A 72089-nucleotide genomic window follows, 5' to 3' on the forward strand; every position below is an offset into this window, starting at 1 on the left:
TGTGCCTGTATCTTCAGTTATATTTTGTTGCTGACTATCTTAAATAAATGTATAGGTAACAAAGCAAAAGATGATAATTGGTGAAAATAATTTATCACAACCCACATATAGCAAGCACTATATTGCTGATTCCATTTGAGAAAGGATTTGTCTTGAAAATCACCTTCTTTTTTCCTTACTCAGTTTGCTGGTGCAGCTGGAAACTCAGATGAAAAATTAGCTAACAAATTGTCCCCGAGACACATTTGTTCAAAACCTGCTTCATCTTCAATGGACACCTGAGGAGAAACTAGTTAAAGGCTTGACAGATTCAACACATGGCAAAGCATCTTTTGTTGGCAGTACTTTAAATTGCTATGAGGAGAAGGTGTATCAGTGAATTAGAGGTCAGGACAAAAAAAAGCCACTCTTAACTCCCTGTTAGAAAAGAGTTAGCATGTGATAGAGAATCTGAAAGTTCAGTAAACTATTGCATTTTCTGAAAGTATTCAAAAACAAATCTTCAGAATTTATGTTTATATGGAAACAGCTATATTTTAAAAGCTGTGTCAGCAGCAGTGATAGTTTTGCGTCATATTGTAAATAAAGGGACATTACTCCCTTTGAGCAAAACTTACGTATGCAAGAGATGTCAAGGGACTACTAAAGTACAGTTCAAATACTTATGGGTTGGAGATTTGGGACAAAAGAGTGGCATGCCTGGAAATCAAAAGAAATTGAATTGATGACACAAGAGACAACAAGTCACAGTAAATTTTTTAAGAATTAAAAGAAGCAAGGTCTCCCTGAGTGACCCAAAGTGCTCTAGCAATATCTATGAATGAATTGAAATCTTGTTTCTTCTCTTCTCTATTATTTAGGAACACTGGTTCAAAGTGTAACCGAGCCCATTTGGGATCTTCAAGCCTGAAAGGATGAGCCTCTACTGCTTCATAGATTCATGGAGTTTAAGGCCAGAAGAGAACATTGGCTCACCTAGTCTGACTGTCTGTATATCACGGGCAAGAACTACCCTATCAATTTTGCTGGCAAGCTGGAAAATATCTGTGTGCCCTCTGCCCTGGGGTCAAACAAAAAAAAAACAACACTAGTCAACCATCAGCAAATAGAAAACACCCAGCCCATCAGAGCAGAAAACACACAATAAAATCAAATAAAGATGAGTGGTACTGTAGTCTGGAACACCCTGGAAGTTGGCACCCAGGACAACTCTGCTCGTCTGGCCCTAGAACCAACCCTGATGACTAGCCAATTAAATGTCACTAGTACCTCTGTACGATGTCCAAGTATTTAACTACTTGATTTAAAAGACTTAAGCTAGGATTTTCAAAAGGACCTAAAGGAGTTAGGTGCTCAAATCCCATTAAAATTCCTTCCTCTCCCTTTAACACCATGGTCCCCTGAAGATGTGGAATGCCCACCGTCAAAATCCCTAAATGCTATTCCACAGTGGAACAAAGATACCCTTGTGGAGCTGTACTCCATTGTGCACAAGTGATGCAATGTGACCTTTCTGAATCCTGGCCTTCCTCCTTCCATGCCACACACCCATCCTGGTTTCACTATGATCTGGAATTTTCTCCTAATAGACAAGAAGTACAAACTTACAGGGTCAGGTTGCCTGATAGTAAAAGTCAGCATAGTTCTACTGAAGTCAAAATTATCTTCCCATAAGGGGGATGGGGAGAGAACTGAAGGAACAATGCATGGGCAGGGACCAAGGCCTTCAAGACCAGGAATACGCAGAGGGAACACTGCAGCTCTCAGGATCAATACAGAAATCCTTCTACTTCCAGGCTGTCCACCACAAGCTCATGAAAGACCAAAAATCCTCCACCACCTGTCAAAGTTGAGAAGGAATTGCTGCTGCTAAAGGCATTGAAAGTTCTGTTATCCTGGAGGGAAACATGCCGTATGGAGCAGCCATTCCCTTGACTTCTCCCCTCTGCTAGTTGTGACAGCCACTTTGGGCACAAAGGCAGAACTCCTGCACAGAGCCTGCATGGAAAAGAGGCAGTTACATGGTGAGAGAGGGAATATACCATATAAAAGTCTTGCCATCTGTGCACTCTGAGGCCTCGCGTTGCATGCTTTGAGTTATTCTTGCATTCAAACTGTGAAAATATGTGGCCCTTTATGAAAGTACTTTAAACATCCAGAATGTTCAAAGACAGGCTATATTTCATAGTCTGGAATTTAGTTATTACCTCTTTGGAAGGTAAAAGGCTAATCTAAAACTCTTTGGCTGCCCTCATCTGATTCAGTTTGGTAATGCTCCCTTTTAGGTAATTAGGTATTTGTCAATTTGGAATATAGGCCCAAACCAGCTTTCTCTGCACACGCAGGGCTCCTGTCTACAACAGCATGTATAATGAAACACAACTGGAAAGGTAACCTTAATACACTCCTATACCCCTAAGTTTTCCTGGTTACTGGAATGTAATTATGAGAAAAAACTTTATGTCTATTATTCATACTAACACTTCAGGTAAAAAGTATGCTGATGTAACTCTGCTGAACTCAATGAAATTGCAGTTACCTGTGCCAGCAACAAATTTTGTCTTTTGTGCACTTATGCTTCTGTAAAATAAAAACCATTTAAAAGCTCATCCCTGTTCCCCATTTATTTATGTTCTTGGAGTTGTTCTATTCTGCTTCTTTTATTCTTACAGAGAGGAGAATCAATGAACAGTTACAACTGCCAAGAGCACCCATGCTTTCAGGGGGCAATCCTGTACAGAAAGGCGAGTTCTCACCCCCACCAGAGAAAGCATGACTACTGCTTTAAGTGAGGCTACTGGCAACCTGGGACTGGAGAATACAGGTTCCATCTGAAACCTTGACACTCAGGAGCTGTGAGGAAAGGTTGGCTCCATTCCAATTTCCACTCTTAATGCAGAGCTCATTTAGCTCATTTATAATAGCATTACATTAAAGTGTCCTGTAACAAGTTTGCAATGGGTAGTTTAATGCAAAAGTGGTAAAGCTGTTGGTATTAGCAGATTTAGTGAAGGGGGCTGAAGGTCAAAAATTGTTCACCTGCTTCTCCTCATTGATTATAAAGCACCTTAGATATTTTGACCATATGCATAGTTATAAAAATAATAGCAATCAGGGAATGATCCTGTAGTTTTAGGCAAATCATATTTAATATGTACATTTTAAAAATAAAATGGATATTGAGTGTATTTAGTAAAGGTGTTACTGCCTATTTTTTTACATGCAGCTTTGTAAATTGTATTACTCTTTCAAGAAGCTAGGGCACCACATCTTAATAACTTTTAACACAGTGAAATGATAAACACATTCACCAAAATCCTTTGCCCATTTATTAGCATTAATAATTCGTATTAATAACAATCATAATATTTTGCACTTATATAACACATTACACCAAAGATCTCCAAACATTTTAGAATAGTTTGCTAATTCATCCTGACAACACCCCTGTGAGGTTGGAAAAGGATATTTAGGGATCACTTCACCCATCGGTGAAATACATCATCCTCTGCAATGCAACACAGCTGCTGCTTACCAGCTCTCAGCAGAACAATACTTGGGGTCTGATCCTGCCAGGTGCTGAGCACCCTCACCTTATTGGTTACAGGCTGTTCAGCATCTTGCAGAGTAAGGCGGTTAGTGCTTTTGGAGAATAAATAAATTAGTATAAATGAGGCCAAGAGACATATATGGATTTCTGTAGCAGGCAGAGATTGAAAGAGTACAAAGGTGGAATTAAAATAGGCTATAAAAGGGCAGGTGTGTTAGGCCAGATGGCCTTTTCTTGTTAGTGAAATGACTTATGCTGTAGTATTTGTCACTGCTATATTCCATTCCATTCCAATGCAATTTTCACACTAGTAATTTATCGGTTACACCATCATCTCGCAAATGCTAACTTGACTTGTTAGCACATGGTGATATCTATTGATTTACAAAGGGTGAGGTATGATGTGTCACACGTTTCTAACAAGTGCATTAAAAACAAAATGTGCTGTCATTATGCATATATGCAACACAGCTATTGTAAAAGGGATGTTCTGCATGAAGTACAGTAATAAAACAGACAGTGTTCTCAAACCATCCTGCTTTGTACTGGCACAGCAATTCAGCCAAAGAAGCCCCACAGGGTCAGTGAGTCATGCCCCTTTCTCAGGGAGAACTTCAAGGTATCGGAAAAAGAACAACTCTTAACTAAACATCAGAAATGTAACAAAAAGAGTTTCCTGGCTTGGAGTATCTTCTAATCCAGACACATAGAGTCTAGTCCCAGGTTGGTAATCACTGCCCTGCTGAGTGACACACTTTCCTGCCAGGTGTAGGTCTGATAGTATTTGTGTAAGAATGGAGTAATAGATTTTTTGCAAAACTCCTCACCCTTCTCATATTTTGCTATAAAGAGAAAAGTTCTCTATTTGGGATGAGCTGACCCCTTTGGTCTAGATTCTGCACTAGCTTCTTGAGAGATGCAACCTAAGGATAAGTAGGAAAGGATGGTTTTAGACCATCTTTGCTCAGTCTAGATTCTGAGATACTCTAACTTATGGCAACCTCCCTAAGTCTGCGGATGAGCTGTGCAGCAGTCCAAATCCCTAGAGTCCTCAGGCACTCTTCCTCCTTCCACTAGTCCTGACCCCACTCTGCCGTCCATATCCCCTACAGCAGGGCTTGTGAGGGGAAGCAGTTTAGGGCTCATTGTATAATTCCTACATTGCTCGTGGACCAATGGAATTCTCCCCATCCCACTCAGAGTAGTGTTTCCCAACCGGTGTGCTGCAACACACTGGGGTGCCATCAGGCCTGAACAGGTGTGCCACGAAATTTTTTGAAAAACTACTTGAAGAGTTCGGAATAGGCTCGTGAATATTCATGAGTTCATTTGGAGACTATATGGTGGTGTGCCTCAGAACAATTAAAGGTTTCAAGGTGTGCCATAGCAGAGAAAAGTTTGGGAACCACTGACTTAGAGTTCTCAGTCCCTACACACCAATGCAGTGTATGGGGTCACAGAGGTGGCCCTTCAGCTTTCTAAGCCTTTTTTAGCTATGGTGCCAGTCTTTTCCCATTCTCAATCAGTGTTAATGGAAGAATTATCTACTGCTTGTCACTGAAAGCGCTGCACAAGGATGCGATGACTCATCATGGCAGGAATGAGAGAAAGACCAACGGTGAGAAACAGATGTGATCAAATGAAAGGCAGAAAGGGGGCTATGAATAAAAGGTGGGAAGCAGAAGAGTATTCAGGTGTTCTTCCATCCTCTTATTTTCCCTAAATAACTTGCCTGGCAGCTGTTCTCCATTTTCTGTTATTCTCAGTCTTCTAAAGCACTTCAACACAAATCAAGGTTTAAAAAAAAACCCCAAAAGACTATAAGAGGACAGCCAATGATTCTTTTCAGAAGAGAACAAGAAATACTTTCTCCTTCTTGACCTCCCAAATCATTGAGCAAAAAATAAACCATGTCACAGATGAGAAGAATTTCCTTGATTCTTCTTCAATCATTTTTTTAAAATGTTGAAAGTGAATGTCATGCTTTGATCTTCCCTCTGCCCCCCTCCAAACTGTTTGCTCTGTACTATTGATAAAATGGTGCATGTTATTAATAGTCCTTAACTGACTGTTTAAAAAAAACCCTGTAGTTTGTAACTGGAGCAGGTTACAAAACAGGTGGAACTGAAAGGCAGTAGATGCCATTACCGAGATTCATGAGCCATTCTCCTTTACGTGACAAACTCAAATCCACTTGAGGGTGATGGTGACTGAATGTCATTATCACCCAGTGTATGGTCTTGGTTTTATATTACATTAATTTGATAATGCAGGTGTCCATTCCATATCAAGAAATCCACCATGACTGGTGTGAGTTGCAAACTGCTGGCAGTCTTGGTAGAGTGAACAAAGAATTAATGCACTTGGGAAACAAATCACTCTTTCAGTCCTGGAGCTAGTGCCTCTAGCTCAGAGTTTAGGCACAGTGGCTGGGCAGTATGAGGAAGCTTTCACCATGGCCCTCCTTTCTGTGGGTGAATAGAGGCCTTCCATTTTCAGGGATGTTATAGCATCTTTTATACCACTAAATTCTCACATGGGTGATTTAAAAATAACTTGCAAATGTCATTAATTGATTATCACACGAATATGCCTATTGCATGAACTGTTAAAGAATTAAAAACATGAAATCAAATTGTTATAAATGTTGTTCTTTTTCTGAGCACTGTAAGTCATTTCTGCCTGTCAAAATGTTCAAGCATCTTGAATTGAGTTCCTAATAATTTATTTTTAAGTGTGACACACAACTGCAGCTGAATCATGTCTTTATGGCTAGCACACATGGCAGTGTAACATTGCCTCTTCCCTGAGTGAGTCCTCATCATGATCCACCCCAAAATGTCACCTTCCCTATTCTAAATTCTCAGTTTCTTCTCTGTTCCCTTCAATGCACATTGGCATTGGAGGCCAAATGGGCAGCATTTACTTCTGCGGCAAAGTGACGGACACAAAGCTATATCTGGAGGAGAACTAAACGTAGGCTACCTCTAAGCTAGAAATAAACAGATATTTTATAACCCCAGTAACAATGACTGACCCACCAAGCTCCTGCCATTTGACTTTAATCCCCTTCTGTTTGTCTCTGTTAGAAGGCTCCCACCACTCATTCCTCCACCCAAAACCCAGAGCCAGATACTGAACCCTCTGGGCAAGAAAGAGGGAGTCAGCCAACTTCACAGTATCATCCATCTTCCTTAGACCCTGGAGAGATCTCTGTGCAGTGAGAAGTCCACACTGGGGAAGGGAGTGTGAACTGAGCTGGCCAGAGGTTGGAGTTCAAGGAAGAGGTGGGGACCTACAGACACTAGTCAAAAAAGATAATAAAGTCTGCTGGTCTGTTAAAGTTTTTTTACAGCACCCTCTCCTCCTGGGGACAGCCACTTCCAGGGAAGGCCTGGTACCATGGAAGCAACCTGCCCAGGAACTGGAGACAAAGGAGGCCAGTCATGGGCCAGAACTAGTGAATAGGGACAGGACATCAGTAACTCCCACAGATTCCCAGGGGTCTGATGGATTTGTAGGTGGGCCCTGTGGTAACATCCCCTCCCTGATTGGACAAAGAGGGGGCTCTCCATAGATATTTTAACCCATAAATCATCCCCTCTTGTGCATTTCTCTATGGGACAGGATGATCTGGACCCCAGTTTGGTTTCTGCTTCCCCCATTTCAGCTTTCTAGTCTAAGGTATTTCTACAATGCAATGTAAGCCCAGGTTTCAAACTCAGACTCAAGTCTAACTCACCTTCCACCTACTCACAAATTGTGCTAACCCAGCTTAAGTCCAGCCAGAATTAGGGTTCAAGCCCTATTGCTTTGCAGTGTAGACACTGTCCCTCTGGACTCATGCTCTGGAAGTCTGCCAAAAGTATTCCACAATCCCATGGGTTGACTTTCTTTGTCCTCTAGACACTGAAGTTTGGAGGACTGTCAAATTTTCCCACACTGCGTCACGAACAAAGGGCCAGAGTGGCCACATTTTGGGAAGGTGCTAGGAAATGGGGTGGTTTCACTCAGGCCTGTATAGTGCCATATAGAGGCTGAAGTCCAAAGTTGAGACACAGGGGTCAACAATTCATAACCTAGGGTTACAAATGAGTGTAGACATTCAGACTGTAGGTTAACAAAGCCAGGGTCTGCTAACTTAAATTCTACTAAACCAGGGCTTGCATTGCAGTATACACATACGCTAAGAGGAAAACTTTACAGCTGAAGCATTGAACCCTGCTATTTTAGATACGTAGGAGCACCATAGGAAAATAGGTGCTACAAGAAACCACACTGTTCACACATCCTAGGGCTGGCTCAGGGTACCTACCTTATTTTTACTAGCAGGAATTTCAGTAGTCAAAAGATAAAGAAAATACAAATGTTTTGGCACCTGCAGTGACCTGTAACAAAAACCAAAACTTTAAGAAGGGAAATGCCTTCCATAAACTGGCAGGATCAAAACTACCATGATGCAACATGAGATTTAGGGCCAGATTTATCAAAGGATTAACAAAAAGATTTATTTTTGTTCTTTACATTTTAATGAATTAGCAGTATTCTGATTCATTAAAGGTGGAGAGCAGATAAGTGGGGGATTACTTTTATTGTGTTTTTAATAAAACAGAAAGAGGTGTTTCTGGAACACAAATTAAGTTCAGAAAAATATTAAAAAGGATAACAGCACCTAAGCTTGTGTATAGCTATTCAGTTAAATCTGTACAATAGACGTTCTCAAACTGGGAGTCAGGACCCCTCAAGGGATTGCAAGGTGATTATGGGGGGTCATTAACTGTCAGCACCCACACGTGCCATGGCCGTGGCTGTCAGCCCTGCGCATGGCTGACAACCAGAGCCGTTCCGTGTGCTCTGAAGGTAGCACCGGCCCAAGCAGCAACACGGACGTAAGGGTGGCATGGCATGGAGGGGTCACCACTTTTTTTTGAGGGGTCGTCATAGCCTGAAATATTTTCATAGGAGGTCCCAGAAAAAAAAGGTTGAGAACCTCTGCCTTAAAAGATCATCACAAAGCATCCTCAGTGGGCGTTCTTGGGATCTGAGTTCTTTGGACAATCTGACTCTTCATCATTAAGGGCACAATCCTACAGATTTTTACTATCAGATGAAGACCCATTGAAGCCACTGGGACTATTCATGATAGTAAGTACTATGCTTGGTAAGCTGGAATTGTTGGCAAAAATAATATCTACTTGTTACTTACTCCTCTAATAAATCCAGCCCAGCATGTCAGAAGAATGAAAAGTGGGTTATTTTTAAAGGTATCTGTTTTGAAATATAGATATAATTAAAGACTAGAGATAATGGTGAGATTCTCTGGTGCCCTTCCATGACAGTCTACATTGTTGCTGAAAGCATGCTTCACAGAGCGGCCACAGGCTAGCTCTGCTTAATTTAGTGCATGAAAAATAGCAGCACAAGTGGGAGTAGCACAGGCAGCATCTTCGGCCAGTCACCAGAGTACAAACATGCTCCCAGCTGCAAACTAGACACACCCTAAGAGGTGCAGCACTGAACCCATAGTCCCAGGAAAGACAGGGCAAAGGTGTTTTTAGACGTAATCTTGGGCTGCTCTGCAGGCTGGAGAGACCCCGCATGACTGAGACGCAACCTTTGGCTGTTTGAGTTACAGAAACCTCCTCGGGCTGCCCCTATGAGCCACAACACTGCTAGAATCACAGCCACGCTGTGTGCTGCATCCCCACCACTGACACGTCTCTTCTGCATCCAGCCCCACCCTTGGCAGCCTCCCATTGCTAGGGCTTGCAAGAAGGTCCCAGTCAGAAGACAGCCTAATGGCTATCCTCCACAATTCCTGCACTGGGGCAAACACCCCTCTATGTCTGGACACAGGGCTTTTAGTATCTCTTTACAACACTCCAGCCCTTTTGCAAAGCATACAGGAGCTTCAGCAGAGATAAGAATTTCACCCAATAGATTAAAAGAACTAGACTGAACAATCCAATCTTCTCAGTACTTGAGCATTTCAAAGCAGAAATTTTTATGGTACATAATCTTCTGCCTAATTTTATATATCTTTTGATTGCCAACGCTACCAAACGCTCCCTGTGTCTACGGTACACCTAATTTCTACTCTAAAGGGGAAATAAAGTTCTTGTTAAAGCTTTTTTTGGTCAAAGATACAATATAAAATGTAGGTGAATTTGTAGTGATTACTTGTAGTTCAGCCCACAATCCGACAAGGCTCAAGTTGAAAAAAGAGCAATACCTGAAACTACCGAAATCTAAATTGAACTCTTCATTGACTCTCCAATCTTAAAGAGTTTCAAACATATTGTAGATTTGCAAGAATGAACACGATGACAACTTGTTTTTCAGAAGAAACTGTGAAAGAAAGCTAACATTAAAGTTGCCCTGAGTACACTCTGCTGTAGGCACAAACAGATGCTCAGAGAAATTCTCTGGAAACCTTTGAATGCCCCTTGAAATGTTAAACATTTAGGGTTCCTCAGACATGTTTCTCTCAGCTCCTTACAAAAAATCCAAGAAGCAATGTTTTTTCTTTTCTGCAATACCTGGCCCGTGTGCACCCTCCAGTGGCAAATTTATATTTCTAAAGTATGCAAGAGGACTCTTTGTTGGCACAACTGTAATGCGAAGTGCACACAGCAGCACTGAGCTTTTATTTATCATATTTGTGTCTGTTTTGTTACGTGTTCTAGCTCTACTGTAATTCGTGCCATACAACAGCTGATCACATTTAGAAGAAAAAAATTTAATTAAGGCAGCAACGCTTTAATGTAAGTAGCTGGTCGTGAGGGTATTAATGTGCAGGTAGTGTGTGCTTTGGTAAGAATTCTATTGTAATGGAGGTCACAGACTCCATTTCCACATTAACACAATAGTTGCTCATCTATAATCAAAAAGGGTCTTCCTTAATCACTTTTCATCTCAAAGCCCAGAATATTCAGTGAGGACATGCTACAATATGCCCTAAGACCAATTTTTTTGTAGCTTGCACAGTAGAATTGTGGAATGTGATTCTCTTAATAGGTGAAAAAGGTAATCAGCTGACTTGGATTTTCTGACACACATCTGGAATACAAAGCTAGTTAATCATGGGAGCATATAAATCCATCTCAAAGAAAGAAACTAAGGAGCAAAAGACAAACAATACTCACTAAACAGGCAATATTATTTCTAAAAATACTCATTTATCAGGTGAGATTTTGTGTGGTGCCTCACAGAGCAGCAGCACAAACAGACAGCCCAGGTGATGGTGAAGCAAAGTTGGCTTCAAGCCACCTTTACACCATCAGGATTCTGGGTTGATCAGGGCCATTAGCAGAGGCAGCCCATAGATGTGCTGTAAGTGGCAAGAGTCCTATAACCCAAAGCTGCCCAGAACGCCAGACCTCAAAATGTGTTATGGCCTTACCCAGCTACTCCCCTAAAGCAAGGAGACCTATGAAGAACAATTTAAAGCTGTCCTATGTTGTGTCTGAGCCAGGAAAATTCTCCATCAGCTGGTGGAGGAGTTTTTAAAGCCTCTGTATACAGTCATTGATGTGTACAGCTATCATAACAAAGGGAAGAATGTCTCCTGATAACTTTTAGTTAACAATGAATTCACATTAGAATGGCCATGTTGCACTTTTAGTTTACACTAACAAGGCTTATGCCATAGATGCCTTATTTTCAGAGGTGCTAAGTACACAGAATGAAAGACATTAAGGATATCTGGTCTGAATACCAGGTTCCAAAGAAACAAACTTACTTTGGCACGACCAGAATAATTCTTTATGCAAAGAATAGCAATTCTTCAGAAGGTTCCTATCATGAATTATGTGCAATCTGGTTTCCCTTTTACATCAGTAGTCGTTTCATCCTTTACTACATATTTTGTTGTTGAACCAACACTTCAACTGTATCCAAAGGAAAGCCTCTGTTTTGAGTAAGACTGTCTTCCCCAAATAACTGACAGTGTTCCTGAACACTGTTAATGTAGTTAATGTAGCTTACCTTCGAAACCAAATGCAGGTACACCACCAGATGCATGGCATTTGCACAGAATGGGCCAGATTTTAAGCTAGTGTAAATTTCTATAGCTCCATTGAAGTCAATGGAGCTATGCTGATTTACCTCCACTGAGGATCAAGTCCACACATAAATCTTAACGTCAGCTGAACCCTTTGCATGATATTAAGCAACCATGAGGTAGCCTTTATCCATATGTAATACCAGCAATAGAAATGGTTAGTTTTCTGTATAATGTGGGAGCAATAGTTCAACAAAATCTATTTACACTAATACCCTAAAAACTACTGCTTTGGTATTAGTGTATAATTAGATACCGGTTTACATGTAACAAAATGCTGAGTTCTACTTCCGTGTTTATTATAATCCTGAAGGTGATGTGGGCCAGTTTTGCAATTAAGCAAAGCAAGTGTTCAAACCAGTGTGTGTATATGGTAGAGGATCTCGCATTTAATCCCTCATATTTATAGGAAATATTCTTATACTTCCATGTGAAACTCTTTGATTTCCAGTTTCTATCAGGCACCTGAAGACATTTTTCTCTGCTGTATATTTAGTGTTCTATAAAACAAATATTTAATCATTATTGTTTATACCAATGTTATTTACCAAGTACCTCACATTGCTTAGAACATTCCTACATTCTTGTTCTAGTCAATACAAATGCATATCTTAAAAATCCTTACCTGTTTTAAACACCGCTAGTGATTATGTGACTATTCACAGAGAACATTAACTTATTTTACTCTGATTTTTTTTCTCACCATCTCCTAAAAAAGGCTCTTCACAGTAACAATTAAAATGGAAAACCAACAGTAAGCATAGTAACAATTAAAAATGTTTTCCTAAAGGAAGTACTCTTACGTCCGTTTTCAGATAAACAAACCATCTATGCAGACATTTTTAAAATAGAATATATTTTAGTGTTTCCTGTAAAATACAGATTCCAGTACAAAGGCTCAGATAACATAGACATTAAATTGCAAGCGTGTGAGTGTGATGAGATAGTGAGACTCATTACAGATGGCCAGTGTCTCAGTAGTTCAGATATCAAATATACTTCTGTAACAAATATATCGATATTTAAACTGTGTCCCTTTTTTCCAACCTTAACATATTTCTTGTCTTCTGAGGGACAGGAAAAACAAATTTTATAAAAGTGAAATAACTACGTATGTGCCAGTCATCCCTTTGTCTGCACATGGTATCCTGCTTCACTTTCCTTTGTCCTTTTAAATTATAAGCTCTTCAGGGAACGGGCCATCTCTAAAAAATGTGTTTGTACTGTACGTAGCATAGTGAGGACCACTAAACAGAAATAAATAAATAAATAATATTGCTGAAGGACTCATCAAATTCATAAGTCTATTAACAGATCAGATACTTATCCAGGTTTTGCCTTTGCAAAGCTCTGGCAATACTGACATTGATTTTGGTTCATACCGATTCATACAGTCACCCATATCATCTGATCTTGTGATCCCTTTTACCCCTACAGCAGGTCAACACTTAAATCTTTCCATAACCTCTAAAAGAGAAGTCATCTCTTTACCATCATTTATCCCACAGTACTGTGTAAAAATTATATCACTTTACTACACAGTGCTCTATCTCTAAGCAAAGGCATCACTCTCAAAATGGGCCTGACTTGAGAGGTGCTGAAAACCAAAGCAACAAAATGTCCCTTTGGGCACCCTGGCAATTTCATGAAAAGAGGCTCTCTGCTCCATTCCATCCGGACTTGAAACAGTTAAAAGAGTTCTAACAAATTAAATCAAAACACAGCAAACTCCATTTTCCATCTTTTATTTTTCACAAAAGAAAAAAATATTACCTCAGTGCCTTAAAAAAAGACTAAATAATGAGGGTGCATAATTTTTGCTTTAACTTACATTTCTGCCTTTAAAACTCAGTTTCAACTCAATGAAAAAGCCAACAAATATAGATTTAATTATGCAGAAAAGATGCTTTAACTGCAGTGCACATTCAATACTCAAAATCCAAAGAAAGCAGACCTACTTGAAATGTGTACAAATCAATTCATTATATTGATTTGGAGTGAGCTGTGCTTTAATTTAAAACATAGATTACCACAGGCCAAACTTGATAAAGTCTGACTTTTTGAGGCATGGTAGCTTAGTTTTGAAGATGACCTGAGCCTTTCTGGTGAAATGGTGACTTGCCAGGCTTCTCATTTTATTTCTATAAATGACCATTACATTGAAACCATCAGGGGCCTATTCCACTATGTTTATTACCATTCATAATACATTTTGCTATTAAAAAAAACTGAATACAAGATGAATATTATTAACTTTAAAGACCTGCTGACACCTTATGGAAAAAACATTGAAAGATTTTCAATTTAGAAACAATTCCTCTTACATAGTGTGCATTCGCGACCCTTCTCTTACCATACGCTACTACCTGTTACTAAGGAAGGGCTGGATAAGGGCACAGAAACTATTAGCCCATATCTAGGCCACTGGCTTCTGGAGTTAGTTGATCACATTTGAATCTCAGCTTTCAGTTTTTAAAAAGGAATTTGTTAGTCCTGTTGGTTGTAACTTATAAAAGCAATGTTTGCCTGAGTCATCAGCAGAGAGCATGAGACAACAGGTCTGAGAGGAGTGTACTGCCCTATGCATGTCAGAGGGGTGTTAACGCCACTCACATTGGTGTAACTCTATTGATTTATTCCTAATTTTCACCAATGTGAGAGGCCCATGACTCTCTCTGCGTGCATAGAGAAGCAAGAATAAGATATTTATGTTTTAATTCATTTTAAAATGTATTAAATTAATTAAAATATGTTTTACTAATCCCCCAGGCATGAAATGAACCAAAGCTGTAGACACAGAGGGTACAAAATAAAAGCCCAGGGCAGGAAGTCTCAGAGCACAAGTTAACTGACACAGGCTTGCGGGACTCGTGCTAAAGGGCTAAAAGCAGCAATATAAACATTCACACATAGGCTAGACCCCAGGCTCGGAGACCCACTCCCCTCACCAGATTTTAAACCCAGGCTCTGATTATTTGTGAATTTTCATTTCTTTTCGGAGTTAAAAATCAGTTATACTCTAAAAGCAAGCAACAAACCAAACTTGGTATTTTATAGATTCAGCTGATCAACAAAAACCTGTTGGAAGGACTCACAATAAGAGTCTTGAAAGTATATGCACCTAACCTTATCAGTTGAAATTTTCAGTTTGAATAACTTTTGAAACAACTCTATAGCTAGAGTCTAGTTAGTCATTTACTAAGATGTCACATGTCTTTGGCTCTATACAAGATAAATTAACTCACTTTTGGTTTGAGAGCCTTCATATTCTCTGCCCTAGCTGATTACACACAGACGCACAAGCTTTGCTTGCACTGCCACCTGCTGTTGGTATTCACTTGGTTTCCAGCTGACTAGTTTTTGAAGAGCGATATTGTATAGTTAAACTGGCCTAATCTATAAGAAGCAAATATCATGAACATTGATTTTTAAAACATTTTAAACACCACTCATTGTTACAGATTCCATTGGCAGAAGTTATGTGGCAGTCTTTGTCTCTCATTTTATTTTTGCAGATGATTAAACAGAATAATCGTATTAGAAAAGCCCCTGTTTCCTGGTGCTTATTTGTAATTTTATATGTGGTTGTGGGGTGCTTATAAAAAATATAACAAATAAATTAACAGTTTTAAAGATTAAAGTAAGGTCATAAATTAAATTATAGAAATAAGATGTGACGGAAGCCAGCCGTGATAGAGGTAAACAAATATATTAGGAGAATATAGTGGGATTTTTATTATTCTCAAGCCATAACCTTGGATTGTTAAACTTTTTAATGCTAATATAACATTGAGCTATTCATGCAAAAAGTGTACTGTATTTAAAAGTAAATTGAAATGCCTCTTACCCACCTGAGCCTGAGTTTGAGATTAATAATAGTTTCCCTTGCTACCGTCTATCCTGAGGTCTTATACAGGCAATATCCCACTAACATCAAGAATTAGTTTTATTTTAAAAGTTCAGACTTGGCATATTCATTGTCGTCACTAAGGAAAGCATATTTTGTACACACAACAAAAGTAGATCTTCCCTTTTTAAAGTCAGGGTAAAAAATGCATCACAGACTCCATGTCCTACTCAACTATCCTCCACCAACAGCACTGGTTAATGGGGAGGAGAAGAGGCTTCAATTGAAAGAAGCAAATTAAGTGCAATTATTAAAATCTGTGCAGCATTAAGTATTTTTGTCAGATGAAGTCAGAAGACTAATTTACAGTTTCCCCAACAAGACTGGCTCAACCATACAGTACCATACAGAGGCAATTTTTTGTTCAAAGGATGCCACAGTGGATGCCGTTGTGTATATATACTATATCACGTCCATATGTTTCTAAAGAACATTTTTTTTAAATGTTGCATCTTTTGCAACCAGGTTTGCACAGACAAATCAGGTAATTGTGTAACTAACTATTTATCTGCATGCACAATTTCCCATTTTTACCTCCAGTGTCAGCCTCTGTGCACCAATAAAGGCCTAATAGGTACAAGCATATATTTTGGATTGCACTCACTGTACTCTCCTTTGAAAATTTAGCCTATGTTGTGTATTAATGCAATATAGTGAACAACAAAACACTGCCTTAGGTCTGCATGGTACATGCAAAAATGGTATAAGGGCTAGCGTTACCATATGTCCTGTATTGGCAGGGACAGTCCCCTTTTTAAGTGTGTCCCTGACATCCCAAAAAAAAGTGGAGCATGCTCCGGAGGAATGTTCAGGGGGGCGAGAGGTGACATTTGAGAGGAAGAACAGGATCCTGGCTGATGTGTCTCCACTATACCTCCAATCAGGGAGCAATGGGGTATTATGTGGTCACTTTGCGGCCCGATCAGAGGGCAGTACAGTCGGGCCCTAATTCAAACTCTTCTCCGGCTGGGCCATGGAGCTGCAATTCTTGGTTCCTGAGCCCTACTGGCTGGTAAGTGCCCAACCGGGTCCCACAGCATCCACTTGCACCATGGCACTGAGCATGGCACAGCCTCCCTGGCAATCCCCTGAGCCATCCCTGGAGCTCCCACCCCAGCCACAGGTCCTTCCCACCCCCATCCTTTGGGGCCTGTCTCCTGAGCCCTCTCCAGCACCCCGCCCTGCCCCAACCAGCTCCTTTCCCTCCCCAGTGTGCCTCCAGTCGCTCACTTCTGCCACATCCCAGCAGGGGTGACATTAAGGAAGGCGGTGGGGAGCACCTGCCCCCTCCTCGCTTCCCAGAATTTCGTACCATCGGCTGGGAGTGACCCCATCCCGATGCTCGCTCCTCTCTCTCCTCCTCTTACCAGCTGGAAGTGATCCCCCTCCCATCCCCCATTCCGCTCTCCCCTCTGCTCACCGGCTAGGAGTTGTCCCCCTCCCCATATCAAAATCTGAAATAACTGCCCTACATCCCGGCCTTCCCACACATCCCCAGGGCTGCTTTCTGGAGTCTCTTTGGTCCCTCCTGATACACAGAGCCTCCTTCTGCCTCTCGGCTATCCCAGCCCCCAAAGAGGCATCACACTGCTAACTAGATTATAGTCCAGTAGCTTCACCTCTTAGCTCTGAGCCCAAACGTACTGACACCCGCACATGCACACCCTGCTTTGCTGCCCAGATCCTAGCCCAAACCCATTCCTCTTCAATCCTGCCCCCGTCTTTGCTACTTGGCTCAAAATTTGGGGGCACGAAGGAAGATTCATGGGAGTGCGGTGGACAAGTAGCGATGCCGGGTGACTCAGGCCAGCCCCACGCCTCCCGTTTTCAGTTTAGGGAAATATGGTTGCCCTAATTAGTGCAATATTAAATTTGCTCAGCTAAGCAGTCAAAAGTCTAGAAATAGAAAAGCTAAGATTGTTATGCTGTGCTAACAGTGTGGTGTTATCCACCTCTAGTAGCTAGATCACATACAGAGGTTCTGAGTCAGCCCCTGTCTCCAAGCTAGCATAGTGGGTCCTTTACCTCTAGCAGAAGCGGGTCAAGCTTTTAGATCCAGAGAGCCCTGGCTCAACCATCTGGGTTATTGCCACAGGTGCACAAGCATAATTATGTTCCGTTCTGCATACGCATTACAATACAATCATAAGTTGATATATAGATTGTTCAGCAGCCTAACTATTCTTGATGAGGCAGCAGTAAGGTGGTGCAGTCCACCCTCCAATTTTCTAATTGTGAACTCCTCCACCACATGCTTAACCATCCGCCTTGCTGCCCTGCAGTCACACTCTGAAGATTGCAACAATGCAAAAATTTGGCTTAGTTCAACCACTCTGGCCATTCTAGTCAGCAGACTATTAAGCCTAGTTCATGTAGGGTATGCATCCCAGGTTGCAAACAGGGTGGATGTTAGGCTTCTAAAATTCATCAGCATGCCTGTCTCTCTGTCCCAGAGTTGCTGCCACTATGCAAAGGTGTAGCTGTCAGCCTTGATATGTCCTTGTTCATCCAAGACTGATATTGGGCCACAGTACTGGATATGAGTGCATGAACAGCTGCCACAAAAGGATGTCACAGTCAGTCACATGGCAAGTCAGCCTAGGTGAAGCAGGATCTCCATATGGATATAATCAAGGCCTGAAGCCCTTTCCATTTTCATAAGCTTGATGGCCTGGTTCAGCTCTTTGTCTGAAAAAGGAGCCGTCAAGTTAGAAGCCACACTAGGAGCTTGCCACCTCTCTGCAACCTCAGTTTTGACTGCACAAGCTAAAAGACTTGCTCAAGTTCTGTGCACAGCCATTAGTCACTAGCTGGGATGCAAAATCATTTGTGGTGACTGGAAATACCTTTTTGCCAAGGCTCGAACCTCCACAATATTTTCTGATTGTCTGCCAGGCTTTCCAGCCAGAATGAGTAAAGTCCATCTTTGTAACTGTCTCTTTCCATCAATCACACCTGGTTTGATCTAGCAGTTGAATGAGTTCCTTGCTCTTATTAAAGGCCTCCTGTTTGTTACCAGCAGATCTGAAATCTTGGTAGAGCTTAATTGTCTCTGACAACCACTCAGGGATATTTTGTTGGTGATTGATAGTCTCTAGGGATCTAGGACACGTCTACTGCCTTTTCATGGCGTCCCCCATGAGTAGCACAAAGCAAAATGAAAGTAGACAAAATGCAGAATGCAGGCTTGCATTCTAAGCGACAATCAACCCGAAAGAACTGTCCTCCAATGGAGCCCCTTTCAGGGCCAATGCTAAAAACCCTAGTGCTGGGGGCAGTTCTCAAGATGCTGCATTTCAATATCCTGGGGATATTGGTGGCAAAATGGGATGTTCTCCTCCAACTAATTACAAACCTCGGAGCACATGTAATCCTGCTTCAGGAGATACTCTCCACCACCAACATAGCACCAGACTATGCTGAAGGTGACTTATCACCTTCACAAGCAGGATAGGATGGCATCTTACTTAAAGAAAATCTGTCCACTGTCACTAAACCAAATGACATCATAGAATGACAGGCAATAAAGATGAATGAGTTTACATTGAATAATGTCTACAGGCCTCTATCAATTAACTGGCCAACCCCCCACTCTGCCCACCTTTCCATGTCCTTCCATCTACTCTGGTAACTTCAATTCCAGCCACGTTATTTGGGAATATCCTGACAACAATGCAGATGGAAAATCTAATGCAGTGGGCATCAGTCACTGACTGACAAACTCCTCTATGACCCAAATCAAATGCCAAGCATTCACAGTAGCAGATGGGCACCAGGCTCTTCTTCTGACATCACTCTTTAATTTTCCATGCAAATATAGTACTGCCAGTGGGCATAAAACAGGAGGTGCTTGCAGCTTTCCTGAAGTCTCAGCCCTGGCCATCTTTGATCACCATTTACCTGTGGATATCAACAATAAACAGCTCTGTGTCATTTTTTGAAAGTTTGGTCTTTCAAGCAAAACTACAGACGTCTGTTAGCAAACTGGCTGAGTTGAACTTGGCATGTGCTGCCAATATAAAAGAAAAAGATTCCCACCAAACTTTCTGTGAATTATTTCAGGCAGCTGCTCAGACATAAGGGGCAGCATTGTCCCAGGAATCATAATTTCCTTCTTCCTTGCTCCAGACATCTACTTGTCACATCATCCCACTCTGTACCAGTTCAGCTGTAGTGGTTGGCACTTTGGCTAGGACGGAGCCAAGGCTCCTCGGGAGAGGGAGTGTTATAGGGTGGCTTGTCCATTAAGGGCTGGAGGGCCTTGGGCCAGTCAACCCTGATTACTAATGAAGTACATCTGGCTTGGATCAGGTAATTCCCTATAAAGGGCAGCAGGTGGCTAACATGAAGCCCAAGAAACTGCAAGAAGTAAAGGCTTCTGCAGGGAAGATCAAACCAGGCAGTTTGAAAGTGGCAGTGTGTGGCTACCAGGAGAAAGATGGCATGGTTAGAGGGTTGAACTCTATCTAGGAAAGGCGCAGACTGGGTCAGAAGAAAAGCTTTGTGTGTGGCAGAAGAATCGTGAGTGAGTATGAACTTTTGTGTTATGATTATGGATGTTTGTGTGGGGAGTTGGATGATTGTTTGAACCCTTTGTTATTAAATCAGCTTTAGGTGGGAGCACTATTAGTCAAAAATGAGACTGTGGAGCTTGTAATGGGCCTGCAAAAGAGGCCTAACAGGGGAAGGGTGCCTGTAAAGTGACACCACCACCCCCTGCCTCCCCCCCCCCTCCTGCCTGCCCATGAGTAGGCACTCAGAAGGTACCTGACCCTGGTACAGGGAGTATGGGGGGAACTGATACATGCACCTCCTACAGGGTGTGCACAAACACACTACCCTGCACAAACAGGCAGCTCAGAGTGGAGCCTTAAATGGTGTTCTAGACAGTGACAGGGACTCAGGGTTAAATCAGTACTGAATATGCTTAGGAGTTATTTCATTAGTTTGTGGCAATGGCAATTTAATAAGTGACACTTAAATAATGAACATTCCTTCAACACACTATAAAAAGACAACAATTTCTATCATAAAACATCAAACAGTTGAGGTTGTATGAGGCAAATGTGTATACCTTAGAAAAGAGCACCAGAATTTATGATAATCCTCTGAATTTGATCACTATGTATTTATTTAGATCTAACCACAAAAATTACCCATATGGAGAGCTCAAGCCATGAACAATTGCTTAAGTGTATGATAGCATAATGATCACCTGCTGGCATTCAATATTCATATATAGCTAACCCACAAACTCTGCCAGCAGCATTTAAAAAAATCAGATGCAAGTAACAAATTAATTCAGCCAGCCAGTAAATCAAAGTTGCAACAAGAATCTGGTAACAGGATGATGAATATGGTACAAGTGCATAGTTATAGGTAAATTTTATATTAAATGAGTAATAATAATATGCGACAAATTATAAAACAGCCCATTGTTAGCTTTGAAGACTTATTGTTCCTTTTAGTCACATTTCTCTTAATTTTGAAAGCTTATTTTATTGCCTAACCATAACTCCATTTTTATGAGGGGCTAGTTTTTCTCATTTCAATATATAGCATTACTCATTTATATACAGTGTAATTACAAGCTACAACTTTAGCACTTCCTTGTTTATTATTAATGTTCCCTAGCACTTTCCATCATAAGATATTCAGTTGCTTATAGCTTTCCCAAACTCTAACTGTTTGGGCTACATTTTTTTGCATCCCAGATGTCTGCTTCAGGCTGAATGTTTTTGGAAAGCCTCAGGAAGAATGGTTCTAAAAATGAAGCTAAGGAAAAATGTTCTGTAATGTTAAAAAAATGCAAATCTTGAGAGGCTCTAGTGCCCCCATGTTTTGGAGCAAGGATGGAAGTGGGGGGTGGCCCTTCTGTCAGGAATGTCCCTCTTGCTGTTTTTGTGAAAATCTGCCCAAATTTGGTTGAGTTATGCCTCTGAAAAGTCTCAGTATGCACATACCCAGTAGAGACTTTGCAGAATTTAGCAGCTAAACTCTCTGAAGATTCCATGCCCAGTGAGCATGCCCCAGTTCCTAACACTTCTTATGTGTGACCAGACTGCATGTGCCATCCCCACTGAACGACTGAGCATGCTCTCACCCAGTGATACAGGGGCAAAGCTGGACTTTCCCTGTAATCGCTGCTCCTGGTTGATTCAGGCCAGGCACTGGAATTGAGAGCAGGAAGACTGTCCCTCCTCTGCTCTGTGCCCCCCTGCTGGTGTATGAAGCAGGAAACTACCCTGACTCAAATGCAGAGTGGACAAGAGCTGATTGGGACACAGAGTATGGAAAAACTCTGGGGGGACGGGGAAGAGAAACTGACTGGCAGTTTGCACGGATCAGTCTTCCCTGTTGCCCCCCAGCTCACACTCACTCTTCTCTGTAAACTCCCCATCAGTGCTTGCAACATTAATAATGTTCTTTTAATGCAGTTGTGTTAAAATGCTCAATATTTGCAATATAATTTATGTAGGTTGCTTATGTGCTGTTGAATACTGTAGTGACAGAGGTGCCACTTTGGGGAAGTAGGTAGACAATGGTATCCCATCAAGTACCCAGAGAAAGGAGAGGGTATTTTGGAGGGTGGGGTGGGAGGTATTAGGAAGGGAGCCTGTTCAAGCATTAAGGAAGGTCAAGGAATTTTTAGTATCTACTTCCTCTTTGGTGTGGTGTGTGGTTTTTTTTTTTTTTTTTAAACTGATGTTCCAATCAGATGGGGGTGTCCCAGTACTGTAACTTTGTAGCTGATAGTCCTGCAGAAATTACAAATATTTCATTACTGTTGAAGTTTTTCTAAATCTGCATATTTTAGAAGCAGATAAACCATTATGTTCAACATTCTGAGTTTTTCTCAAACATGTTTAATGGCTCACAGTTCATAAAGGGATTGGATTTGCCTTTTACCAGCTTTCATGTCGTGCTGATCCTCCAGTTATATTTAAACTTCAGCATTTTTACCTAGCTCCTTTTAAAATAACTTAATCAAATATGTTCAAGTTTTGGGTTTGGGATTTTTTTAATATTTGATTTATGTTCTAGTCAAACTATGTATTAATCACAACTTTTTTAGGAAAATTAGAAGCTATCAGCCCTGCCCTACAATGTAGTGCCTATAGAAGACAAATATATCTATCATTCTTAAATAAGACTGCCAAAATGTCAAGGTTTCAACACAGCAATGCTTTTCATATAAGGAAACAAAGAAATAACCAACTCAAATGGTATATGATTCCTTTTTATCTTGTCAGGAATAGAATATGTCATGGTTGTCAAAGCTAACAAAAAGCCTTCCCATTAATACCACTTAGTTGACTGAGAGAAAAGCCTTTATTGAATACATCCAACTTTGCTAAAGGTCTTCCAATGAACTAACTGAAAATCCCTAAGGACCTGATCTGAACTTAGTAAAAAGATTCCTGTGATCTTTGGAGTCTTCAGTAGTCTTTGGATCAGACCCTAGATGTCCTATGCCAGCAAGCATCAGTTCTTAGGATGGTATCTTTGGGGACTGTGTTCACTTTGATTGTAGCAAAGTCATGGTTAGAAACTCAGAGGATTGTTCTGGGGCATGATAATCACTATTCAAGAATCCCAGTCAGATCATACTGATTTCCACCTTCCTCATACAGCCTTACATCCCTAAGTATGCCTTACAGTTCTGAGTTGAAGCCAAAGTGTTAAAAGATTAATCTATTATAATGTGCTGTACAAAACCCAAAATTTTTGGGAACATACTCCTTTCCCATATCCATAGTTACTACTTTTCACTTTCAATGAACAATTTATAATGAAAGCTGCCTCTTAGTCTTTACCTAGTGTGGTAACCCTTGGGGAAAAATGGAGTTGTTGTAAAACATGTTAAAATGAGGTAATAAGAATGCAGTGCAGGCCCAAATAATGAATTGGAAAACCTTCTATGACTTTGCTGTTTCAGACTGAGTCTGAATAACATCAAAATAAATTATTTTTGTCTGTAATCTGACTCCAATGCTGAGACTCTATTCTGGCAAGGATGTGATTTACCCACCTTTTCCTTTTTTCTTTTTTTAATTTGTTAGACAAACATCCTATTTTAAATTTCTTGTTACCAACTCTGAATCTACATAATTAGACCTATCACACAATTTGTTGGAAAAAAACTGTCTTATTTATAAAATGTGTTCTATCCCCTTGTGCGTATTGTTTCCTCACTGCACCAGCAGAGAACCTAAGCTTTCTCTCCATAATTTGTCTGACTCTGGAGTACAGGAAGATAATAGAGGGAAGCTCTCAGGCTTCCAGCTGTACAGTACAGGCTCATCAGGGCAGGATGAACGTGCAAAAGAAACAGAAACTAGAATGTTTAGGGGATTTGTAAGGAAAGATGCAGATGGAAGTGTGCTGGCAGTTGGGGGGAATTCGGCAGCAGCGCGGTTTCGTGGCAGGGTTCTGTGGGGGGCGGGGGCAGTGCCCGCCGCTGAAGTCCCCCTGCCGCCGAAAAGTGGCAAACGGCGGCAGGGTTTCGGCGACGGGCACTGCGCGCACGCACGCACGCGCACACACACACACACACACACACCCCGCCAAGGAACCCTGCCGCTGCTGTGAAACCGCGCCACCGCCAAATTCCCCCCCGCCGCCAGGGCCGGACCAGATGATTTCGTGGGCCGTATACGGCCTGCGGGCCAGACATTCCCCACCCCTGGCTTAGACCCATATTGGCTGGCTCTAGTGTGGTCATGCAAATATTAGCAATGAACTCTTTAAGAGCACATTTTATACCCTTTAACTAACAAGCAATGTCATTACCAATTAGTGACTTCAACTAAAAACCAATTAGAGACCGTTCACCCTTCTTTCCAGTTTTAATCCAGATAAGATTTACAACCTCCTTTCTTCCCAATGCTTTTCCTCCCTAATGTCTTGCTAAGTTTTCCCATTGCCCCTGGGTTCACATAGGCTAACACTGGTTTGTAGGTTGGAGAATAGCTGTGTTGGCTCATTTTAAGACAGATTCTCATTGTTTGATTTAAAACATCTACTGTCACCCCTATGGGTCAGAGGACTTATTTTTAGAAACTTCCTCTTAACTCATTAGTTATTCTTTGAACCAGACATCCTCCCTACTTTATTCCTTCTGGCTTTATCACTTACTATTTTCAAGGTCTTCCTTCTACTTTTTAGTCAAGGCCTTTCTATACCAAACATGTATATTTCCTTAACCAAACTTAACATTATAACATTAAAGTTCTTATCCTAAAGGGTCTATGACACTGTGCCAATAGAGTGAAATACTTTGGACCTCTATAGCATCTTTATCCCAGGATCTCAGATGTACAAACATCAATATATTGGCCTACAACAGCCTAGTGAGATAGCCAAGGAATATATAGGAATCACTTTACCCTGCATTTCAATTCAGCCCCCCTAAAATTGAATGCGACAGCTGTTTAGTAAAACATAAGAACACTAATTACTACACAATTAATTAGGAGCCTCATAAAACAACTAATTAGGACAAGAAATGAAGAATTTAATGGTCAATTGCAACTTGGAAGTAGGATTCAATATTAACTACTTTGATTGGAATTTTCCCAGAACAGTACCAAAATGGTGCAATTTATTTTGTACTACCAAAGTTGGAATATATAACAAACTAATATTCCCTGTGGGATTGTCCTTCTCACTGTATCTGTTGTAGCACTTAACCTGAGTGGTTCTGGTTCCCATATAGTGTTTCTTCATTCACAGCTCTCTTATCCACTGTTTAGGAGTGAGCTCTCTTAAACCTTAAGATGGACCCAGTAGTATACAATAAATAGTTCTTCCTCACCTCCCATGCTGTGATCATATGTGATGTCTATAGTAACTGTAAGTAACTAACTTATTATCAGCTATTCTATTGAATTCTGAGGTATTCTAGATTGATATTACAGTGAGACAAATGGCCCTTTTGGCTCAGGTTTGGATGTCTAACCTCCAGGACAGCTCTCAAAGAATAACAGAGAATAAAACACATTATCATACAAAACTTAATAAATAAAAGTCAATATGTTGCATATTTTTATTCTAGGAAATCATTAAATTGTTTTTAAAATGTTTAAAACACAGAAATTTAATAATTAAACAGACATTCATAGGTAGCAGTAGCACTTTAGTCAGAATGACAGCTGAATTGGTTAGCAGAACCAATACCAAGCTAAGGGTTTGAAAATGTTTATTAATCAGCTTAAACTTAATTATTTTTAATATATTCTCTGAGTATTGTGGCAATCAGCATTATATTATTGTACTGATACCTTGGGAGACAGGTCAAATTCTTCCTAAGGTACTTAACGTCAGACAAGTTGGGGATTGCTGACATAGCAATATACTTGGCACATTCCTATAATCAGGAAGGTGCCCTTCAATCAGCATGAAAAAATTCCAAAAGCTATTTCCAGTTATACATTCCCACATTTACTTCTGTAATGTTCCCTGTGATTCAGAAACACATTATTATTAGAGAATAATAAATTAACAGGTACATAAAAATAGAAAATACATAGTAAGGCAAAATCCCTGTGGTTTTAAATATTAAATTATCTGTCCCTACAGTGCAGCAGGCATAGATTCCATGCATTGCAGGGTGTAGAGGATTCAGAGCTCTTAACCACTGGGTTGAAGGAATTAATGTGCATTGCAGATACTCACTCAGTAGAGGGTCACTGACTGCATTGCCTCAGCAACATTCCCTGCCAGCCAATTTAAAGAATACACTTAGCACTCACCACTCTCGAAAGGAACTGCTTTGTATGTCTCCAGGTGAAAGATTAGGTCTTGTGATCATGATCAAGTCACATTTAAAGAAGAAAGCACAGGAGAGCAAAAGATACATATTTTCATGCTTTTATCTTAATATGAGAGAGAACGTACTCTGCTTATGTGTGTGAGGACATACTATATAGTAATTAAAACTGTCTGAAAATATTAACTAGATACAAGAGGAGGCGATTGGCTTTATGGATGTGGGAAAAGCAGTGGATGATATATACCTTGACTTTAGCAAAGCTTTTCATGCAGTCTCCCACAGTATTCTTATCAGCAAGTTAAGGAAGTATGGGTTGGATGAATGGACTATAAAGTGGATAGAGAGCTGGCTACATCATCGAGCTCAATGGGTAGTGATCAATGGCTCCATGTCTAACTGGCAGCCAGTAACAAGCGGAGTGCCCCAGGGGTCAGTTGTGAGGCCGGTTTTGTTCAACATCATCATTAATGATCTGGAGGATGGGGTAGATTGCACCCTCAGCAAGTTTGCAGTGGTAGATACTTTGGAAGGTAGGGATAAGATACAGAGTGACCTAGACAAATTGGAGGATTGGGCCAAAAGGAATCTGAGGCTCAACAAGGACAAATGCAGAGTCCTCCACCTAGGATGGAAAAATCCCATGCACAGCTACAGACTGGGGACCTATGGGCCAGGCAGCAGTTGTGCAGAAAAGGACCTGGGGGTAACAGTGGATAAAAAGCTGGATATGAGTTAGAAGTGTGCCCTGGTTGCCAAGAAGGCTAATAGCATATTGGGCTGCATTAGTAGGAGCATTGCCAGCAGATCAAGGGAAGTGATTATTCCCCTCTATCTGGCATTGGTGAGAGGCCGCATTTGGAGTATCGTGTCCAGTTTTGGGGCCCCCCCACTACAAAAAGGATGTGGACAAGTTGGAGAGAGTCCAGTGGAGGGCAACAAAATTATTAGAAGGCTGGAGCACAAGACTTATGAGGAGAGGCTGAGGGAACTGGGCTTCTTTAGTCTGCAAAAGAGAAGAATGAGGGGGGGATTTGATAGAGGCCTTTAACTACCTGAAAGGGGGTTCCAGGGAGGATGGGGCTAGGCTGTTCTCGGTGGTAGTAGACGACAGAACAAGGAGCAATGGTCTCAAGTTGCAGGGCGGGAGGTCTAGGTTGGATATTAAGAAAATGTTTTTCACTAGGAGGGTGGTGAAGCACTGGAATGGGTTACCTAGGGAGGTGGTGGAATCTCCATCTTTATTGGTTTTTAAGGTGCGGCTTGACAAAGCCCTGGCTGGGATGATTTAGCTGAGGTTAGTCCTGCTTTGATCAGGGGGTTGGACTAATGACCTCCTGAGGTCCCTTCCAACTCTAATCTTCTATGATTCTAATGCAGTTTGCATCTGGATTAAGTTTAGACTGGATACACCACAAATCCTAATCTAACAAACTATTTTTGCAATATTTCTACAATCATAGGCCATGTCCAGTCACACCCAGGAAAGAGGTCTCTTCTCGCTTTGGATACAGAACCGAAAGTGTAGAGATGGGTATGTAGCCAGAGAATTTAATCTATTTTCCCCTAAAATTTCACTAGGGTAAGTGGGTAGTTCTGAAATTCCTGTGCAGGTTCATATCTAATAGTAAAAAATAAAATATAAAATAGAGTATTTTAAAAGTCTCTGTTTGGAGCATAAACATGATTAAATAACATTTTTAAACCTCTTTAACTCATAAATATGAACAAATAAAGAGGGTTCAATGCGGAAAAAGTGGGAAATTAGAGTTTAGCATATGTAAATGGTACAATATTTGGACTAAATATAATGACTCAGTTTGAATATAACTGAAGTGATAGTTAGTTTTTTGTAAGACTTTATGCTAAAGAGATTAAAATACAATAAAGCCACTAAAGTGCTATTTAGTCTGGACATTCAGAAGAAGAAATCAAGCCAAGTGACTGACATGAAATGTATACAATAGCTCAATGATCAAGTTATTGTATCAGTTAAGCACAAAAAAAGTTTCACATGATGTTTTTGCTCCATTTCAGGCAGATTCCTGTGTCATGGTGGCTAATTCATTAAATACACAACAAAATGAAATATCATTATCTATATAGCACTACTGTGGTAAATGGAACCTTACAACAGCTAAAATACTGGTCATAACTAACAGCAAAATCTCTTCCCCCACAAAAGCTTATGATCTAAGACCCAGATCCTGCTACCTACCCCTACAGAAGTAAGGAAGGCCCTTGATGTACAATTGCCACAGTTCCTTTATATTGAGGGAGGAGATTTGTCCATGGAGAGGCCATTCAGGGGAACTGTTCCATGACAGCTCTTTTGAGCAAGACAGAATAGAGGAGTTCAGCCAGACTATGAGAGAGAGAGAGAGAGGCATGGGTCTGCAGTTACAAATCAGGGAGGAGGTTCATGGGACCTAGCAGATCCTGATGAGCCACTCCCTACCCTGTGGGGGAGGATTGCATAGATCCAGCTCCCTCACAGATCTACAGCCCAAGGTTTATTTACTCAGGCTTTGCCCAGGGACCCATAATATGGCACTAAGTAACTAATTATAAATATTTAAAAATAAACTGATAAGGGGGAAGCTTAATACAGTATATTAGCATGCACATGCAAGAAGAAAAATCCTAACACCCATTAAATTACCATTGACATGAGTGGGTAGTTCTTTTTCATCTTTGTTTTTAACTTAAGAGACCATAAATCTCTTACTTTAAGAGCAAGAGGAATGTAGAGTCTCACAGGCTGAGTGTTGAACTATGAGTTAGTTTAGTCATACTCCCATCACTAATGCTAGTTGCCATGTGCGAGGGATAATAAAGATATAGCCAAAAGGGGCATTAACTACTCAAAGCCTATTATGTGCCTAATATTCCAAGCTCTATTGATACTGCTGCCACTTTCCTGACCAGCAGCAGAATTTAGTGCCTTGCAGATCAGTTTCCTGTTTGGACCATAAATCAGAGATGCGGAGTTAGATATTTTCTTAATGTAATTTTGTTTGTTTATAAAATGTACAAGTCCTGTTCCCTCAAACAGGTGGTAACAGACAGCACACAGCAACTCCATCTTGCAGAAATATCAAGTAAGGTATCTCTGCCCTGTCCCTAGAAGCAACTGTCTTAGTATTTAGGCACTTAAAAGGATTTTCAAAAGTGCTTAGAAGGTTGGGTGCTTTGTAAATCCCACTAGATGCCTAGTTGCATCTTTGGATACCTAAAAGCCTTTGAAACTGTGTCCCTAAGGCATTGGCCTGAGGTCATACAGAAAGTCCCTGGGCGAAGTAGAACCCAGGTCTCTTAGGCTAGCTCCCTATCTGCTGGACCAGACTATCTCTCTGCATACTGTGTGTGGGGGGGGGACTGATGGGAGCAAAACCAAGAAGGCCAGCTCTCCAAGGCTCCAGCAAATGGTCCCAGGAAATTGGGAAGGATGTCATGGTTGACAGCAGGAAAAGCAGCACAGAGGTCAAGAAGGATAAAGAGAGAGAATGGGAGTCAGATGAGAGAGCACTTAACCCCCAAGGGGTGGCAGGTTTTGCCCCATGCTGAACCGTAAACCAAGGCTGCTGGAAAATCTTACATTTTAACGGAAAACCATTTTGTCCTTTTTTGTTCTGAGTTTGAGAAAAGGAAGGAATAAGAATGTTGTATGTGTTTATGCCTCAAATTCTTAGGGCTTCAGCTGTCTTCAGGCCAATTGCAGAACAAAACAGACATTACATCCACAGAGTCCATAAAGTCAATCATTGTCATGAGTTGAATTATTCACTGAGCACCATCTTTGTGCTCAGCACTGTTCAGAATGGCTAGAGGACTACCTTTTCTGACAATCTGTATAAAATGTGTATCCCTGAATAAGATGGCTTGGATATTTAAGTATGAAGTGTATAGTTATTGAGCACATATAATATCTGAGTGGAGGTGCTCATGGCAACAGAAGTTTTACCTGATTAAGGACTGGAAGATTTGACCCTCCAACTTTTTTCAAGAGGAAGAGTTGCCCAGAGCTTTTGTGCCTGCTTATTTTCCTTTCCTGCCTGCAGTGGCCCTGATATACCTCAGACTCCATTTTTTTTTTCTCAATTTTAAAATGTGGAATGTTCTTGGTATTTGATTTTTCAATATTCTCCAGTGAGAAATGCAACTCAATCACTGTAATGTTTTGTTTAAAAGCCTTCTGGAAAGTAACTAGTCTTTAAACAGAATAAGTGTTGCCAACTCATTTTTTCATGAGTCTCATGATCATTATTTTCTTTAAAGCACCAGCTCCTGGAGTCAAGTGGCTGAGATGATTTCAGCCTTTTTTCTTAAAGGAAAATTAAGTTTCTAGTTCTCATGGCTGTGGAAAGAGCTTCAAAAATGTTACCTCTATGTGCCCTAATGTTACCTGATTTTAGCAGTTTTGGATACCCTCCACAAATAAACCCTTATTGACCTTACATTTTTGACATTCCTTCAAGTAGGCCTTATTGGTAAAGAAGGCCAGGGTATAGGACTTCTGAATTTTAAGGTCACATGTGCACAATGCCGCACGCGTAACTGCAATGCTGGATACAAAACTGTAGTGTCGTGTGCACAATATCATGTTACCATTTCATAGTTGGCATAAAGAGTGCAAAGGCAGGGAAAGGAGACCATCAGATTGATTGGGTCAATCTTTATTTAAGACCCGCATGGGAGGTAGCTTGCCTAGGTGGCAGCCTGTATTTTCTTCTAGCTTTGGATCAAGATAGAAGACATCTAGAAGATTTCTGTCCACTGTGCCTATCCTTGTTCATGGCTTGGTTCCGGTTCCTGGTAATCTAGTCCTTCCATGCTCCTGATCATTTGTTCTTGCTACCTGCTCCTGACTCCTGTCCTTTATCTACCTGATTAATCCTTGTGGTGGTGTCTCGTTGTATTAACTAAAGGGCGTAAGTTAAGAAATCTTTAATTTGTCCATTACCTCCATTACTGCATTTTACCCTGGCTTCCTTGGCTTTAGGCCTGTGAGTCTCTGGTTCTGTGCCATTTTATCAATAAATCACTTGTCTATTTACATCTGTCCCATTGGTTTCCTTGGCAAGTCCTCAGATGAAAATAAGTCAGTGAGGGCAAACCTGGAGAGGTCCTTAAATAAACTTGGATCTGCTATCAACTTGAGTTAGGAGAGAGTGAAGGCCCATCAGCTCTGGGTTGGGGTCCTTCACTATCCTTGATTTCCCTTTCATTTGGTAACACTAAAGGCTCAAGAAGCGCAAGGCAAATAAAGAGAACACCAAATCCATTATTTACATAATTTCATGATTTTTAAGCAATTATGATTTTTGGTGAGCCTGACTCATGATTTTTGAACATTTTGCATTGGCAATACGGTGAAAATGACTTTAAACAGGAATGAAACTGACATTTTCAAGTCTGTTTCTAATGTATTTGTAGTAGGGTGACACCCCTATAACTCCAGTGCATTATAAACTCACAGGGCCTTGCCCTAGTAGCATGTTTCCAAAAGTTAAATATCTATTCCAAGCTTGGTGAACTGCAAAAAGTAAGTAGCCTAAATGAAAAAAGTAATCTAGATTTTTCTACAATTGTTCTTTCAAGAGTTTAAGGTTTAAAATGTTAATGTATATTCTTTCTAACTAGTGTCCCTTAAGTGACTTGACAAGATGTTGTAACCTGCTACTATTAGAGATGACTGTGTCTAACATTTATTTTTCTTTCTTTATATAGGCATTAATAGGGAGTACTCCTGTCAGCTAATTTCTAAATTATTTCCTCTTGGAAACACAAAATTTTCAGGTGGCTAGGTAGTCCCTGGAATCACAATTAGTTGCCCCCCCCCCACACACACACATCAAAATCTGAAATGGGGCCCCTGGTTGTAGTAGTAGCTTCCCCCCCCTCCCCCCAGCATGTGGACCCCCATTCCCAGGTACCCAGCTCTCCCCATTCCCTGCAGGTGGGAGCCTAGGCAGCCAGCTCCGGCTTTGCAGCTCCTAGGCTGTTTCTCTGATGTTTTTTTCTATGTACAAATGCTCAGTGCAACACGTCGCTGTGCGCATCTATTCCAGCCTGGAGAGGGGCAGCTCCTGCTACTCCGCGCGGGGCAAAGGGCACAGAGCTGAGCCCGGGAGGCGAGCCCAGCCGCTATTTCTTCTCAGCCCGGAGTGCTCGCCAGCCGCCCGTGCGCAGGGGAGGGCCGGGGGCACAGACCCCGGCGCGAACACCCCGAACTCCGGGCAGGCCTCTGCATTAATCAGGCGAGGCCGAGGCGGCAGGGGCAGACTCGAGCCGAGCCGACCTGCGCAGCCTGCTGCTGCAATCGGGGCGGCTCCGGTGCGAACTCGGCCTGGAGCTGAGCGGCGCCCACGCCAGCTCCCAGGATGCAGCGCGGAGAGCGGACCGGAGCCGCCGGAACTAAGTGCCTGGCGCTAAGCCGTGCTCCGCCCGGCGGAAGCGGACGGTGAAGTTTGTTTCTCTTCGGCGTGTGGCGGCTGTTGCTGGCTGCGCCCGCCTCTGGAACGGTAACGGCAACGGCCTGGGCCTCGCCCGGCGCCGGTGGGTCCCGCCGAGCGGAGCTGCCGGTAGCCCTGGCTGCGCGGGCCAGCCCCTGTGCCGCCTCAGGCAGACCTGGGTAGGTTTGGGGGCGGGGGGCCCGGCCCAGAGCGGCGACTCGACCTGCCGCAAAGCGGAGGCAGACTGATTGGGTGATTCGAACTGCACTGAGCATGCGCACAGGCAGGAACTGAGCATGCTCAGTAACGTTTGATGAGCCGCTGCCCTCCCTCTGCCCTTACTGGGAGTCAGACTCCGTTGGCCGCTGTTTCCAGGGGCTAGAAGGGAGCAAAGGGGCACGTGGGAGGCGGGGATGGGCAGGATCTAATCCGGGGACAGGATTTTACTGGCCGGGGGGGGCTGAATCCGATGGAGGCGGGAGTGGGGGGGGGGGGTAATGAGCCGGGGTTAGCCCAGGGGCGAGGCGCTGCCAGCCCGTGGCAGAGGCAAAACACCATCCCAGGGCGGGGCAGAGCAGAGGGGGTCACAGTGACCCCGCTGGGATGAGCCACCTGTGACCTGCCCTGTTCGCAAACACAGTGCGGGGCGGGGGGGGCGGCTGAGGGGCTTTTTTGTTTCTGCTCTCAGAGGCGCCTGTGTCTCAGAGAGACTCAGCTCCGGCTTCCCAGCGCTGGGTTCTTAAAGGCACAGGCATCCCAATGCCTAAAAACTGCAGCTCCTGCTATACTGCGGGGGGTCACAGCTTGTGTCTGGTTTTGACATCTGGTGTGCCAGAAACAGACGGGTAACAAAATCTGTCTGTACACAGTTTTCGGCACAACACAATGCATCCTCTGTGCCTGTCATCGAATTGAGCCTGTCAGATGGCAATGCATGTATTTCTTCTTTAACAAAACAAAACTAGAGACTACACAATTCTAATCTTTATTTAATATGTAGAGACTCTAGATTCCTTATTGGTAAATTTGAGGTGGAAACATGTTTTCCTGGGGGGGGGGGGGGGGTGGGGTGGTGTGTGTGTTTGTGTGTGTGTTTGTTTGTTTGTAAAATTTACTGATGTATAAATACAGATATATAAATATATATATACATGTACTGATGATATAATATATATATAGTATAGTAATATATAATATAATATATATGTAATAAATTTACTGATGTTGAGAGGTGCCATATTAGCCATTAGTGCTTTGAAAGTCCTGCATGTTTGGAACAGGAGGAAATAGTGCAAGCTTGCAAACTGTCCTGTCAGAGTGCCTTTCTGATGACCTAAATAAAGGGGACCACCTCTGCATGAAATGGTTCTATCTTGGTGACCATCCTTGTGTATGGGTCCATAGCACAACATGGCCCTGGGATACCCCCTCCTGCTTTGAACTGCTTTGCTTCCATCACCAAGCAGAGCTGTCAACAGCCTTGGCTATGCGCCTAAGTATGGGAGGAGCCAACCTCCCCCATAGCTGGGGCTGTGGTGCCAGCAGGAGTGTTGCTTCCAGCTGGGGCCCTTCAGCATTGTGTCTCCTGCCTCTGTTTCCAAGACAGTCAAGAGTATTTGATGGTGTCTGTTGTGATTTGGACACCTATTCACTAGACCAGTGTTTTACCTTCAAACAAGCTTCATATTCATTACCCATTCACTTTCTTTTCAAGCCTCTCCTAAAATTAGTTTTGTTTCTTGGAGGAAAATGTGTAAGGAAAGATATTTTGTCATCTGAGTTTTGACATAAAGAAACTTGCTTGGTTATGGCAATTTCATAAGAATTTAAGAATGGTCCTAATGGGTGAGACCAGTGATCCATCTAGCCCAGTATCCTGTCTTTAACAGTGGCCCATGCCAGATGCTTTAGAGGGAATGAGTATAACAGGGCAATTTATCAAGTGATCTACCCCTTGTTGTCTAGTCCCAGCTTCTAGTAGTAGAGGTTTAGGGACACCCAGAGTATGGGGTTGCATCCCTGACCATCTTGGATAATAGTCGTTGATGGGTCTAGCCTCCTTACCAATTCTTTTTCAAATCCAGTTATACTTTTGGCCTTCACAACATTCCCTAGTAATGAGTTCCATAGGTTGATTGGGTAGCGTGAAGAAGTACTTCCTTGTGTTTGTTTTAAACTTGCTTCCTATTAATTTCATTGAGCGGCCATTGGTTCTTGTGTTATGGGAAGAGTTAAATGATATTCCTTTTTTGCTTTCTACACACCATCTAGAATTTTATAGATCTCTATCATATCCCCTTAGTCATCTCTTCTAAACTAAATAGTCCCAGTCTCATTATTCTCACCTCAGATGGAAGCTGTTGCATACTCCTAATCGTTTTCGTTGCCCTTCTCTACTCTTTCCAATTCTAATGTCTTTTTTGAGATGGGGTGACCAGAACTGCATACAGTATTCAAGGTGTGGGTGTACCAGGGATTTATGTAGTGGTATTACAATATTTACTTTCTTATCGATCTCTTTCCTAATGGTTCTTAACATTCTGTTAGCGTTTTTGACTGCCACTGCATGTTGAACCGATGTTTTCAGAGAACTATTCACAATGACTCCAAGATCTTTCTTGAGTGGTAACAGCTAATTTGCAGCTCATCATTTTGTATGTGTAGTTTGGATTATATTTTCAGTGTGTATTCTTGGCATTTATCAACATTGAATTTCTTAAATTTCACACTATTTGTCACATTTTTATAGCTGTATCATTTTTCCTGGTGATAATGCTAGGTGAGTTCCATCATTCTACAGGTTATATATTTTTTCTTTATCCTTTCTATTTAAATAATATAAGTCCAAATTTTGTTCAGAACTGTTTTCAGACATATTTCTTTTTTTTTTTTTTTTTTTTTAAGCATAGCTGAGACAATGACAAACATTGAAAGGAACCCCAAGCAGCAAATGATTTCTCAGCTACACAGTTTTGCTGCTAACGGAGACACGGTCAGGTTGAAAGCACTGTGCAGTCATTCGCCATCACTTATCAATGAAGCTGCTGAGAATGGTTGGACAGCCTTGATGTACGCTGCCAGAAATGGACACTTTGAGATTGTGCAATTTCTTCTGGAAAAAGGGTAAGAAAGTTAGAGAATCCTGTACGTGGATCTAATTAGGCCCTTCCTGCGCCTTTGGTTATTGTATCTGAATCATCACTATATCCAGATCCATATGAACATTTTTCATCTGTGAAGTTACCTTCTGTGTTGGGGGTCTCACTCAACTTCTCATGTAAGATTAGTGGAACTCCCCTGTCTCTTAAGGTTATTTTAATCCTAGAGAGTAGTGGTAACAGTGTAGAGCATGAGCCAGACCCTACACTGGCCATTGCACACCTCCCCTTGCTGTGTATAAGTTGAATGTTTTAAATTGAATACATCTAAATATTCCAGTTATTTTTTTCCTCAAAGCTTTAATTCTAATCCAGCAGCCTTTGCATTGTAGTACAAATTGTTTTGTTTGAATGTTTTTCTTGACACAGTTGTTGAGTACGTCAGTACTTCTGTGGTATTTTTTTTCACTTACATTTCTTAGTATAGTACTCAAGTGACAGTACTGTCCTCACTGGCAACTGAGTTAGAGCGATCGTGAACAACATCTTTTATTAGAGGATCTTAACACTACTTGGTGCTGAATTTATTTGTTTTATCACTTGACACTTTTTTCTCGGTTGGTTAAACTCTTCCCTCCATGCACCACTGCCGCCTTTTTTTGCAAGTGTGGCTTCTAAGGAGGGAGGAAGACCACTTAGTATCTTCAAAGCCTGTCAAATCAATGTCAAACCATGTATGTTGTGTTGGCTGCCTTGAATTCAACCACAGTAGTGCTAGATATGTCTGCTAACATTCTGAGCACTGAAGGAACATAGATTATCTCAAAACTTTCATATAGACACCCGAGGTATACTGTTGTAAATCCAGCACAAAGCAGGCCTTGAATGCTTTTGAAGTATAAAACCCTCAAAACTGAAGCATTAGTAAGTTACACAAAGCACAGCTCATCTGTATTAGAAAATTTGTAAGAGCAGAAGAAAGCAAAATTGACTGTCACCTTTTTTTGTTCCCCCAATCCTGGAGCCAACCATGCCTGATCCAGTCCCAGCCTAATTTAGTCATCTGATGGCTGCTATATTTTGCAAAAACCTATCCACAGCCCCGAAGGGCCATTTTTGCAGCCAAAGATTGGCCAAATTCAGTGGTGGTCTGTCCACATCTTTTAACTGATTACACCCTTTTTGCCCCCCATGGAGTGTCAAATGAACCCTGTGCTACTAGTGGATTCTTTGAGGCAGTGGAAATTCTTGGGGTGGGATTTGCTGGGCTTATGTGTTTGTGATAGGGGACCCCTGCCTTAGAGTTTGGAGGTTACCTTCTTTGAGGTAAAAAATGACAGGCAAGATCACTAATACTGAGCGATCTGGATCAATTGATAGGTTGGGCACCAACAATGTGTTTTTAATATAGCCAAATGCAAGCTCACATAAAGCCATAAAGAATGCAGATCATACTTACAGCATATGGGGCTGTATCCTGGAAAGCAGTGATTCCGAAAAGGACTTAGAGTGTTATGGTAGATAATCAACTGAACATGAACTCTATTGTGATGCTATGGCTAAGGGGACTAACGTGGTCCTTGGCAGTATAAATAAGTAGTAACGAGGTGATGTTACATCTGTATAGAACATTGGTGAGACCACTACTGGAATTCTATATCCAGTTTCATTTCCACACAAAGATGTAAAAAAAATTAAAGGGAGTTTTAAGGCTACAAGAATTAATTGAAATATGTAAAAACACCTTACATTGAACTCCCTTTAATCTCAGTCTATCTTATTGAAGAGAAGGTTAAGAGGCAACTTGATCACAATCTACAGATACTTACGCAGGCAGAAGATAGGGCTCTTTAATCTAGCAAAGGCATAACAAGATCCAATGGTTTGAAGTTGAAGCTAGAAAAAATAAAACTGCAAATAAGTGGCAAATTTTTAACAGTGAGGCTAATTAATCATTGGAGCAGATTACTGAAGGATGTAGATTCTCCATCACTTGAAGTCTTTGAATCAAGACTGGATATCTTTCTAAAAGGTGTTCAAGTTCAGTCACAAGTTATTGGGCTTAAGGCAGAGATCACAGGGTGAAATACTCTGGCCTGTGTGTTAGATTAGATGATCTTAATGGCCCCTCTGGTCTTAAAGCCTACAAATCTGTTGTGCTTTTTCTTCCATTTTTATTTTCATTTTTCTGGGGCACATATTTTCATCTTGAATTGGCTTTTTTTCCTTTGAGCTTTGTTTTACAAGCAGTCAAAGGACCTGATTAAAATATTTAGAAGGGCAGCATTTGTGCTAAATGTGATAAGGAGGGGGCCTCCCTCTCACTCTAACCCATTACCCTCAAAGATTAAAAAACAAAACAAAAAAAAACCCTTAAGAGTTACGGAAGTTTTGCTAGGCTCTTGCTTAGGAGCTAAAACTCCAAACTGAGATTCCTGAAAGATGATATCTTCAGGAAGGTAGAATTACAAGATTAAATCATTTTCCCTTACATTTGTTTAAAAAACATTTCTTAATCCAGTCTTTACTACACATTTCCCACTGATTGTTATAAGCAAGCATCAGTATCAATAGAAAATAGTTCATGGAGCAACACAAAGCAGTTGGAACATATAAGTGAATCTGGCCCAATATTGACTATATTTTTGTAATTTATGATGATGCTGTTTTCCATCATCCACCATGGTTTGTAGTTACAAAAACAAGTTCACTCTTTTCCTGACTTCCCAATTAGGGTATTTCAGAACTTTATTTACCAGTATTGCTATTTTCAATATAAATTCACAGCATGTCATTGATCAGTGATTTTAAAATTGGTTTATAGAAAAATATTTTAATTTGAAGCATTTTACAAAGTGAGGTCCAGATTTTCCCCATAGAAGATGATTGTTAGGGCATGTACTTAGCTCCCAGTTGAGAGAACTGGTGTTGCATGTCCATGTGTGTGACTGGAATTTGTCCTGAATGAACAAGTAATCCTAATCAGAAAAGAAAAATTCACAGGTCAAATTGTATGTGAGGATAGATTGATTTTATGTTATTTATGCTTGTGATTTTTTTCTCCTAGTCTGAAACAGATTATATGATCTGAAATCCCAGGGTATTCTAAATTTTTCTATGAATAGTTAAATATATACCTTAAAGCAGTGTTTCTCCAGCCCTTTCATTATGTGGACAGCTCTGTCAGAGAAAGATCCTTTTGTGGATCAACTCATCTCCCAAAGCATAATTTTAAAATGCTCATTCTGCAGACCACCAGGAAAGGTTTGAGGATCACTACTTTCAAAGACTTGCCTTTTTTGAATGTCACACTTGTTTCCAAGGTAGTGAGTTATGATGTCACTAATGTTGAAATGTAGCATCATTGAATGAATGAATCAGGCAGGAAAAGTAAAGTGGTTACAATTAAAAATATTTTCTTGAAAGTAGAAATGTTTTGCTAACATTCCCTGATTCTTCTTCGTTAGTGTTGCCTCAGCATATTCTCACTTGTGGAATATGCCTTTGGTACCATTGAGTTTTTGGATCCTTCTAGAAAGCATTGCCCACTACAGCTGCATGAGATCCCTCTGAACATTTTAGAGCCAAAGCTATAAGAGGGCCATGTGATCATCTGCCTTAGTTCTTTCCACTTCTGTTCTTTCCATGCTTGGAGCAATTTCTGGGGTTTTGATCCAAGACTCCTTAGTTTCTAGTGTTGTAGTCCATTAAAATTAATTAGTTATGAACTATTAGGTAATTTTCTCAGAGTTCTGCTATCCTGTGACAAGAGTAAGAGTAGGGAATTTATTTTACCTCTGTATTTGGTATTGTTGGGACCACTGCTGGAATGCTGTATCCAGTTCAAGACTTTTGTTTATAGATTGGAGAGGGCTCAGAGAAGAGCCCCAAGAGTGATTAAAGATTAGAAAACCTGCCTTATAGACTCAGATAACTCAGTCTGTTTAGTAACAGAAAGAAAGTTGCAGGGTATCTTGATTATTGTTTATAAGTACCTATATGGGGAATAAATATTTGATAATGGGCTCTTCAAACTAGCTGAGAAAGGTATAACACGATCCAGTGACCAAAAGTTAAAGCTAGACAAATTCAGACTGGAAATAAGGTGTACATTTTTAACAATGAGGGTAATTAACCAGTGGAACAATTTACCAAAGGTCACGGTGGATTCTCCATCCTGGGAATTTTTAAATCATATTTGGATGTTTTTCTAAAAGATATGCTATAGGAATAATTTTGAAGTTCTATAGCTGATATACAGGAGGTTAGACTAGATCAGTGGTTCTTAACCTTTCCAAACTACTGTACCCCTGAAGCCTGAGTCCCACCCCCACGGGGCTGAGGCATGTAACTTAGTTTCATGGCACCCCTTTGGCTCCAGGCAATTGCCTTTCTTGCCACCCCCAATACCAGCTCTGCACTTGCGACCCCTCTAAAACCCCAGGGTAAGAAACACTGGACTAGATGATCACAATGCCCCCTTCTGGCCTTGGAATCTAAGACACTGACACTTCAATTTAGCAGGAGGGAATGAAGGTATTGGGACCATATGGCTATTGTATCATCACATTTCTAAATGTTCAGTGCTGTGAAAGAGTACGTTTGTTGCCCCAATTCGGACTGCTTTTTAAAAAGTCCCCAAAGCTCAGTAGTGGTGTGGATGTATCCCACAGTGAGACTATGTTCCAGCAAGACTTACAGAATCACAGTCACTATGGTAACCATCATTTTTCTTTTCTATTTATAGATGTGACAGGTCCATTGTCAATAAATCAAGCCAGAGTGCACTGGACATTGCTAAATTTTGGGGGTATAAGCATATAGCTAATTTATTAGCGAATGTTAAGGGAGGGCAGAAGCCTTTTTTTCTGCCAAATGATGTAAGAGAGTATGAAAATTATTTTAGTAGGACACTTCTGGATAGAAAGAGTGATAAAAGAACAGATTCTAAATGGTTAAATGCAAAACAAAACCATCCGGCCACAGTATACATCGTTTTCTCAAATTTAAGCCCATTGGTCACATTGGGTGGAGGAGATAGTTCCCAGCAGCCTGAAGTCAGGCTTTGCAGGCTGTGCCATGAGGATGTAAAGGAATACATGAGCCAGAGTGAAGGAGTCACCTGGATATTTCTTGGAGTAGAACTTCAATTGGTTACTCTGAATGGAGGAATTCTGAAAGAAGAAGATGATGGTGATGGACTGGTCGCTTGGTTTGCCCTCAGCATAGATGACACCTTTGCTGAACAGTTTAAACAGAAGCATGAAGACTGTTACTTTCTTCATCCTCCAATGCCTGCATTGCTGCAGTTGCCTGAAAAAGAAGCTGGTAAGGTGCCCGAAATTTAACTTTTATCTGTCTATCTGAAAAGAGGGAATGGGAAGTGGGAGCAGGGCCATGGAAGAACTCCGGTTTGCCCCCTCCTACTGATTAGTTGCATGATCTTCATCTAGTTCCTGCCCAATCTGTCTGCTTTACTGGTGCTCGTATATGAAATAGCTGTAATAATATACATCTTCCACACAGGAGAGTTTTGTTGTTTAATCGTTTAATATGCATTGAGAGAGTCACATAAAAGGTGCAAAGATTTTTATAGGAAGATCTAATTAAAAAAAGACAGCCAGCTTGTATAGGTAAATTCCATTGTTTCCAGAGGGTTTTAATAGAGATTCATGGCCTGATTTTTTTCACTAGCTACCACTGGTTTTGTATAAAAATTTGCATACACAGTTGAAAGATACTAACACTGGAAAACCAGGTGATAATATTGCAACTGCATGCAATATCTATAGGGAACATGTTGTTTTAAGTGTATGAGTGGTGTATGTAGCACTGTGACCCAGGGATTTTATATAATTCCAAGTGGAGTGTGTTGCAACTGCTCCACCAGGAACTAAAGACAGCAGGGGGTGATTAAGGTGAATCACTTAATTATAAACGCCTCCAGAAAAGTACCACCTTCTTGGTACCACCTTTCACATACTGGTTCAGATTGGGTTTTCCAGGAACTAACAGACAAAGAAAGAACTTTCAATATAAAAAGACTGAGTTTAAATTGACTAAGGGCCATTTTTCTGAACCAGCAAACAGACAGGAACCTTCTGTCCAAGATGAGTCTCAATCCTTCCCGAAGGGTTGGAAAGACTAGCCTACTAGTCTGGGACTGATGGGTAACTCCCTAGTATGTATAGTATTTTCATAAAGTTTTCTCCATAATGCTTTTTTTCCTAAAGAATAAATATGCAGGCCTAGAAAGATCTCTGTGATAACTTGTAACTGTTGGCAATAAATACGCTGTTCATAGCACTCGGAGAGAAAGCAAAGCACAGGCACTAGCCTTTAGGCAGACTGGCTTGCTTGGGATATTACAGTGTAAGGCAGGGAGCCATGAAGCCTTAAAACCCCCAGTCAGGAGGTAGAGAGAGTTTGCTCCTAAGGCTGCTGGGAGCTGGAAACCTTAAGTGGATGCCATCCAGGGACCACGGAAAGGGGAATACAGGTACAGTTACCCTGAAATCGTTGTATCCTGCACTAGTGTAAATGACTGCACAGGGTTCAAGACAATGGTGAAATCAGGCCTTCAATTAAAATAATTACACAGGAAAAAATATAGATAAGAGAATTTGAACAATATGAGATTATCAAGATGACATTTTAAACCATGGTCTTAGTTTGATTTTCATGTTCAATTGTGAGAATTGTTTTGCTATATTTAAATGATTGGAAGGTTTATAATTTGATTTTTATGTGACTCTATCATTCTTTTGAAGGAGTAGTAGCTCAAGCTAGATCTGTTCTAGCATGGCACAGCCGATACCAGTTCTGCCCCACATGTGGCAGTGCAACCAAGGTTGAAGAAGGAGGCTATAAGAAGACGTGCTTGAAAGAAGATTGTCCCAGTCTCCAGGGTGTTCACAATACATCGTACCCAAGAGTTGGTAAGAATATCATAAAACAATAAACAAACAAATGGCTGAAGAAAATTCTTTTGTATTATAGAATCAGAAATGTAGGATTGGAAGGGACCTACATAGGCCATCTAGTCCAGCCCCCTGAATTGAGGTAGGACAAAGTATTATCTAGAACATCTCTGACAAGTGTTTGTCTAATCTATTCTTCAAAACCTCCAATGACAACCTTTCTAGGTACTGTTTTCCAGTGCTTAACTGCCCTTACAGTTAAAAAATTTTTTCTAAGGTCTAACCCAAATCTCCCTGGCTGCAATTTAAGCCCATTACTTCTTGTCCTGCCCATAGTAGATAAGGAGAACAACTTCTCCTCCTTCCCTTGATAACATCCTTTTACACACTTGAAGATTGTTACGATGTGCTATCTCAATCTTCTCCAGATTAAACAGACTCAGTTTTTTCAGTCTTTCCTCATAGGTCATTTTCTTGACTGTTAATCATTTTTGTTGCCCTCCTCTAGAGTTTCTTCAGTTGTCCACATCTTTCCCAAAGTGTGATGCCCAGAACTGAACACAATACCTCAGTTGAGGCCTTATCAATACTGAACAGAGGGGAAAGAATTACTTCTTATCTGTTACTTACAGCACTCCTGCTAATACATCCCAGAATGATTGTTTCCTTTTTTTTACAACCGTATTATATTTTTGACTTTCATTTAGTTTGTGATCCACTATAACTCTCAGATGCTTTTCTGCAGTACTTCTTCCTAGGCAATCATTTCCCATTTCGTATCTGTGCAGTTGATTATTCCTTCCTAAGTGTAGTACTTTGCATTTGTCTTTATTGAATTTCATCTTATTTCAGACTATTTCTCCAGTTTAAGACCATTTTGAATTCTGATCCTGTCCTCCAAAGTACTTGCAGTCCTTCCCAGCTTAGTATTGTCCGCAAACTTTATAAGTGTACTCTCTATGCCATTATCCAAATCATTTATGAAGATATTGAATAGAACCAGACCTAGGGAAGATCCATGCAAGACCCAGCTCAATATGCCCTTCCAGCTTGACTATGTACCATTGATAACTACTGAGTATGGTTTTCCAGCCAGTTGTGCACCCACCTTATAGTTGGTTTTCTAGGCTATATTTCCCTAGTTTGTTTATGAGAAGATCAGAGATATATCGCATCTATTGCTTCCCCCATCCACAAATCCTTGTCAGAGAAGGATATTAGGTTGGTTTGACATGATTTGTTCTTGACAAATCCATGTTGACTGTTACTTATCACTTTTATTTTTATCACTTTTATCACGAGGTACTTACCAATTTATTATTTGATATATTTTTTTTGCTCCATTATCTTATTCACATTATTTTATTACTCACTACTTAATTCACTGTATTCCAGTACATTAATCCCTTTTAATTCTCCCAGCCACTTCATTCAGTCCCTCCAAGTAAGTCTTTTCTAATTATGTCCCCAGACCTAAGTTCTCTGTTAGTGTTGTTCAAGGTGGAATAGTCCAAGTTTTGCTGTCTTTCTTTGAGTAGTGCACAACAAAAAAAAAGTTGTAATTCAACTTGAGCCTGTTGTGTTGCAGTGTAGTGTACTAGAAATACTATGTTGCAACACTGTAAACAAATTATTAACATAACATTATTAACATTTTCCTCTTCATCCACACAACTAAATTTCTGATCCAGGCCGTCATCATCTCAAGTCTTGACTAATGCCACTTCCTTCCCTCTGGACTTGACATCTCATCTAGCCCCGTTTCTGTCCATTGAGAATACTGATGCCAACAATCGTTTTTCTGGAACATTGTTTTGACCACGTCACCCATCTCTTTGTATTCCTCCACTGGCTCCCCTTTCTCCACTGCATCAGTCATAAGCTATTTGTCTTTACATTTAAGGGCCTTCAGGGCTAACCACGTCCAATCTGTCTTTTCTTAGATGATATAGGGATATTGATTCCTGCCTTCATTTTGCAAAAGGTGCCAATATTGATTATCCATTTTTAAAAATTTTCCAGGAAGCAACTTCATGCTTTCTTTCAAGTTGTCCTTCATGCATCAGAAGGACTCCCCATAGATACCCACAAAGCCATCTCATCATCCTTCTTCAAATCATTGCCTACAAAAAAATTCTATAGTGCTTAAATAGCTGTTTCTGCTGTGAGCACTGTTTTTCATTCTTTTGTTTTATGCTGTTGTTTCCTTGTCATCTGTTTGTTTTATCCACCTGTTGTCTTTAGTCTGATACTTAGATTGTAAATCTTTCAAGGCAAGGACCGTCTCTGTGTTATACCCTTGTACAGTGGGTAGTCCAAAAGGCCTCTAGGTGCTATTCTAATAAAAATAACATTACAAGCGGCTTCACAGTATGCTTACATCATATAGTTTGAAATAATTTTCAGGACAATAAAATGATTCTGCACTCAGTGTTTAAAGGCCTGCCCCAGAAAAACTGCAGTGGTTCTAAAAATCCATAATGAATGGTTAGAGATGTCATAGAGCTAGAATATTTTCTTTTATTATCCATGTAACACCTGGACTTGGAAAGTTGTTTGAAAATTTGTCGTTTTAAGCTTGTGCCAAAATCATAATTAGCATTTTTACCATAAAGGTTAATTTATAGAATTGTTTTGCTTGGCATACTGAATTTTGTGCATATTGTGCAAAAGGTAGTTATTTCATTTAATTGTAAAAAGATATTTAGAACCATACTGTGAAATAGAATAGGGACTGCTGTGCAATATAGAGGATACTTATGTCAAAAACTAAGGAGACTTTTTAATTAAAAGTAGCAGGCTTTTGTAATAAGTAATATTCAGGGGAAAATTGCCTGCTCCTGAAACCTTTGTCTTGTGAAAAGATACATGCCCATCAGTAACAATACATGATAGAATTCTGTCCTTTCTCTCCAGTTACAGAATTGTGGACTTTCTGCCAGGGAAATTTAAAACATTTGAAGTAACATGAATAAATTAAAGAAATAACTTTCCTACCTATGCCTTGTCTTCATATTTTCCTTTCTTTCCTTCTTAGTCTCTCTTCCCCCCCTTGGCCTTTCACCGTATGTCAAATATATTTTCCACATTTGTTTTCTTGAAATTTCTACTTAAAATCCATTTAAGGTAGTTAAATGGCCTCCCTTACCTTAGAATCTGAGTACCTCACAGTTTTTAGTGTATTGAGCCTCACAACACCCCTGTGGAGAAGGAAGTACTATTATCCCCATTTTACAGGTGGGGAACTGAGGCATAGAGAGGCTAAGTGATTTGCCAAAGGTCACACAAAGTCTGTGGGTAAGCAGGGAACCCTAGATTCCCAAGTCTTAAGCTAGTGTCTTAATTACTAGACCATCCTTCTTTTCCTTATCCTTTCAAAAGCTTGAGTTACTGTGTCTTCCCTGTCGCTCTGTTGCCTCACCATCTTTTTTCCTGTATCTTCACCCTTTGACCTCCTTTCCTTCCCCCTCACTCTGTTGTGTGTCCCTCCTAAACATAGTATGTTGTATCTCTGGCCCTTCTCTCTCCCCTTTGTCTGTTGTTTCACTTTTTATTAATCCTGCCTGCTCCACTCTTTTCCTGCGCTCTGTGGACTATAGTATAATTTACTAAAATCATTAGTAAGTTTTTCTTTACAGTCTGCAGCACAACACACTAAGAAAAAGAGTAAGATTATATGAAAGACTGCTGAGCCAGCATTAGTTGGTGGTGTCTTTTTCTAAAAAAGCTGGCAGCCAGCAGGACTTGAAATTCCTACAGTGTGCTCCATGGCAGATACTTTTTGAATAAGGCACCAATCTTTCAGAAGCATTTGCATAGTGAGATTGATAAATAAGTCATTCCAATGGGAAGATACGAGGAGGAGGAGTGAGGCAGGGAAGATAAAGTAAGTAGGGTGACTATCAAGATGGAGAGAGGGAAAGCAAAAAGAAAACATAGATGTTAGGGTAGCTAAATCAGGGTGAGGGAACCAAGAAGGGAAAGAGATGGTAGAGGACTGATATAGAAAAAGGAGAGAGGCTCAAGGTAGATACGACTGGTAAAAATGGGGAAAGGAGAAAACAAAACAGAAGAGGAAGTTTCTCTATTTTGGAGAAAATGAGAGCTAGAAACCAAGAAAAGACAAGAAAAGACTTAGGTCATTATAATAATAATATCTAGCTCTTCTATAGTGCTTTTCATTTGGAAATGCATGCTACAACTGCTGAAATTGTTGCTTTCTGTTGGATGTATAACTAGGTTAATGCTGTGGGTACTTTAACAAATTGCATGCAGCTGCAGGTAATTTATGTCATGGATCTCAAGCATCAGCTAGTTATTTCCCCCACGAGGCACGTGTATTACAAAAATAGGTGAATACAGATCTTGTTAAAAACACACCCTGAAATAAAATACCTGCTTTGGGGCATCTACAGAATTGGAATTTCAAACTCTTAAATGTAGTATATCTGTATTTACGTCATGAATATTGCACAAGGGATTACACATGGCTGCAATTTGTTACTATATTTTGAGCTGCAAAAAAAGTTTAAATATCAATATATTTCTTCCACATGCATTCCAGATCCTGTAGTGATAATGCAAGTCCTTCATCCAGATGGGAACCATTGCCTTTTAGGCAGGCAGAAGAGGTTTCCTCCTGGCATGTTTACCTGCCTTGCTGGATTTGTAGAGCCTGGTGAGATTTTCTTCATGGCTTTGGTGTCAATTCATTTTGTATTTCTATTCCGGCTTACCGTTGAAATTGCCTTTTCAAAAGGATTTTCCTGCATATTGATTTTAAATAGCACTGTGTTTGAAAAGAATGTCAGAAGTTTGATCCATATTAGGTCAACTAAATGTACATATTATCTATTATGTTTTATAATAAATATTCCACACACCTTACATCCTGGGAGTTGATTTTTTTAAAAGGAACATTTTCAACGTGAATCCATTTTTTTTTTTTTTTTTTAAGATTGAGTAATTCCAAAAAATGCCCTAATCTTAAAAAAAAAAAAAAAAAAAAAAAAAAAATCTTTACAATCCTATATAAGGAATTTTTCTGTTCTCCATTACAATTTGAGTTGAAAGATTGTAGTTTTGTGTTTCTTTATATGTTGTGAGGGGCAAAGAGGTTCCTTGAAGAGATGAAGAATCTCGGAGTCAGTAGTGTCGGCATGTGTGTGAGTGTATTTGATTATCTACCATCTTTTTCTGTTGAAAACCTTAGTTTATTTTTAGTTTAGTTTATTTTTAAGCTGTAACATTGCACACTATTATGTTAATAGTACAAACCTTAACTTAAATTTAACAAAATTATTTACTTGTTATAGTAAGCGAATGATTTTGTTTCAACATTCATTTGAGGTAAAGTATATTATATTTTCTAACCACTTCTCATAGCAATTTCAAGGTGTAATGGTAGCTTTATGTAGGAAATGTACATTATAATGCTGGTATTCTACAAAAAGATCAGTGGTTTATTTTGTTTTGGTTTTTATTCATTTTCAAAATGTTGCTTTGGTGCCTGCCTTTCTTTTATTACACTTTCGCTTCTCACACTTAAGATCTGTGTCCTAATCTGGGAACTGGACCCCTGCAGATAATTGTTCAAGGCAGTTTTTAAATCTTTTGAGTCAGTTCAAAGCACAGAATGTAATCCTTGCTTGGAGAGTTTTCATCAGATGCTTATTCTTTGCCCTCTTTGACTAGGGGAAACTATAGAAGATGCTGTTCGAAGAGAAGTAGAGGAAGAAAGTGGAGTCAAAATTGGCCATGTTCAGTATGTCTCTTGTCAACCATGGCCAATGCCTTCCTCCCTAATGATTGGTTGCTTAGCTGTTGCAGTGTCTACAGAAATTAGAGTTGACAAAAATGAAATAGAGGACGCCCGCTGGTTCACTAGAGAACAGGTAAAGTTCAGTTTAATTTCCTTCTCTCATTGATTGTTCTGTGACCATATCCGTTCTAGTGTACAATAGGGATGCACTCTTTTTCAGCAAGTTGAACAAGTGTTTACACTCCCCACATTATACAATGATTACATTGTAATTGTAAATTACACAGAGCCAGAGAAAGGTAGCTACTAATAAAAGAGTGCCAGATGAATGCTGTGCCTACTGCAAACCCATTTCAAGACATTCTTGCCATGCTTAACTATTCAGTGCTTCTTTTGGGAAGGAATTTGTTGTTAATTATTCTGGTCCCTTTCCAATTACTTCCTTGAGTTCAGCTCTAGATAAAAGAAGTATTAAGCAGCATTTATTTTTGAGCTTTTTCTAAACTAATTTTTAGAAATACTTAGTCATATTTTTAGAGCTAAATAAGTATTTGGGTTTTTTTGTTTTGTTTTTTTTGGCATCTTTTTCATACAGTTGTAATTTAAAATCCCGGTCCTATAGTTCACCGTGCATGGGCATGCCCTTTGTACTGTTCAGCACATTCCAGGATTGTGGTGTAAATGTATAAAACTAATGAAAAACACAATGGATGGAATTTAAATATAATTGTCAAACAAATTACATGAGGATCTTGTTGCTGCTGAATTCCTTCCACCACCTTTTCGGTCTGTTAGCATTTACATTGTTTATATATGCTTTAAATTGAAAGGTCTTTGAGGTAGGGTCCTTATTGCCTTATATAAGTAAAGCAATTGTGTGTCTATAGTGTTGTATAAATAGTTAACAAACAAAAACTACGTTCAGTGACAGTGAAGTTTGCATCAAGCTATATCCCTGCGTCTAAAACGTTAAAAGCATGGAAATAAATTAAGTGGAAAGATATGTACATTCCTTTCCACCTTCATATTGCTTTCACGTCTATCCTGCGAATTCCTGGTCCGTTTTTATTATGGAATTCTTCATTATCTGAAGGGAAGGAGTAGTCATTGTGTAGCATCAGTGTAGTATTTATATGCTATGCAACCGTGTGTTTTACTAGCATATTAATAGAGGACTTTTTTTCCCAATATCCAAATGGTCATGATAAAAATTAAAATAAAGTTTATTGAAAAACACATGTATGCATCCAGTTCAGCCTGAATAGTACAGCAGTACTCCAGTTATCTGAATCATTTACTCATCTCCACTTCAGTTTAAATAATCAGAAGTTTAATATATTGGGAGGTGCCTGTCTTCAGACTGTAAATTGACTTGCTGGTTTCAGTCCTGTGTAGTACTTAAGCTATGCAGGAGTGAAGCATGCACTTCCATTCACTGTGTACTGAAATTCTATGTGAACCTCCCGTTTTACAAGGCAACATGCTGTAGTTCAGTGAATAGGCAAGTTAGGGTATTAGAGTTCAGAAAATTAGAATTCTGTTATATGTATGGCTTAAACTTAGCCTTCCTGTGCATTACTACTTTTGTTTCTGTGTCTAAATTTGTGATGGAAATGGAAAATAATTTATTTTCAAATTTTTCAAAATGGAATGTCTAAACTTCTACACCCTTATGTAGGCACTGAATGGTCTGATTTTTCAGAAATGCTGAGCTCCCACAAATTTTACGGAAGTCAATAGGAGATGGAGGTGATCAGCACCTTTGAAAATCAGGCCATTTTTATTTAAAAGCCTAACTTCAGGGACCTGTTTGCCAATTATTTTCATAAAGCAGAAAGTGGGTTAAGCTGGCTAGTTTAAATACAGTAGAGATTTCTCAAAAGATGATTGAAAGTTTATGGGGAAAATTTAAACTTTCAATGAAATTGCACAGATTTATACCAGTTCGGAATTTGGCTCTACATGCTGTAAGAGATTTGTGTATTATAAAGAATCTACCCAGAAACAAAAAGATTAGACATTTATATGGTTAAAAAGAGAGTGTACACAGTTACATTAGAAGCTAAATAAACTTACAGGCTTTAGGGCATAATTCATTTGCTACCTGACAGGTTAAAAACCCTTCTGGTTTCTTGCACTTTCCTCTGAAGCATCTGGTAATGGCCTCCATCAGAGAAATATACTATGCTAGGAGAGATCACTAGATCACTCCAGTATTCCTACATTCATAAAATTTTAGATTCTTTTTATAAGATTAATTATAAGATTAATTTACCCAGACAAAATCTGTATGTATTGCAGGTCGTGGACGTCCTCGTTAAAGGAAACCAGCGTTCTTTCTTTGTGCCACCAAGTCAAGCTATTGCACACCAGTTGATAAAACATTGGATTGGAATGAATGCTAACCTTTAAATTCAAATAATTGATTTCTTTAAATTAAATCACTGCTTCAGTGACTACTAATGTTCTAAATAAATTAGAAATAACTGGTCATTTAGTAAAGCAATTCTTGAGTTTCTTAGTCCTTTGTCTCCTGAGATATACTTGCACTCAGTAATTCTTTTCAGAAATTTGTTGAAGTGGGACAGTGCCCCACCAATTACCCCAAACAAAAAAAGTCAACATTAAAGCATCATTTTGCAGGGGTTTTATAGTCAGGTTATTCTGCCCTTCATTGTCCCTCCTTTAATTTTCCAGCACTTGTCTGAGCTCTTCTGGATTTACTGTTTTTGTTTGAGATATTAGGTTAAAATCAGCCCTGGTGTAAGTCATCACAATTCCACTGATTATGCCTGCGTTTTCTGAGAATCTTTTCCTATATATTTACCTGCAATTTTGTCTGTTTTCTTTTTTCTCCTGTTTCCTTTTCTTGTTCTGTACCTTCTTCACTTTCCCCTTTTCTTCTCTCCTCCCTTTCTATGCTCCCCTCACTTTTGGCCATTCATCACTCCCTCCCCTGCACACCTAGAAACACTAGCATTAAATTTTAGCAGCAATGTTCGCATTTAATTCTAGAAGCTCTATCAGCAACAGGTATCACATGCTGGTAGTACGTTCATTAGAGACTAGGTGTGTAATGCCTTTTATAACCAGCATGATAGGGTTTGATCCAGCAATCTGATGTGGATCCTGCCACCCATATTGTCCAAAATTATTTAAGACCTTTTGCAATAAATGGGGGTAAGGATGGCTGTTCCATAAAGCTAAATATTAGATACTGTTATAAAACAGTTAAAGACTTGTTGGCTGGTAGCCAGTAAATGAGATTGCAGTTGATTGGGTTCTTTGGTCAGTGCAAATTAATGTAAAGACTGCAGAATACAAGTTGATTAAACTAGAGAAGATACAAGAATTAAAGTGATGTTTTATCTAAATACAACATAGTGTTCTCTAAAATGTGAAGTATTCAGGGATGCTGCTCATATAGGTTATATATACTTAGAAGTGTTAGGTAACTTAAATATACCAACTCTAAATATAATGAAAAGACAACATGTTGGAAAAAATAAAAAAATTATTTATGTATGTTTAATGTCAGTAGCTTACAGAACTGTTTCAGATTTTGTGCCTTTGTTGCAAATTAGTGACAATAATTTGAATTACTTTTTTTCAAAATGGAAGATTATAAAGTGTACTATTTTACTGGAAAGATTTTTATTTAATAAACTGTCATTACACAGAGAATGTAGTGGCATGAAGAGAATTGCAAATAACCTGAAGAAATGGTAATTATATAAGACTCAAACATAGAAATAATATATTGCTTTATGGTGTTCACTTATTCAGAGTAAATTAGATGTCTTTGTAGAAAATATGGGACCAAATTTGACCTATTGCCACTTTCATTGATTAGAGTTTAAGGCCAAAAGGAATATTTGTATGGCCTTTTTCAAATCCCAGCAGAAATAAACTTTTCCTGTGCATTGTTTGCATTGCAAACACTGCAGTATTTTACTATTAACAGAGAGGTTCTCAAACTGTGGTCCAGACAGCAATTCTGGTGGCCCACAGAGAGCTGATAGCTCATATGTTGCTGGCCCCTCCCCTTTCGTCCAGCTGCATCTACTGTTGAAGAACCTGGATGTCTGGAAGAGAGGAGGGGGAGCTAGCCTATCTGCCTTCACTAGGAGCTTCTGCTACACAGGTGGAGAGGAAACAGGAAATGCTCTAAGGGGCCAGAGGCACCAGCGGGACTGGAGCCAAGGATTGCCAGTGGCACTGTGTATGTAGCTCCCATTGACAGAGGAGGGGAGAGGGAATCATCAGGATGGTCAAGGAAGCAAAAGAATAGTAGGCAATATGTAAATGAGAGAGGAGAACTAAGTGATGTAGGTGAGCATGGGCATGGGGAGGATGACGACTGAAAATGGAGAAAGAGAAGCAAGGGGAGAGACTTGAACAGATGGGAAGGGGAGATGAAGTGAAGAGTAAATGTAGACATTGTAAAGACAAATCACTTACCACACTGAGCAGCTAAAAATATGTATGTAGAGCCCTTTTCTAATAATAGTTTTTCATGTTAGTTGCCATAGGGATAGAATGAATAGAATCATCCTAGTGAAGTTCATAGGAGGGCATCCACAAGACAATCTCTCTTTTAAGATACAGACCACAGTATGAAAAGATTTGAGAACCCATGTGCTAATGTAAAAGAACCTAAGACTTGTTATTTTCTAGTCACTTATACTATTTTTGTATTTCTTCCCACAAAGAAAATGAAAAGTAAATTGTGAAAAACAACGTTTTAATCATCTCTGGTTTTATTTGTAACAAATAAGGACATTTATTTTTTAAATATATACATATATAAATATTAAACAGACAAGCCTTTTAACGCTGCTCTACTACATATAAATGACCATCCCTCCTTTTCTTCCCAAAAGGTGTACATTTAAAAAAGGTACTGATGTGTGAAAAAGGCTAAGTCCTCTGTAATATATCAAACATGACTGTACTGAAACATTAAAACTTGGATGTTATTTTGGGAAATAAAGGATATTTTAGCTATCTGTTTGCCACTGCTTTGTTTATATTCTGCCTTCACTTAATTAAAATGAAATTTGTGGTGGTATCTTCATTTTGATTATCTGAAGGTGGTAAAATTGAATTTTAATTTGAAAAAGATCTGCTCCACATATATAGTAATGTTCTTAAAGATAGTTATTTGCAAATATTCTATTTATGGATCAACTAACTGAAATGTTGCTACCTCTTGCATGACATCATGCACTACAGCACATTAGGAATGTGCCCAACTGAAATTTACCATGAGAATTAAAGTAGACAGAATATAACGCAAATTGAAATTAACCAAAATTAGACCGATTGTAATGTTTTGTCTCACTCAATAGAATGTGCCTCCACTAGCAGAGTATTCCTGAGAACCATGCCTGTGCATCGGTTCAGTACTGATGGAGAGAGAAAAATACCATCTACTGAACTAGTAATACTGTTTTTTAGTGTTTTGCTTCAGTCCAATTTAGGACGCATCTCTGTGGCTTAATGTATGAAAGGAAAGAAACGTCCCTGGTGCTTATTTAAAATACCCGTGCACACACCCCTCTTCCCCCACTTTCATTTACATACCAAAAGCAAATGAAAAGCATTTGTGATTGTATGGAAATGTGAGAGCAGAAGGGCTGTTTCTGAGGGCATAAATACTTTTTCTTTCCTATTCACTCTTACATTGATTACTATTAATTTTTATTCTATAAAATACTTTGTAATTATAAAAATATATGCAATATGTATATACTAGAGATGTCTAAAAGACAAAAACAGACAAAACACAAAAGAATAGAGCACAAATATATGAAGAAACACTGCGCAATCAGGAGAAATTCAAATTAAAAATATAGCATACATGATCTGAGGCTTCAGAAATGGTATTTGTATACAAAAAACTAAATATCTGATGTGTACCAGGATCCTTCCCTTAAGCATATTTCTTGTAATTAAAATGTACTATTGTGCAGATGTAAAACTGTGAAAAATAAACTGTTAATAGTTTCAGTTTACAAATTTTGGTGAACTGTACATTTTAACATGGCAAATAACTGTCAGATATGGAATTTTGTGTTGCTAATTTACTACATAAGTATCTTGAGTTAGAATAGTAATGAGAACATCTTTAATTCTTATCTTTCAATCTGTAAAATATGTGAAGGAAAAAGAAGGTGGATGCCAATAGGCTGATTAAAGGTAGACCATTTGTGATGCTCCATGGAATTAAATATACTAATCAGATTCTGTGCTTAAGGGACAGAAATAGAAATCAAAAGAAGTGGAGCAAACCAAGACGCTGAACAATTCTGTCTCTTCTCTTTACTTTTAATGTAAATAATTGTATTGACTCAGACTTTTCAGAAAAGATGGACAATTGATAAAGAATTTACCCAGGTGAGTTGTTTGTTTTTCCTATTTTATTTTAGCCACTAATGGCTAAAAAACCTATAGTGCCTTTTTTCTTCAGTAACTGGAAGGATACATATCTATAGTTATGTTAACATTGCTGACCTGGATTGAGAGTGCAGAAAGGCATAAGTGCAAAGGAAAAAAAGTTTTAACTTGTTAGCCTGTTTAACTGAAACAAGAAACCTAGCCCATCCATTAACTTAGAAAACTAAACTGTTCATGCAGCTTCTGTGTTAACACGTAGGGAATATGAGCATCTAAGAAAAAATAATCTTGGCTCATAAAACAGTAAGTGCTTGTATAAGCATCTTTTTTGTTTTAAAATAACTTCCTAACTGTCAGAAATGGATTTTGTAGCTCTATAATTATTGTAACTCATATTCACATCTTCTGTGTTTTTCTAGACTATAGAAATTCTATTGTAATTTAACACAATAAGAAAAAGTGAAATTTAGGGATTTTAAAATATATTTCAATGTGTAATTTAATATTGTGAATTAAATGTGAATGAAGGTTTGCTAAATAGCATGAGATATTTTAAGAGTAGATTTTGGTTCCCGGTGTGTGTTTTTTTTTTATTTATATATAAAAAAATAAAATTACTTAAATTCTAATATATAAATATTTTACAGAGTGGAAGGCATAACAAGCTAATCTTTCTTCCCAGTTATTTATATTGCCTTCATCTGAAATAATATCTGAGCACCCTGTTTGAAGGAAGTATATCTGCATAGGATAGAATTTGAGGACCGACTGGGGTCGTGGCTGTGAGGAATGATTCTGGTAGAATGGAGAGGTGCAATGTCTTAACCAGCAGTGACTATTAGCTTACCAACTCAGCAATATACGACGGTCAGTTAACTAAAATTGGATATGTATTTTCTTATCTACTCTTCTCTCTGCATCTTTAACCTCCTTAGGGGATGTGATTCCCTACTGCTGTGTATGAAGACAAGCACTCTACCAGCAATTCTAATAAAAACAATCTAACCAAGGAACGGGTGTTTTCTCAATATATCTAAACTGAACTAAAAGCCAATTCAGGAAGGCCTCTTAAATGTTAAATACCACTCCATTCTATCGCTATCCTCATCCTAAATCATTCCTTGAATCCTCTCTCATATAAACACACTCCAGAAAGTGACCCCAGATGTTCGTATCCATGCGGTGCTGCTCCATGGGCAGAAGGTGCTGTACAATGTAACAGCTCCTCTGGCTTAGGGAAGGAGAGTCCTGAGGATGCTTCTGGAGCTGTTGTGCCACAAGCTACCAGGATGGTGTTTTTAATTGTTGCATTTTATCTGAAATTGTTTGGGTTTTATTTCTTTTTTACTTAGAATCATAGTGTTATTTTTACATGTTCCATAGTCACAAACATCTCTGCTCAATGCTGTAACATTCATCAAAAGAAAACTGTAACTGACAAAGCGCAAGCATTACACAGTTATTTCTGTGGGACTTGTAAGTGTAATCAGGAAAAGATTTAAGATTAACAGTATGCATGACATGGTTGGAGGAAAAATAAAATGAAGACCTGCCAAGTTCCAGGTTACAGTAGGCATAGATGGGTGGGAGATCAAATTGACAGCAGCTTTTAGTGAGTAACCAACTGAACCAAATAAACCAGATTTAAAATAAACCGGACAATCCTTTACCCATAGTATTAGTAACTACACTCAAGAGGCCAGGTTTTGTTTTGGGTCTGTTGCCCATTTTGCAGAACAGCCTCACCACTTATTGAAGCATTTGAGATGTTTAAAGCTGGACCTGGCTGACACTGCTCTTCTGAGACTAGCTGATCAAGCCCCTGTTACAGCAATCATGGTCTCCCTTATTAAAGATGAATATTTCACCTTCAGTTGCTAATAATTTCACATGCTTCTGCCTTACTACATGTGCAGCTGAAGGAGGATCGTCTGCCCTGGCAGTTTTTTGAATCATGCTTTATCATCAAGGACTATGTGCCAAACAAAAATGAATATAAAAGTGACTATAAAACACGTGCAGTAAGACAGATACCTTATCAGATCTGACAAACTCGTTTACCTCAAAAAGGAGCTAATCCGGCTCCCATTTAAATCAGTAGGAGTCTTTCCAATGACTTCAGCGGGAGCAGGATAGAGCCAAGAGTTGAGACAAGGCAAAGGACAGAAAAAAGAAATGCAGCGAAGAATTTATTTAATTTATAGAATTTTTACAAAAAATTTTCTTTGATTCAATAAAATGGAGGGTGTAAGGCCAGGTACTTAGCTTAATTTTTAAAATAAAGGAAGCATGGTTAAGTGCACAAACCCTTTGTCAGTCACAATAAATATTTACAGTAATGATACCATGAACATCTGTCATTCTTCTGAACTAATACTGATCATTGGCAAATGGTGGAAGCCTCATCCCACAGCCTTCAATGTACAGATCTCCCATTAAAATCAACAGGAGTTCTGTTTCTGGAATGTTTGAAGGCTTGGGGTCCTTACTGATTTCATTCTTTGGTACCATGCAGAAAGATGTATATTTTCAAATTGATGCAGAGGCTAAGTCTTGCGATGCAGAGTTAAAAATGGGTCTTTACACCTTGGCATGGGCAAGACATGATATCCTTGTTTTGCATGATTTTTTTGTTTTTTCCCCCAAATTTCAAACTAATTTAAGAAAACATCCGCTTGGCCGGGTAATAAAGGGGAAGCAGGAGCATATATTTAGCTTTGGCAACAGAAAAAGAAAGTTACAAATTGCTTGGTCACAGCTGAAGAACAATTGAAAACTGAAGCTAGGTCTTCTGTTTCCTTTCTTTAAAAAAAAAAAAAGGGGTGGGGGAATCTTCTCTTTTCTTTCCTTGCCCCCAGTCGTAGCCCTGATATAATTTTTAATATAATTTTGTCTATATTTTAAACTATTTCTAGCTCTTAGTTAAAATAAAGTCCTACGGGAAACATTTTAATAATTCCTGCTTTTAGCTCTTAATAAAATGAAGGGGGTTGGCTGTGTTGGAAGAACTCATGCAAGTTAGTCAATTTGGCATGACCAACATCATGACCTGCCACCCTAAAGCTGTTTCACAGCATCAGTCTGATGCTAGATTATTCCATTTTCATTTTGTTATATTATTAACTAGGCCAAATTTGAGTAATTTTTTGGGGGGACCTCCTGACCGCAATTAAATCTCTGTGGTTATTAAAAATCCCATGGAACATTTCATATGGGTAGACGTGTTAATCCTGGTGTGTTGGTCCGACCTCAGTTTGGGAATAATTCCCATACCTATGCTTTCCTATATACTTTCATTTGGATATGCTGTTCTTGTTTATTGCCTTTTCTGAACCACCACACAGTGGTGTTGGATGCTGTCAAAAAGTTGAAGAGTTCTATCGAAGTGGAGGCTGTTTTTCTCTGGGCAAAATATTTTGTGAAATGTTTTAAGATCTTGTTGAACAAAGGACCTGATTTTCACCCATTTGCCTTGATTTTATGGTACAAGTCAATGTTTTAGGTACTCCATGGAAGACATTTTTTAAAGAAAGACAGGTCTCTTCGCTTCTTTGGAGAACATACAATATAAATAATAAGTGGGAATAAGGTGTATAGCAGGAGAGGTAAGTGCTAAGAAAAAAATTACTTAATTGAGGCTCACATGTCTTGACAGTGCATGTGTTTTTTCTTTTGAGTGTGAGCATGTGCCTTTAGCATAAATTACATTCTTTTTGCAGGCCGTGCTGCAGAAATGGGTATTTAGGAGTGATTTAAATGAGGTGACAGTGATGATTCGGTGAACAGATTTTGGAAGGAAATTCCTAGAGTAAGGGGCAGTGTGGAAAAAGGCACATGAGAAAAGATGAAAGGTATAAAGGATGAGAGTCTCCTCTGCCTACGTAACTGGATGGAATGATTGAGCCCTAATTTAGGGTTATCTGCATGGTTATCACTGTTAATAGTAGAGTACAGTCGATGTATGTGGTACTTGATAAGATGAAAGATAAGATCTGCTCTCTAACACAGAGTTTAAACTCAAATACAGAGAAGATGTAACAAAACAAATGGGTATGGAGGTCAACTAATTTTGGGTGGAGACAGCAATACAGGAATTATTCATGAATAATGTGTTTTTTAAGAATGACTTCAAAGAAGGCAGGAGAGAGAGAGGGTACTTGGGAAACAAATAGTGACAGACTGTTCCAAACATAGTTGGCAACATGATACAAGGAGCAAAGACAAGTTGGAGAAGGAGATGAAAACAGCTGTAAGGAGAGAGAGGATATTGAGAGCATAGGGAGTGAGAGAGGTAATGCAAGGCCATGAGAACAGAGAAGTAGGTGAGGATAAGTTAGGGTGACCAGATAGCAAGTCTGAAAAATCAGGACAGGAGGTGGGGGGTAATAGGCATCTATATAAGAAAAAGCCCTGAATAGCAGGACTGCCCCCATAAAATCAAGGCATCTGGTCACCCTAGTATAAGTTCATGTAAGCCCTTGAATGTGAAGACAAGGATGTTAAATTTGAAGACAAGAAATGGCTTAAGACCTGGTAAGAGATTCATATGGGAGAGAAAGGAAGGAGGAGAGGCAAGCTATTTTAGCAGTGACGTTTTGGGTAGCTAGGAAAGCTGACTATTGTGCAATCACCAGCATTAGATGTTTCTAAGGAATGTGAAACATTTTAGCTAAAGGATTGAATAGGACTGTTCAATGTAACATTGCTGTGTGTATTATGGCTATAACTATGCCATCTAACACCTAAAATAATTAATTACAAAAAAGAATGCACACTACTTTGAAGATGATAATTTTTATCCTGAAAGAATGTTAAACATTTTACAAAGGTATTTTTCTTCACTGCTATAAAAAGAAAATAAATGAATTCTGATTCATTGGTTCTTTAGTTTTTTATTATTATAATATACTTTGTTCCTACATATTTTTCTTTAATTTTCTATACCTTTTAGCCCTTTCAGGCCAATGTCCATTATTTTAATGCCACTTCACTGTATGTTTTTAATATTTATCGTTATGTTGAAGAAGCTCAAGTTTTTAAAAAATACTAAAATAGATTTTTGTGTTCCACAGCCTAAAATTTGAATCCCTACTACCAGTTAAACAAAAATATGAGGGTTTTCTTTTTTTTTTTTTTACGTCTAACGGAACCGTGGGACCTCAAAAATATGTTGTTGAGATTGTTTCTTTGATTTAAGAGGGTTAGTACCAAGGCTTGTAAGAAGTGATTAAATGCATTGCCCCTTATAATAAACAGGAACTAGAACAGTGTTCACAACAAAGATATGGGCATGCTAGAAACAGAGCTTTAATTAGCTTTATGGTCGGGAATAATCTTTCACTCACGTCTGTTAGTTAAGGAGATATAAATACTAGTCACTTATTCTGAGCCAGCCAGAGTGCTGCTGCTTATATCAGGAATAACCTTATCACGTAGAGCTCTATGCCAGTACATTTAGGGCTCAATCCTGCAAACTGCTGAGCACCCTTATCTTCCATTTGAGCTGATGAGAGATGACAATGCTCAGCTTCTAACAGGAAGTTCACAGCAATGTACAAAACTGAGTCCTAATTAAGGGTCTTATCTTGCAATCCTTATTCATGCAAATAATCCTTACTGCAATCAATGGGACTGCTCATGTGACTAAGGATTACAGGTGATAAGATTCCTAATTCTCATCAATAATCTACAAAGATGGAGAACTAACAAAAAACAAGTAATTAGACTGGCACTGTTAAAAGAAAAAATAATAAATGAGAAGGGCTGTGAAGGAGAAGACACCCAGCAGTCACCTCAGCCACAAGACTGGTGCCTATTCCTTTATCTGAAGCAGTGAATCTTAGGGAAGAAAAAAAGAAACATAAATAATATCAGGAGATGTAGTAGAAACAGCAACATTAGTGTGGATCATGTATATGCTTTTTACTATTTATTTATTGATTGTTTTCTTACCCAGGGGCTCCAAGAGTAAGACTTCACAACTAGTGATTAATTGCAGAGTCCACAACTTTAATAAATAACAATACACAAATGTACATTGATAAAGAAGGGAAAGCATAGTGTTTATCATAAAGGGGTAGATGTAGCTAATCACCCTGACTAAATCATGATCCAGCTTTCCTTGTGAGGGAAAGAAGTCACCAAGTCAGTTTTAACCATCTGGGCCACCAAAACAGGCCCCTAACTTTGGACCACAAGCCAAAATCTCTAGCTACATGAAGAAGGAAGTAGAGTTGCCATTGGGCCAAACCATGGCAATCTGTGCTGGTTGATACCATTATTGCATGATGCTGCTCGAAAATAACTGAGAAAAGAACCCAGATCACCTGAGTGCATGTCCACTGCACTAGCGACTTTGCCATACTGCCACACTGCCCCCCTCATAATAAGTTTTGTTGAATTAGGCTTGTTAGAGCATACGACACCCGGACAGTGAAACGTCCTGTAGGGAAAGGGTTAAAAAAATCTTCAAAAAAAATTAAAAAACCGAACGGACCTTATAAATGAAACTTCCACTTTGGAATGCAGTTGAACCCCTAATGAATTGTGAGCAGCACTCTCCTTCATTTGACAAGCCAAACTAGCCTTAACTTGAAATCTAATCTTACATTTAGCAGCTTTTACATCAGGAAAGGATATGCTTCCATATGTGTGCACACAGCTCTTAATCACCTTTTTTTAAACAAAAAAACTACAGACCATCCTCTCCTCTCCTTGTCTGGTAAAATGTTAAATCTTTTAAAAAAGCAGTCTTTAGGTGGCATATCAAACAAGTGACATGGCTGAAATGCCTCATCAGGAGAGCAACATATTCACTACACAACTGCTTTCTCAAACTCAGCTTGCATCATAAAATATTGTATTCCAGTGCGAATGTCAATACTTGCCCTGACAATCTCAAGTTTTTAACCAATATGTTTTCTAAGCCTTTCTATAAACCTAATCACTCTAAACAGTGATCCCCAAGCAGTGTAAGCACCAACAGCCACAATGGCAATATACAAGACCATGCTTAAATTATATAGGATTATAATTGTTGATAAATATATTTATTGTTTGTTTATAGGGCACTGTTGACATACACAACACTTTACAAAACACAGAAAGACAAAGTATGCTTTGAGGGCTGCAGGAGTCTGATTAAATGGTTTTTCTTCCCCACCCAGGAGCGTAAAATCCGGATGTCCTCAAGTCTCAGAAATGAGCAGAAAGAGAAGAAAAAGCTGCAAGGGCAGAAAAAGCTCAGATGCCAGAGAATGTAAGTTCACTGAAAAGGTTAGTTGGAATGTATAAAGCATCCCAGCTGGTCATTTTCCAGACATTTCTAGAAATACATGAGCTATAAAAATGTAATGAAAACAAGATTAAAGACAGATATTAATGCAACATAGTTCCCTAAAGCTATTTCCTGCTTGTGCTATTAGTTTTATGCTTATGCCAAGGCATCCATATTAAATAATTATAAACAGAGATGATTGCTTCCTGAAACTTAGTTTGTTGTTGGTCGGTTGCTATCCTGTCTCTTTCTAGAAATGTATAGTCAGATGTAGTGGTGTTTAAATGTCCCAGATTTATTTCAGATTTATTGTGTGTAGAAATTATAGTATGGACAAAAATGAGAACAATAATATTTCTGAAAATTAATCAAGTATAATAGTTGAACTAATCCTGGTTAAGTAGATTTTACTATAAACTATTATCCTCTGCTATTAATAACCTATTTGAAAAGGGCTCAAACAAGACAGATTTTCATGTAATTTACACATGAAATCTTGCACAGTACAGCTCCCACTAGGAAACAGTATTGTCTAGTAGTTAGAACAAGGAGTTGGACATTATGGTGCCTGGATATTTTGCTACTGACTTGCTGTGTGACCTTAGCTAAATTAATTAATCCCTTTGTTTGCTGTTCTGTAAAAGGATTATAATAAGTACAACTCCCATGTAATTTACCCAAAATTGCAACAGGATAATGATTGTTCCAGTATGTGATGAGGAAAGGAACGAATACCCAAAGGGGAGAGAGAGAAAGTAAAGCAGGTTTTCTAAATGAACACATTATACCATAGTACATTTGTACTGTATAAAATCTCATGTGTGCACATTTTAAAGACAAATTTGTACAGTTGTTACTAATTTCATGTGGATAGGCCAATTCTTACACTGCTTACATAGCTTTATATTATAAAATAAATAATTTACATTTAAATATAAGAACTCAAATATGTAGTAGATTGACATTGAAAAGAAGAAACATAGGTCAGTTCTTACAGTATATACAGTATTTCTAAAGTATAGCCCATCAGTACATAAGCACTGAATATGAAAAATACTGCAGGGACATCTAATACATTTCAAGATGCTTACATAGACCACTGCAAAAGCCTTTCTTCCTTTTTTTCCAATTTAGATGAACATTTGCCAGCTATTTGTAAATGCCAGCAAAATGTAACAGGCCTTACAAATAAAGCAGATGAGGACCCAGTAGAAGCTAACTTCCCTGAGCCAGTAGATGTGGACAGGTCTGAAGAACACAGGAAAGATCACTTTTGTACACCAAAGGCTGGGCAACAGAATAACTCAGGTGCATGTGAAGATAAAGAGCAAGAAAACACAGATGACAGTGAAAAAGAAGGCGGGGAGGAAAAAGATTGCCCTCCATCAGCATTCTCTCATCATCAGGAAGAAATCCTAGCAGTGGTAACCTTTGATGGATCAGAAGCCTTATCAACAGCAAAAATTACACTGCAGCACAACCTGAACTCTGCAGAGTCCTTTAATTTGGCTAGTGGAGTAATTACTGCAGAATTAAAATGTGGTGGTTTTAATATGAAAGTAGAAATTAAGAAGGACTCATTATTTGATACTGGAGCAAACCTTGTAACTGAGGAAAGGAAATGTCCAAAGAACAGAAAGTGCTATCACAACAAGCAATATCAGAAAAGCCACTACACTAAGTGCCATAAGCATCAGAGTCCATCAACTGACCATTCTATAGATGACAATGGGAATTACAAGGCATCCTCTAAACACAAAATACAAATTGCCAGCAACAAGAACAGCTCACTGAAAGTAAGCATTGTAGGAAAGGAAATTAAAGTGAACTACACCAGTAGAAAGCAGAATCCAATAGTTCATATAGAACCGGATGGACACACAAAGACAGGTGGCAAAACTTGCAGCAGAAAACATGGAAACACTTACTCCAGTGATACAGACTTTTCTGTTACAGATGTATCTTGCAGCACAGATTATGAGTCAGATTTTAGCCTTTATGAAAAGGAAGAGTCTTTTACAAACTATACATGTCCAGATTCGTATTTACTTCTTCCTCCACCTGCAGAGTTTGCTGATTGCGAAGAAATAGGTTTAGATACAACTACAGAGGCTGCATCCTTGCTCCCAATCAATGATAGAAAGGAACCTGACACCTTACCTGCAGCCTTACCACCCTGGGAAGAAGGAGATTATATCTGTAAACAGAAGGAAATGGGGCCTGAAGATCTTGCCAGTAGCAAGGAAGATTTCTGTAAAGACACGATGATTTTCTCAGAATTTAGTTATAATAGGGGCTGTCCTTTAGATTCTAATGGTTCAAGGGAAAAAATCTTCAGTAAGGAACCTATTGATGAGACCAGTGAAGCAGGGCAAATAAAAAACGACAGTCTCATTGACATAAGGAATACTATGTTAGCTTCACAGCTGGAGCCAAAAGCAGTTAGAAGAAAGTCTTTTCCAGATATCACCATGGATGTATTGACACCAGTTCACCCCAGAAGGGATTCTGGTTTTTATTCATTGCCATCTTTAACCTTAAAAGTACTGCCCAAGCAGGCCAAAGCAGTAGATGTTTACAGCCAGGACAGTCATACTCATACCAGCTGTACAGAACTTTGTAAGTGTTCCAGCTTCACATCATTCAGCAGTCTAAGAGCTCTCAAGTCTTATCAGTATGCCTTCACCTCCTACAATCATGACATGACTATTTACCATTCTGAGCCTGAAGGAAGTATAGATGATGCTTTGTTCTTGAATCGCTATACAGACTATATGGGGGATTGTGAAAAAATGGAAGAGACATTAGTGGAAACATTTCACTGCAGCATCAATTCAAATGTAGACCAGAAACTGGAACATAGATACTTAGAGCCTCTGCGGAACCTTGCTGTATGTGACGAACACACTGAGTTTACAGAAAGTGGTTTTGATGAGGAGACACTAGAGAGCAATTATCACTTTGTACAAGATCATGTTGAAATACAAAATAAAGCCCTGATGTTTCAAGTCCCTTCTCTTTCCAGAAGCCCTTCAAATGACCATATTAGTGACAAAAGCATAGCTAATACAGAAGTCATAGACGGTGTCCAAAGCCAACATTCAGCACTACAACCAAATAAGTATGTTTATCCAGCTACTCCAGAGCCTGAGGTAACAATAAAGAGACGGAAAGGATCAGTGATGACTGTAATTACTGGAGAGCAAGAACGAAGGCTCATCATTCAAGGTGAGAATAAAGTGATAGCTGATTCCTTTGGCACTGGGATAAAAAATGAGCCTAAACTGCCCTGCAGCATACGAGAAAAATCATTGATGTCCCCTTTGTTGGATGCTGAGGAGCCAGATATAGATAATGAATTACAGAGCTTTTTTGAGTTCCGGGACATATCCAGGAATATTCCTGATGAAGCCAATTTCCATGACGATTCCACACAGATTACTGCAATGTCCAGTTCCTCAATGCATACTGAAAATAAGCAAGTTTTCACTGAGGGTACATTTATCAAAGAAACAAAAAAGAACCTTTGCAGTGAACAAGAGATAACAAGCCAATTATCTGATAATTTAAGAACAGAACCTGTAGCATGTCAGATAGAGCAGTTAGTTAAATCCAACTCTGAAGAAACTGAGGAAAAGAGTGAGACAAAGAAGGATTGTTATCAGAATACCGATACACCAATGTCACCAAGAAAGCAGATTAGTCAAAAAGGTAGGTATTCCAAAATTCTTTGTTATTAATACTTTTGCATATGCTGCACATTTGGGGAGTAGTTTAGCCTTTCGTGTTTTGGTGACTTATAGTTTGGAAAAAAGTAGAGGTGTATTATTAATATAAAAGGGTCATCCTGCTTCTTAACCCCATTGTATCATCTCTCTGGTCGTTTATTTAGCTATTTAATTATTCTCTGCTCACCGTAGAATCAGGCAGGCCAGTATTTTTAACAAAAGAACACTTTAAAACATCTTTGTTACACAGAGTTTGACACATGCTAACTAAACACTGTGCCAACTTGATCCCTCTGGTGAGTAGAGCAGATACCAGAGCAGGATTAATAGAGCTGTCATGAGACATGTTCTCAGAGCTGTGTACTGTACTTAGAAACCATGTAAGTATGTTTAATGACCCATGTGATCTAGTGACCTCAGCAAAAGACTGAAAGCCAGGCACATCCTGGTTCTAATCCTAGCTGAGCCTTCAGCACATTAGTTGACCTTAATCAAATAATTTGACTTCCTGTTGCCTCTTGCTACCTATCTGAGGAAACTGGGTACAGAGAAATATTTTTTTTTAACAAGAGGCTGCATCTGTTCTGAAATTTCCTATTTATCTTCCTTTCTGCCATCCATACATCCCATAAGAATATCTGAGGAAGTTTAACAAAAATGGTCATAGAAAAGTAAAAGACTGGATTATCTAGTCCCTTTCCTTAACAGCGTTGAGCTGTTAGCAACTATATATCATCTTTATGAACTTCAGCTGACTTTTTAAAATAATGTATAACTCCCGACTTGGTTACTTTAATTCTACCTTAAATTTTTCTAGATATATCACTTTACCCACTTAAGATGGGATTTTCAAAATGCTCAGCATTGGCCTAACTCTGGTCCCATTAACATCAGTAAGAGTTTTACCATTAACTTCAACGGGAGCAGAGTTAGGCCATTGCAATGCACTGTTGAAAATAGTGCCTTATATAAAATGAACATTCCATTACAGACCACAACAAAGGAGGGGGCCAAAGCAATGGTTTGGTGGGCAGAGTAAATCAGCGAGGTGATAGTAGTGAAGTATTATATGAGAAGAGGCAACTGACTGGATCCCTTAACCATTCATTTTCAGACATTCGCAACATTTAAGGAGGTATTTTAAAAGGGTAGAATTTTGTAATGAAAGTGTAACATTTTGTATGGGAGACTCCAGTGAAACATACTTTCAACCTTAGTACTTTTTAACAAAGATTTTTTTTTATAGTGAATCACAATACATTTGTTTTTGTGTAAAAAAAAACATCAGGAGCATCATTTGCTGTGAAAAAGGGGGCAGTTGACCCCTCCTGACTTTTCATAGGCCTATGTGCTCCATTATGTCTTCCACTACTGTCCCACCCCAGTCTCCTGACTTTGTTTATACTGGTCTATGCTGACACAACTTTGCCCTCCCCAGAATTTGTTTGAAATCGTGCCTCAGAAACACACAGGACAAGATCGCCTCAGGGCCACACATTCAGTCTTTTAAAGTCCTTTCAAATGGCCTAAAGTACACAACCTTTTCTTTCTTTTTACATCCAAAATAATCCTTAAGATCCTGATTCTGCCACTTATATTTGCAAGGAATAGTATTCTAATCCGCAAGTGCTCCCATTGATTTTGCTGGGACTACTTAAAAGAGACACACATGGCAGTTTCAATAAAAAAAAGCATTTTGAATATATAATGAGAAAAGGGGCCGGAGGGGAAAAAAGTCCAAGCCATATAAAATTTCAGTAATATGTTTCTTCTAGTTTTATCTACTTTTCCTGGCAGCAGCAGGATTTTATGTATAGATTACCAGTGAAACAAAGCAGCAGTTCCCATGTTTCCTGAAAAATCTTTGAATAAGTGAACTACTGTATTTGTTCTTCAGCCCATAGTAGCCATCAAAAGTTAAAAAAAACCACCTCCTCCCCCCCCCCCCCCATCATCTAGTATTGTGACACCACCATGACATAGAAAAGATACCACCATCTAGTGTTGTAATAAGCGCTAGTGAAGAGTAGCATGTACAATGATGCCTAGGGTACAACAAGGTAGGGTTATAGGAAAATATCCTTGTTTATGTAGGTTTATGTTTCAGTTTAATATTAACATTTAAATCATTCTGCATCCATACTGTACATGAAAACCATGGTGTACCAGATTTTTATAACATAAATATTAAAGCTGCTTGTGAATTTTCCATCACAATGTGTTTTTCAGTGGCAATTGTGCTTTCTGCAAAATCAAAATTTTCTGTGGTCAAATGATATTTTGCCTCATCACCCCTCCAAAAAAAAATTCTGTCAGAAAAATCAAAAGAAAATATTTAGTTTCAGATCAAGTTGATTCAAACTGAAACATTTTGTTTTTTCAAACCATATCAAAACATTTCATTTTGGGTTAATTCAACATTAATCTGTGTCTGCCTGCCTCAATTGCTGTGGTGCCTCATGCATGCTCCTACTCTCTCTCTGGGACAAGATCTTTGGTTGGACTACATCTCATAAGATGCAAGGTAGTCTCCCCTCTGACTGAGCTGCAACAATGCATAATGGGATACCAATGACTGCAGTGCCTCATGGAACATATAGTCTGGCCAGAGAGCCCAACCCATAGAAGAGAATGGGAGCATGAGGCACATGAAATACTGCTGACATGATGTACCATGGTGGCTCAGGTGGGTGTGATTTAATATTGAACCAATCCGAAACTAAACACTTTTATTTGGTTCTACAAACCAAACCAAACCAGTTCAGTTCAGGAATATCAAGTCATCCCATTTTACTTTACATGTTGAAATGAAATTTCAGCTTTAATAAATATATTGAGTGTCAGCATTCTAGATAACATTATCTTTAAAGTACGCCACACAGAAAAAAGCTTCCTTAATTTGAATAGTTGTTTTCAAAATGTTATTGCAGGGATGGAGAAACTAAATTATCATTTTAAGGAGAAAATGAGAGAGAGAGACTTTTCTGGGAGAAATTTTTTTTTTCAAACATTAAATTATATCAAAAACATTCCTATCATTTCCTACTAAACAGGCTACCCTACCAGAATTTAGTTTCCAACTGCTCAGCAGCAGAAAGTTTGCCTGGTATAGGGGCACATTGATTTAAGCCTTGATCATCCAGGAATAGAGAACTGCGTAAGGAGGCTGTTGGGACAAGGGTACCTGAAAGAGGCACTCATTCACCTCATCTCCAATGGAGTTCCAGCTAAATTAGGTTTTCCCTTGTGCTGCCCTCTCCTGGAAACCCTGCCTGCCCTCTCTGCTCACACATCTTTGTCCTCCTAGGTATAGATGGATGCAGCTAGCACTCCTTGAACTTATAGAAGTGAATCTATCCAAAGTCTTTATTTCTAGATTTGTTTTAAATGTCTGAATAACAATAAAGTAGTACCACTAAACTTATAATTTCCTCAGAAATACACTAATTTGGAAGTATTTTACTTTGAGTTTTGTACCATCTTCTTAACTGCTTTTTCTCCTTATTATATTTGTAAGGCCACATTTTCAAATAAGAGCACCTGAGACTCATGCTTTACACATACACATAATTGCACAGATCCCTCTGCACATGCACTTAACATGATTGTGTTTGCAAACTGAGTGACTGTGCAGGCAGATGGCTAAGTAGGTGCTTATCTAGCTATCTGCATGCACAATCTGCTTTATATATACAAGTATGGCAATTACACACATGCACTTTTTTCCATATGACCATGGATATCTTTTTAAATGTGGTCTATGACTATTTAAAATGCTATTTGCTATTTTGATTTTCTGTCTCTCATATGTTTGCAAACAGACTATTGTTACATACATTACTTCATCATTTATAATGAAAAAACCCTCAATTTTAAAAAGGTTTAATTGTCAGAATATTTTTAAAAGAACTGTTATATCTTACATGTCTACTCTCAGATAAAATCTGATTTCATTTAGATTTGAAGTCAGAAGTGAATAAGACCCTAACGCTACCTGGTGAACTAGTGTTCAAAGATACAAGAGCCAGTGATAGTTCCCAAGAAGAAGCAATAGACCGATGGGCCAGGCAGCGGAAGCAATTCAAGGACAGTAAAAAGTGCAGTTCAACAGGAGGGAGCTCCATAAACAGCACTATCACTGAAATATCAAGTGAGTACATAACAGTCTTGCAATTGTACTCTTCTCTTATGTGACTGAGAACTCCATCAGAACTGTCAGCCAAGGAGATTTCATCTTCAGGTTGTACAACCCAGGTACCCCATGAGAGGTTATATTGCTCACTGCTGAAGAATACACTGCTAAGTGTATTGATAATGTCCTCTAAACTGAAGTTTTCATTCATTTTGGATGTCTGTCTAGTCCTAAATGGGATACACATTGTAAACCAAAACTAACATCCTGATCCTGGGCTTTTCGCTAGTTCTATTTTCTCCAGGATTATGACCGAAGTTACAAACCTGAATCATATTCCTAGATACAAGAAGTATGCCCTCCCTAACTCCTCATGGTTATATCTGATTCAATTGAGCTGTGTTTCCTTCCCCCCTCATAGGAGTTAAGTTCCTCTGTCATTCTTCATACTACAAAGATCCTGTTTGTTAAGGGCCAAATTTTCCCACCCTTTCTCACACTGAATTGAACTGTAAGTAGTCTTATTGAAAAGTCAATGTGTCAGGGAGTAAGGTATAATGTAGGATTCTTGCTGTCCTGTATCTTTTCTCCCTCACTATAATCCTTATATTCATTCATCGAGGCTTTTTTCCCTAAACCTGCTACCTGGATTGCCCTTCATTGTCCCTCGGCTATTGGAACAGCTATTCCTGTAACTGTGGGATGTACAAACCCTACACTGAGAAACAGGGGTTAAGGAGCAACTCCAGCCACAGAAGGCTTTGCCCAGCCATGCCTGCTGTTAGTGCTGTCAGTGAAGGTGGAATTTAAAAGGGCGAAGCACAGCTCAGTCAGGGCAGTCAGTGCAAGGGAGCAGTCCTGCACTGGTAGCTCCTGCAGGAATCCAATAGGAGACCCACAACACCCAAAAGCAGACCTCAACTCAGAGCCACAATCCACAGCAGAAGAGATAGTGGAACATATGCTCATGAGTAGGGAAGGGAACCTCCTGACTTCCATCTGGGAGGAAGAGTTATGGGCTGTTAGCCAGGCTTTCACCATGCCTCTGGAGAAGAAGTAACCCAGGGACTAGGCTGAGTGATAACCTGGCCCAGGTCACTCACCGGAACTGCCTGCCCCAGGGGCCTGAGTTGGAACCTGGAGGAGCAGGAGAGCCTGGGTTCCCCTATCGCCAGCCCAAAGACTTGAGCCAATAGGTGCTACCACCAACCCCTGGTTTGAACCCACAAGGTGGTATGACTAGCCAGTGCTCTGACCACTAGGAAACATGGTCTAGGAAGACAGTCTCCCATCACACTGTCTCATTAAAAAATCTGCCACCTTTTCACATTTTAGAGTGTACCAAACTCACTGGCTCTTTGTCTCAGAATTTTCTGTGGGCAGAATTTTCAAGTTGAGCTGTTTAGTGAATTTATGCTTCATGCAGATGGATTCCCCAACCAGGATTTTTACTGTCTGAAACACGTATGTTGTACTTCTCACACAACACTGGCTTTGCCTCTGTTTGTCATATTCGCTAATTTAAACAAACTGTCTTTACAGATAAATTAACTTTTTATCCTTTTAATAAAGAACTGAAAATTGTATCTACATGCAGAACACAGTGCTGCACTTCCAACAAAAATACTTGTCATTGGGATTGCTTTGTTTGCTTGAACACAATGGGGTGCAATGACTTACTTAAAGTATTCATAAAAGATTGAGAGCCCTCATATTGATGTCTTCAGTTTATCCACAGAACAGTTACACTCTGACACTGCTTATGTTGTATTGTATCTCCCAGTCCTGTACAGGAGGGATCACTTCTGGAGGTGAAAGGTCAGTGAGTCTTAGATATCTACTAGGAACTGGACTGAGATGGCTAACTCATTTCACATAGGCCTCTAAAACCTGTCTGATAGTAGCAACTGCCAGCTGTTACCAACCTAGGCTAGATCCAAAACAGCTTTGAAGATATGTGAAGGGTTCTATTACAAATCTCCTGAGCCAAAAGAACCACAACAATTCTACAAGCAGACATAGCAGGGCAA

At 39.4% G+C, this 72089-nt stretch overlaps 1 protein-coding gene across 3 annotated transcripts; it reads left to right on the top strand.

Moving 5' to 3' along the window:
• The first annotated feature begins 19888 nt into the window (after positions 1-19888).
• On the top strand, positions 19889-53531 carry NUDT12 (nudix hydrolase 12). 3 transcript variants are annotated; one of them, XM_067568562.1, is made up of 8 exons: positions 19889-20044; positions 27754-27824; positions 35650-35868; positions 40591-41171; positions 42614-42781; positions 47328-47441; positions 47844-47928; positions 48458-48585. In XM_067568562.1, exons 2-7 carry the CDS (start codon positions 27757-27759, stop codon positions 47894-47896), a joined length of 1203 nt encoding a protein of 400 aa, XP_067424663.1. In that variant the 5' UTR covers positions 19889-20044; positions 27754-27756; the 3' UTR covers positions 47897-47928; positions 48458-48585. The 3 variants fall into 3 exon arrangements, with proteins under 3 accessions (XP_067424663.1, XP_067424661.1, XP_067424660.1); XM_067568559.1 differs by lacking the exons at positions 19889-20044; positions 47844-47928 and adding exons at positions 32331-32924; positions 50826-53531 and having other exon boundaries at positions 35655-35868; positions 48458-48657; XM_067568560.1 differs by lacking the exons at positions 27754-27824; positions 47844-47928 and adding an exon at positions 50826-53531 and having other exon boundaries at positions 35655-35868; positions 48458-48657.
• Positions 53532-72089: the final 18558 nt, after the last annotated feature.

This window comes from Emydura macquarii, unplaced genomic scaffold (genome assembly GCF_026122565.2).
Source record: "Emydura macquarii macquarii isolate MOO-44397 ecotype Brisbane River unplaced genomic scaffold, CSIRO-AGI_Emac_v2 contig_2897, whole genome shotgun sequence".
In the NCBI taxonomy this organism is placed as follows: domain Eukaryota; kingdom Metazoa; phylum Chordata; order Testudines; family Chelidae; genus Emydura; species Emydura macquarii.

Bases quoted from the DNA above. Each gene is read 5' to 3' on its own strand.
- NUDT12 (XM_067568560.1), top strand. From the start codon at position 35,663: ATGACAAACATTGAAAGGAACCCCAAGCAGCAAATGATTTCTCAGCTA. The intron at 41,172-42,613 runs GTAAGGTGCCCG...ATTCTTTTGAAG, and splicing joins GTTGCCTGAAAAAGAAGCTG to GAGTAGTAGCTCAAGCTAGA. The intron at 42,782-47,327 runs GTAAGAATATCA...CATGCATTCCAG, and splicing joins TACATCGTACCCAAGAGTTG to ATCCTGTAGTGATAATGCAA.